The 63,190-nt window shown below is 38.8% G+C and overlaps 1 protein-coding gene across 3 annotated transcripts; it reads left to right on the top strand.

The window, feature by feature from the left end:
- The first annotated feature begins 32,722 nt into the window (after positions 1 to 32,722).
- Positions 32,723 to 62,972, top strand: DDX6 (DEAD-box helicase 6). Of its 3 annotated transcripts, none has more exons than XM_037841667.1 (14): positions 32,723 to 32,782; positions 35,418 to 35,889; positions 39,700 to 39,763; positions 40,692 to 40,796; positions 49,665 to 49,794; positions 50,467 to 50,613; positions 51,714 to 51,808; positions 52,974 to 53,096; positions 53,584 to 53,712; positions 54,141 to 54,257; positions 56,359 to 56,422; positions 59,279 to 59,380; positions 61,215 to 61,422; positions 62,426 to 62,971. In XM_037841667.1, exons 2-13 carry the CDS (start codon positions 35,690 to 35,692, stop codon positions 61,388 to 61,390), a joined length of 1,452 nt encoding a protein of 483 aa, XP_037697595.1. In that variant the 5' UTR covers positions 32,723 to 32,782; positions 35,418 to 35,689; the 3' UTR covers positions 61,391 to 61,422; positions 62,426 to 62,971. The 3 variants fall into 3 exon arrangements, with proteins under 3 accessions (XP_037697595.1, XP_037697596.1, XP_037697594.1); XM_037841668.1 differs by lacking the exon at positions 32,723 to 32,782 and adding an exon at positions 32,899 to 33,006 and having other exon boundaries at positions 61,215 to 61,397; positions 62,426 to 62,972; XM_037841666.1 differs by lacking the exon at positions 32,723 to 32,782 and adding an exon at positions 32,899 to 33,006.
- The last annotated feature ends 218 nt before the right edge of the window (positions 62,973 to 63,190 follow it).

Below are 63,190 nucleotides of genomic sequence, written 5' to 3'. Positions count from 1 at the left end.
AAAAATTGGTCATTCCTTGATAATTCCTGGTTTACAATAGGTATGTCTTAAGAGAGAACGGGATGGGCTAAATAACCCAGATTTTGACCAGTCCATGGAAGGTGATGCAAGATGAAAAACTATGACATCACAGGGCCATGACCTCACCCCATCTTCCAGCTATTTCCGAATCAGACAAGCCCATTACCATGCAGGGACTCTGGGCATGAACGGGAATCCCATGAAAGCCAAACTACAAGGTTGGAGGTAAGGGGGGAATACCAGACCGGAACCTGACATTTCAGGTTGCTTCCCTGGCAGAACCTTTTCAAAGAAACAAGAACTGAAATGTAGCTTGAACTGGCATGCAAAGTAGGCCGCTATTTCAGTCTGAATCATGAGAGGGGACACAGTGGGCCATGCGAAACAGAGGGGCGAAAAAAAAAGAGAACACCGAGGCATGAGCTGCACATGGTAAAGAATTGAAACTGCCCAAGCGACTGGATAGTTTCAAGCATTAGTTATATCGGGAGAGACTGGCCAGGAAGCAGAATTTTACAGCATTTTCTTCCTGGCTAGAGCCATGCACCAATGATTAGCTCTCTTCTCTCTCTCTTTGAGGGCACAAGTTTAAAAAAAGAAAAGAAAAAGGCTCCTTTTCCCCAGGATTCCTGCAGTCCCCTTGTCTGCCGTAGGATTGCAGCACAAGCGGGTCTCTTAGCTCGGCTTTGCTCTCTACTGCAGTGTGTTGCCACGTCACCTGGCACTCTGCACCCTCTCCGCTCCCAGCCCAGGGTCACTACAGCCTGCAGTGTTGCCAGAGAACTGGCATCACCCGCACCGAGAGAGCAGGACCATGCCTGGGGTGGCCAGCCATGTCGTCTGTAATCCAGCTTTGCCGGGACGTGCCAACCATTCTCAAGTCTATTCTGCTTTCTTTGGCCTTCAAGGAGTGGGCACCTGTTAGTAAAACAAAGGACACTCGGATGGAAAGGAATTTTCAGGCTTCCCTCTTGAAGTGCCTCTGCTGTTTTTTTTGTCTGCTAAGTCACCTTCCCTGCCTCCTTCCAGTTACTCCTGCTCGGCAACCCTTCTGGAAAGCGTTCCTTAAACCTTCACTGAGATCCACTCGCTCAGACTCCAGTTCAGCTGTGCCACCACGGACCCCTGATCAGAAGAGAATTTTCCCTTCAAGGCCCAGCTTCCTCCTAACCGGGAAAGCGATTGGAGCGTTTAGAGAAAGTAAATTAAGTTCAGTATTAGCTTAAGTTACACAAATGTCTTCAGGCACCACATGTATTTAACGTAATCAAAATCAGTTGTAAAAGTACCACATGGACTTGAGAATCAAGGACAATTTAGCTTTTAAATGATTTCTGCCCACGAAAGTATGAACATCTCAGGCTTTTGATATAGACTGACCTAAGTTTAAATCTAGGCTTTACCACTTTCTAGCTGTGTGACTTCCTTCTCTGAACCACCTTATCTCTAAAATGAACCCTAAGGTTTTTGAGAGGATTAAATGTGATACCGTATGTGAACGAGCCACGTGTTCGTAACAGTTAAGTGACAGCTGAGTCAATCTGATGGTGTGTAATGTACGGAAGGGTCCAGGGACTCCTAGGCCCAACGTGGGCTTGCCCCGTCCCTCAGAAACCCAGGAAAATTTACGTCTTCTGACCATCAGTGTGACAAAAGAATACGTAATAAAAAGAAATGTTTTTAAAAAGGCAAAATAAATGAATACAATTTTAAAAATTATTAAAGCTCAACATCCCAGCAAGATTTTGTGTAGGTATAAACAAGCTTATTCTAAAATTTATATGGAAAGGCAAAGGGACTAGAATAACTAAAACAGTTTTGAAAGAAAATACAGTGAGAGGGCTCACTCTGATATTGACTTACCATGTAGCCACAGAGCCAGCCTAGAGCTACGGTAAGTAAGACAGTGTGGAGTGGTAGGGGGGGAGTCCATGGAACGGACCCCAGATACAGAAACAGAAGGATGCAAATACACCCAACTGATTTTTTTTTATTATTATTAAATTCAGTTTTATTGAAATACATTCACACACCATACAATCATCCATGGTATACAATCCACTGTCCACAGTATGATAACATAGTTATGCGTTCATCACCACAGTCTATCTCTGAACATTTTCCTTACATCAGAAAGAGCCAGAGCAAGAATAAAAAATAAAAGTGAAAAAAGAACACCCAAATCATCCCCCCATCCCACCCCATTTGTCCTTTAGCTTTTATCCCCATTTTTCTACTCTTCCATACACTAAAGGGGGTGTGATCCACAAGGTCTTCACAATCACACTGTCACCCCTTGTAATCTAAATTATTATATAATTGTCTTCAGAAGTCCAGACTGCTGGGTTGGAGTTTGGTAGTTTCAGGTATTTACTTCTAGCTATTCCAATACATTAAAACCTAAGAGGTGTTATCTATATGGTGCATAAGAATGTCCACCAGAGTGACCTCTCGACTCCATTTGAAATCTCTCAGCCACTGAAACTATTTCGTTTCATTTTGCATCCCCCTTTTGGTCAAGAAGATACTCTCAGTCCCACGATGCCGGGTCCACATTCATCCCCGGGAGTCATATTCTGCATTGCCAGGGAGATTTACAACCCTGAGAGTCGGGTCCCACGTAGGGGGGAGGGCAGCGAGTTCACCTGTCAAGATGGCTCAGTTAGAGAGAGAGAGGGCAACATCTGAGCAACAAAGAGGTACTCAGGGGGAGACTCTTAGGCACAATTATATGCAAGTTTAGCCTCTTCTTTGCAGTAACGAGCTTCATAAGGGCAAGTCCCATGATTGAGGGCTCAGCACATCAAACCGCCAGTCCCAATGTTTGTGACAACATCAACACCAGTCCAGGTGAGGATGCCCAACACATCCGCACTTTCCCCCAGATCCTCAGGGCTGGGGAGGGGGAGGCTGTAAATATATTTTTTATTATCTGCCCAAATTACTCTGGGATGTGTCACTATTTTACTCCAGCCTATACTAACCTACCATATCTCACTTCCTATTCAAACTTCCGTGCAATTGTGGTGTTTGCACAAATCAACTGTAGAGTTGTACTGTTTAGAAAATTTAGATCCTGTACCAAATAGATATCTCTTCCCTTGGTCTCATATGGAAGGCCCAACTGATTTTTGACAAAGGGGCAAAAACAGTTCCACAGAGGGAGGGTAGTCTTGTTAGCACATGGAGCTGGAGCAATCGGACATCTATAGGCAAAAATAAAAAAAGAACCTTGACCTAAACCTCATGCCTTATATAAAAATTAATTTGAATGGTTGTTGAATTTAAATGTAAAACGTGAAAAGTGTATCTCAAAAGGTTACATACTGTATGATTCCAAAATGACATTTTCGAAATGACAAAAGTGTAAAGATGAAGAGATTAGTGGTTGCCAGGGGACAGGGACAGTGTGTGTGTTGTGCACTCAAATATAAAGAGATAGCACAAGGGAATTCTGTGGTGGCGATAGAACAGTTCTTTATCTTGATTGTGGTGGTGGTTACACAAATCTATACATAGTCTAAAATTACATAGATCTACACAGACATATAAGGTGGAGAAAACCGTTGTCTATTAATAGTATTGTTCCAATGTCAATTTCCTCGTTTTCAAACTGTACTACAATTATATAAGATGTCACCATTAGGGGAAACTGCGTGAAGGGTAAACAGGACTCTGTGTACTACTGTTTCAACTTTCTGTGAGTCTATATTCATTTCAAAATAAAAAGTAAAAAAAAATGCATGTACAACCCTTCTCACAGCAGTGAATACACAGTAAGTGCTCAATAAACATTAACCATTATTCTTCTTCTAATTATTGTCATCATTATTATTATTAGAACAGGGGAATTATTCAGTCACACTCTGCCTGGCATAAAGTAGGCAACCAATAAATATTTATAGAATAATGAACGAATGATAAGTGTGGGGAAAAATGAAAGAGCGATAGATTTAAAAATTGAGTCACACACGAAGCAGTCTTTATGGAACTTCCATTCTAATGGGGGAAGCAGATGTATAAACAACTAAAAATAAGGCCTCATGGAGGTGATAGCTTTGATTTGAGCCTTAAAGGAAAAGTAGATGGAGAAGGAGGAGAAAAACTATAATGGGAGATGAGGACATAAAGATAGATCAATGAGGGTTCTGAATGCATTTAATGAGTTTGGCCAGTTCTTCTGTAAGTGATGGAATGCGATTAAAGAGTTTGTGTGATGTGACTCCACTGGCCATGGGAAGGATGGATAACCCAGAAAAGGGTGCAGTAGGTCAAGTGTAAATAAACACTCCCCTATTAGGAGATTTCAGTTTAATTTGAGTCAATAAGAGCGTGTTTATATAAACATGTCAGCAGTAACATGGCTAAGACCAACTTTCCTCTGGTCTGGATAGACTTTCCAGGGGAAATAAGATGAAGAGGGCTATTCCAGTGTCTCCTTTTTGAGCTATATCTATATTTCTAGAATTTCAACACTGGATGGAAATGAAGTCAACTGTTCCAGTTCTCTTCCTTCAGAGGGTTCTGGACTTCTCCAGACAAACAGGTGTTTTGCCAGAAAAAAAGATATAAAGTATTAAATCTGAAAACAAGTGATTTCTATAAAGATTTATTCAATGAGGCTCTTTGACCACATTTCCTGAGGCCCAATTAAAGATGTGCAATTTAGGGATGTGCACTTCTCTTTATTTGTCCACCTGGTCTATTTCCTGTTTCTAAGGTACGCTGGTTGCCATGAAAACATAAACAAATACAAGTAGTTTCCTCTCATTGGGCTGGTGATTTCCACCTTTAGTTCTATCCCTCTGGTTTCTCCTCACTGCCACCTCCCCAGTACACTTCAGTTGGCCTTCGTCTTGCTCCACTAACCTTCCCGCTCCCTAACTTTCTCTTCCATTCTCCCTCTCCTGGATGTGTGTGCACTCTTGAATGTGTGTGGCTATCTAGAAGTATTTGCCTCCCAACCTATGAATCCTGTGTGCAAACCAACCTCCCATTGGTGGAACTGACCCCTGCAAAGACCCAGGGTTTTTTTTTTAATGCTTCTATATTGACGGGTCATTGAAATTAGGAATACTTTGGGCATTGACTTTCTTTTCTTATAAGGTAGCTGTAAGGAAATAGTAAATGGTCTTTATGAGTAGGAATATAAACACCACAGGTCTCCAATGGGATGTATGCAAATTGGTACAAAATAGGTGACCCCCAAACAATGATAACCAAGGTAAAAATAGGAATTAGCGTACCTTGCAGCCCAGATACAAAGGAAATGGATTTGGGGGCAGGGGGGCAATTGATTCCTGGAAAGGTCATAAATGAACTATATGTTCATTATTCTCTTTCTCCTTCTCCTTCTTCATCTTATATTAGTAAATGGGGAGAAGGCGGCATGAAGTATGGGATGCAATGGGATCAGCTGGGGAGGAGATTTGACTCTCAGGTATGTCCTGAAGCAACAGGTGGATCCTACATCCAATAGCAGAGCTGTTCATGAGTTGGGAAAATGGGGGAGACACTCCAGCTTCTGTGATAAACATTGTCAGTGTGAATATCCATGTGGTAGGCATCTGTTTGTGTTTGGTGCTATGGGGGACAAGTTCCACCAACACACACCCAACTGATGAGGAAATTGCAAAAGAGAACTCAAAACATTAAACACCGTTCTACAGTGAGGAATATGTTTACATTTTCTATGTGGGCAGAGTAAGTATATTTTTAGGGTAGCAAGTTTTGGCCAAGCAAGCTGAACATGAAAATATGAGAACTGCCCTACTTAAACAGACCCACCCAATCCAATTTTCTGTCTTTGAGAGTGGAAACAAAAACATAATTATTATATAGAGCTTACTGTGTAAAAACTACTTTAGTTCTCATTATGCACATCTTGTAATAAACTGACACTGTCTTCCCTTTTAGGTGAACTCTCATCTAGGGCAGGGGCCCTGTTAAATCGCAATGCTCCCTGGGAACTTTGGGAAAAGCCATTCTGGATGAATAAATTAAACACATAAGCAAGGATGGAGTTCTCTAATCACTAATTCTTTCATGTGTGTAAAACTTTTCTAAATAGATAAGAAGGATAACAATGATGTATAATAAAGTTTATGGAACTATTTGGCTGTAAAACAAATATCCCAGAATGCTGCACTTTTGAAGTTTGTATGTAGAATTTTTAGAGTTCTCTGCTGTCATTTCTCCTTGCTCTTAGGGTAGTGCTTACTTATTACAGACCCTCTTCTGATATAGTTTCTAAACTGCTATGGGCAGATGATTGTTGATACTCAGATTTGCCACTCACTTCACCAACTGTGCCAATTTGAATGTATTATGTCCCCCAAATGCCAATATCTTTGATGTAATTTTGTGTGGGCAGAAGTATCAGTTTTGATTAGATTGTGATTCTTTGAGTGTTTCCATGGAGATGTGCCCCATCCAACTGTGGGTGATGACTCTGATTGGATAATTTCCATGGAAGTGTTGCCCCACCCATTCAGGGTGGGTCTGAATTAAATTACTGGAGCACTATATAAGCTCAGACAGAAGGAGCAAGCTGCTACAGCCAAGAGGGACACTTTGAAGAATGCACAGGAGCTGAGAGAGGAGCTGCAGCCTACAGAGACATTTTGGAGATGGCCTTTGAAAGCAGATTTTTGCTCTGGAGAAGCTAAGAGACGACAAATGCCCCAAGAGCAACTAAGGATGACATTTTTGAGGAGCTGAAACCTAGAGAGAATGTCCTGGGAGAAAGCCATTTTGAAACCAGAACTTGGAGCAGACGCCAGCCACGTGCCTTCCCAGCTAACAGAGGTCTTCCGGATACCATTTGCCATCCTCCAGTGAAGGTACCCGATTGCTGATGTGTTACCTTGGACACTTTATGGCCTTAAGACTGTAACTGTGTAGCCAAATATACCCCCTTTTATAAAAGCCAATCCATCTCTGGTGTTTTGCATTCTGGCAGCATTAGCAAACCAGAACACCAACTATAAAGTGCTTGACTCATCTCTGCAGTTGACATCGTTGTCTGCCTGCCACAGCCTTAGGGCTGGGAATGTGGCCCTGGCCTGGCCCCTGTGCTTTGCCACCACGATTGGTTCAGGGATGGGCATAGGAGCCAAGCTGGGTCTGTCATAACCCTCCCTGGGATTTCTGTCCGAATGATCCTGAAAGCAGTTCTTTCCTCTGAAGTGATTGTAATGCTGTGAACAAACAAGTGAACCTGGTGATGCTGGGGTCCATCTTACCACATCTGTGCTGGTTTGTATATATTATGTCCCCCAGAAAAAGCCATATTCTTTCATGCAATCTTGTGGGGGTGGACGTATTAGTGTTGATTAGGTTGGAATCTTCTGATTGAGTGTTTCTGTGGAGATGTGACCCACCCAACTATGAGGGACATCTTTGATTAGGGTGTGACCTCTTGATTGAATGTTTCCACGGAAATGTCGCCCCACCCATTCAGGGTGGGTCTTGATTAGTTCACTGGAGTCCTATAAAAAGAGCTCACAAACAGAAGGGACTTCAGAGCAACTGAGAGTGACATTTTGAAGAGGAGCTGCAGCTAAGAGAGGACAAAATGCCTCAAGAGCAACATTTTGGAGAATGCCATTTTGAAACACAAGCCTTCCCAGCTAACAGAGGTTTTCGGACGCCATCGGCCATCCTTCAGTGAAGGTACCCCTATTGCCAATGTCTTACCTTGGACACTTAATGGTTACTTTGTAACCAAATAAACCCCCTTTATAAAAGCCAATCCATTTCTGGTATTTTGCTTAACAGCAGTATTAGCAAACGGGAATAGCGTCTTAGTGCCATGTGAAAAGATTCTGCCTGGGAATGAAGCTAACAGGAAAACAGCAGAGAGATCTGTTACCTGAAGACCTGAATCCTGGCCTTTGCAGCTTGCATGAGCTCCCCCACCCATCCCACCACACAAGGCAACCTTTGGTTTTGTTTCTGCCAGTCTGAGTTGGATTTCTATTTATAACCAAAAGAATTCTTAGCATCAACACTTTGAGATAATAGGGATATTGTTGTTGTTTTCATAGATTGGGAAACTAATGACTGATTGCATAAATTACTACAGTTAATTGTAAATAGAGAAAGGACCTCAACAGAGGTTCACAGTTCTTAATCTAGAGTTTCGTTTTAGCACATTGCTTTTCAAATAACCAAATGTATTTTTAAAATTTCATATAAACCAGAGAAAGTACATTTTGAGAAAGGGCCCACAGGTAAGAATCATAGGGTATATTCAATGTTTCATGAGCTTTTGGGGAACAGATTTGCCGAGGCCAGACTCCCTCTTCTGCATCCTATAGCAAGCCAGAATATTTCAACAGTCAATGAAAGATTCTAACCAGTAGGGTTTCAGGAATGCCTAGGGGACAGATTTCTAAAATGAGGACCCCTCAAACCAAGTTTTCAACAGAGTTTCAATTTGAACATTTTTTTTTCCCAATGGGTAAAGATTTTTCTTCTTTTCTTTTAATTTTGTTTTTCTTTCTATGTTTAAAGCATCAATAAGGCATTTAAAAAACAAAACAGTAGTCCCTTGCTCTCCCTACCCCACTTCCCTGCCTGCTTCCCCAGATCAACACTTTCTACTCCTTTGTATTTTCTCGAAAATCTTAAATAACATAGTTATACTGTTACTTAAAGATTTTTCTGTTTCAGAGATTATCTATTCACTTCTCAACTATGGAAGATGATTTACCTCTTTTAACACTCACCCCACCACCACCACCACCATGTTTTTATGTCCCTTCCCCCATTTCCCCAATATAATTTTATCCTGATGTTGGTTACAGTAATACTCAGTATTTACATCAAGACTATGTAAATGTATTTCATGAGTGAGTCACATCATGTGATTATTTTCCTTTCCTTACAAAACTTTGTTTTCTTAAAGTTAACAACTTTCTTTTTTTTTTGCTTGTTTGAATGCTTAGTTTTCTATGTACTTATTAATTCAGCCCAAACTCTCCCTCAGCCATGAACACTTCACTCAATACGTTAAGTGCTTTAGGTGTTATTTTAGTTTCCGAGGCTGCTCCAAGCAAATACCATGAAATGGGTTGGCTTAACAATGGAAATTTATTAGCTTATAGTTTTGAGGCTGAGAAAAATGTCCAAATCAAGGCATCATCGAGGCAATGACTTCTTCCCAAAGACTGGCTGCCAGCAACCCTGGACTCCTCTGCCACATGGCAAGGTGCGTGGTACCAGTGCCTGTTGGTCTCTCCCTTCTCTTCCAGGTTTCATTGATTTCAGCTTCTTGCCTCTGTGGCTTTCTTTCTCTCTCTCTGTATTCATTCATTTATAAGGTGTGATTGTTAGTTTCATGTGTCAACTGGACCAGGTGATGGTGCCCAGTTGTCTGGTAAAGCAAGCACTGGCCTAACCATTACTGCAAGGACATTTGTGGCTGGTTAATAAACCAGAAGGCTGGTTTATTAAATCATCAGTCAACTGAGTGCATTTGTGGCTGATTACATCTATGATCAACTAAGGGAGTGCCTTCCACAATGAGAGAATCCAATCAGCTGGACATAATCCAATCAGTTGAAGACTTTTAAGGGAGAAGAGAGAACTTCTACATCTTCTTCAGCCAGCCAGCCTCTCCTGAGGAGTTCATCAAGGACCTTCATCAGGGTTGCCAGCTTGCGGCCTGCCTTATGGAATTTGGACTCGTGCGTCCCCACAGTTGTGTGAGACACTTTTATAAAATCTCGTATTTACAGATATCTCCTATTGGTTCTGTTTCCCTGGAGAACCCTGACTAATACTACATAAGAACTCCAGTAAAAGGACTAAGACTCAACCTCATCAATCAAGGTCCTACTTACAATGGGTTTATAGAAATGGATTCACTGTAAGAACATGATTTTCTGGGGTGCATACAGCTTCAAACCATGACAGGTATTCTATCACTTTCCTCTGGAAACCTCTCCAGGAGCCTTCTGACCCACTCCAATCCAGATCATTTCCAATCCCTGGTGCACAGCTGCCTTCCCAGGATCTCCTTTCACCATCAGCCTGGATTTCCCTTTACCTTTCTTTTGCGCTGAATCTTCTGATCCTGTGTTTTTCTCCTTCTTGATTTTGGAGAAGTATATCTCTAAGTAGCTTCTTGAATACAGTGTACACATGAGATAAATTTTTGGAGATCTTGCATACTTGAAAATGTCTTTTACTTTCATACTTCCTTGATCATTTGGTTATATTTGAGATTCTAGGTGGGAAATAATTTTCCCTCAGAATTTTAAAGGCATCCCTTCATTGTCTTCTAGTTTCCCATGGATGTTAACAGGTCAGAAATCATGTTGACTCCTAAGCTTTTATTTGGGGCCTGTAGTTTCTCCTTTCTAGAAACTTTTCTTTCTTTATCCCTGATTTCCTGATACTTCTTGATGATGTGCCTTGTTGTGGGGTGATTTTCATTCATTGTGCCAGCACTACATGGGATCTTTCAATCTGGAAATGCATGTCCTTCGATTCTGGGAAATTGGCTTGAATTATTCATTTGGTGATTTCCTCCTCTCACTACTGTTTTTTTTCTCCTCAACACCTATTATTAAGGTGCTGGATCTCCTGGTATAATCTAATTATCTTGGGCTTCGCTTAGTTTTGCCACCTACCCTCTTTGGGCTCAACCCCAGTGTGGATCCCTCCTCACCCTGCTTAGGCTCCAACACCCCACTACTGGCTGCCACTGCTGTGCTGGTTTGGATGTATTATGTCCCCCCAAACGCCATTATCTTTGATGCAGTCTTGTGTGGGCAGGAAACGTATTGGTGTTGATTGGGTTGAGACTTTTGATTGGATGTTTCCATGGAGATGTGATCACTCAACTGTGGGTAAGATCTTTCATTGGATAATTACCATGGAGGTGTGGCCTCGCATGGGCCTTGTTTAATTTACTGAAGCACTATATAAGCTCAGACCGAAGGAGCGAGCTTTCTACAGCCAAGGGGGCCACTTTGAAGAATGCACAGGAGCTGAGAGAGGAGCTGCAGGTGAGAGACATGGACTCTTGCTCCGGAGAAGCTAAGAGAGGACAAATGCCCCAAGAGCAACTGAGAGTGACATTTTAGAGAGAAGCTGAAGCCTAGAGAGGAGAAAGCCATTTTGAAACCGGAACTCCGGAGCAGACGCCAGCCACGTGCCTTCCGAGCTAACAGAGGTTTTCCGGACGCCATTGACCATCCTCCAGTGAAGGTACCCGACTGTTGATGCATTACTTTGGACACTTTATGGCCTTAAGACTGTAATTGTGTAACCAAATAAACCCCCTTTTATAAAAGCCAATCTATTTCTGGTGTTTTGCATCCTGGCAGCATTAGCAAACCAGAACAACTGCCATCCCTCCTCCCTCACCCATAGAAGTCCTCCCCACCCCTCTGGCTCTGATATCTCCTACCAACGCCTGTTAGAATACCTGCCTTATTCATCCTCACCTAGCGGCTTTTGGACTGCATTTTTCAAGAGGAGGGGAAGAAAAAAGAAAGAAGGAAGAAAGGAAGGAGTATTTTACCAAGTTTGTTTTAAGCACACACACACACACCCTTTTTTTTCCTGTTTGTTTTGGTTTCGCCTTCATTTAAGAGGCGTTGCTCAGATATCTAGGGGTTCTTGGCTGTCTGTGGGTGTGGTGGTGGTTGGAGGTGGGGGAGTTGCTTATCAGCTAGACTCTTGACTGATCTGGTTGTGTTGTTTCTTGAGGAACTTTCAAAGGCAGTATCTTTAGGTCTTGTCTGTTTTACTTATTCCAGAAACCAGACGTCCAGTTGACTGCTAGGATGGAGTAGGAGCGGTTACCAGCTGCTTAGAGAGGGAGTGAAGGGATTTGGGCATCTAACCGCATATTGAGCAACTTTCAATCCATCTCCCAGTTTGTAGCCTCATCTCACTCCAACTTCCAGAGGCACCTGTGCCATTAGTTCCTGGGCCTATTGGAAGTTCTGTGGTGAAATCAGGATGTTTCTTCGCTTACCCTATCTGCTGGCTTGGGAAGCAGGTTTCCTGGTTCTGCTAACTCAGTTACCATTCACCTCTCTCCTGTTCTTGTCCTTAAGTGTTCTGAAAACTCAGAACTCCAATTTGAACTTTCAGGTTTTAATTGCCTTCATGCCCACTCCTTAGCACCCAGGAAAAATGACCAAATGCCATTCTTTTTTTACGTATTTTGTTGTGAAAAATAACAAATACACAGAAAAGTCTTAACTTTCAAAGTATGTTCTAACAAGTAGCTATAGAGCAAATTTCGAAGCATGTTATATGTTACAGTTCCACCGTGTCAGTTATTTCCTTCTAACTATTCTAGTACCCTAGAAACTAAATATATATATATATATATATATATATATATATATATATATATATATAATTTATATAAAAAATCAGTATTTGTAATCCTTTGTAAATCCTATCTTGTCAGCTGTTACCCCTCTCTTTCTCTCATTTAATCACTGTGAAGATCACTCAATCTTCAGGGATATCTGGGTAGTGATCACCCTAACTTGTTCACATTGAAAAGGGGTGTCAACATTATGAGGAAGGGGGATGAATCTGGTTGATCTTCTTGGAGAGGCTGTCGCCTTTGGGTTTTGGGACTTATCTGGCATAGGAACACTCTGGTGGATTTAAGTCTCTGAAAAATAAACTACTAAGGGAAACTTTTATAGAGTCTCAGGTAGGGACCTAGGTATTTTTTAGTATTTTCAGGACTACTGTTGGTTAGGGCTTGCCATTCTTTTTGAAACACAAAATCTTTCAATCCCCCCTCCTTTCACTTCCTTGTATTTCTTTCCTTTTGGCCTCTCTTACCCTTGCCTCTTTGCCATCTCATTTTACTGTGTCCTATAGAAGCCAACAACATTGTAATGGGGGAACTCTTGACTTCTCCTCCCTTAGCCTCACATGAAATTTACCACCAAAGCCTATTGATTCTTCCTCTTAATTCTAGAATCTGCCACCTCTCTCCCTCCACACTTGATTCTAGCTCAAACCTTCATTTCTTACCTTGATTACCTTCTGGACTTTCTACTTCTGTTCTAGCCCCATTCCTATGCATTCTCATCCCTTTTCCTAAAATGCAAATGTGATCATGTCACACCATTGTTTAAATCCCTTTCCCAGGGTTATGGTTTTAAAATTTGAAAGTGAATGCTTTGACATTGGAGCCTGTTTCTTCCGAGTCTTTGGAGGCCCCACCAGTCCTAGTGGTATTACATTCATTTATGTCACCTGCCTTGTCCCTGGAGGCATTTGAGCTTGTTTCCCTGCTTTAATGGCCCTTCTACTGCCAGAAGGGTAATGTACAAACTCTTTATTGGGACAGACAAGGCCCTTCCTTTTCCCTATAACTATTCTCCAGTCAACAACCTAAGCTATTTTTATTTCCTCAAATTTGCCAAACTCCCTTTCTTGTCTATATATGTATGTATGTATGTGTGTATATATATGTGTGTGTGTATATATATATACATATGTGTGTGTGTGTGCATATATATATATATATATCTCATTCTCTTCCACTCATTCATCTGACTAATTCTGACTCATTCTTCAGGTCTCAATTGTCTCAGTTTAGAAATTTTCTTTGGGAAGCCATGTCAGTTACATGCCCTCCTGCGGGTTCTCATTGGGCACTCTACTTCCTCTATAATAGCTCTTATCATTCAGTAGTATAATTACTTGCTTATTGTTTTATTGGTATATCCCCCAGAACTTAACTCAATGTTCGACACAAAGGAAACCTCAATAAGTATTTTTTAATTAATGAAGGCATTTGCTAAGTAGCTTATGATGGGCCAGGTCCTGGGATAAGCATTTTTAAATAATTATCTCCTCTTATCCTCACAACAACTCTGGACTTAGGTACTGTTATTGTACCCATTTTCCATGTGAGGAAATCATGTCTCAGAAATATAAAGCAACTTGCACCAAATCATACAGCCATTAAACAACAGATACAGGATTCAAATACAGGAAGCTGACTTGGAAATCTGTGCCACTGACCATTTAGCACCACTGCCTGTCTCACCACTTTAATCTCTGTCCAGTAGCAACCATCTGCTTCTACCTATACCGAGACCAAGCTTGCCCCAGGAACATGCTTTCATATAGCTCCCCTGCCAGAAGACCCCTCATTCTTTTACTCCTCCTTGTGCACAAAGCCCAGAGGCTGAGCAGCATCTCGAGGCATCCCACAACTTCTCCCAGATCGGGTTGTCAGATACAGCAAGGAAAAATACAGGAAGCCCAGGCCAATTTTAATTTTAGATAACTATGAAAAATTTTAAAACTTTTAAATATTTTCAAACTTACAGGACAGTTACAAAAATAATACAATGCCCAGAAAGAAAACTCCAATATATCCCTATGCCCCTAGATACTCAGAGCCACCAATTTTAACATTGTGCCACATTTGCCACATCATTCTGTCTATCTATCTGTCTATCTATCTATCTGTCTACCATCTATCCATCTGTCTACTTATCAACCCATTTTCTGAACACTTGCGTGTAGGTTATCTACATCACACTCCTTGAACACTTAATACTGCCAGGTACATTTCCTAAGAACAAGGATATTCACTTGTGTAACTACCTCAAGTGCAGTTACCAAGTTCAAGAAATTTAATGCTAAAATAAAGCTGACAGACTATAATACATTTTTCTCATGTGTCCCTTTGAGCTTTTTTTCCTCCCTTGCTCGATTCCCATCCAGGATCATGTATTATATTTAATTGTCATTGTCTCTTTAGCTGTTCTTTTTTTTTTTAATTGTGGGAATATATATACAAACAGACTTTCCCATCTCAACAACTCACAGTGGGATTAATCACATTCATTAATATTGTGGTACCCTCACTGCCTTCCATTACTAAAACATTCCCATTTCCCCAGACAGAAACCTACACCCATTAGACATTAACTCCCCATTCCTCCTGCCCTCTGTCCCTGGCAACCTATATTCTAATTTTCATCTCTATGAGCTTGCATATTCCTCAATATTTTCTTTGTAGTTACCATGGGTCTTAAATCTGTAACAATCTTGTTCACTTTGATACCAACTTAATTTCAATAGTATATACAAACTATGTTCCTATACCCCTCTGTCACCTGACCCTCCACCTTTAAGTAGTTCTTGTCACAAATTACATGTTTCTATATTATGAGTTAAATCCACTAATTTCTCTTCACATTTTATGCATTTACCTTTTAGATCCTGTAGGAAGTAAAAAGTGGAGCTATAAACCAAAAATGTAATAGAACTGGCATTTATATTTTCCCATATCATTACTCTTACCAGAGATTTTTATTTTTTCATGCAGCTTCCATCTATTTGTCTACTGTTTTTTCCTTTCAACCTTCAGAACTCTCTCTAGCATTTCTTGTAGGGGCAGTCCAGTGGTGATGAACTCCCTTAGCTTTTGTTTGTCTGGGAATGTCTTAATCTTTCTCCCTCATTTTTGAAAAACAGTTTTTGCAGATAGAGTGTTTTTGGTCTGCTTTTTGTAGGTATGTGTACATGTGTGCTTTCAGTACTTTAAATATGTCTTCCCACTGCCTCGTTGCCTTCACAGTTTCTGATGAGAACTTGGCACTTAAATCTTATTGAGGCTTCCTTGTATGTGACACATTGCTTCTCTCTTGTAGCTTTTATAACTCTCTCTTTATCTTTGCCATTCAACAGTTTGATTTTAATATGCCATGGTGTGGGTCTAATTGAGTTTATCCTGTTTGGAGTTTGTTGAGTGTATTGGATATTGGATGTGTGTAAATATATGAGTGCGCGTGTGTGTATCTTTTATTGAATTTGGGAAGTTTTCAGCCATTATTTATTTGAATATTCTCTCTGCCCCTTTCTCTCTTTCTTCTCCTTCTGGGACTCCCACACAATGTGCACATTGGTGTGCTTGATGGTGACCCATAGGTTCTTCGGGTTCAGTTCACTTTTCTTCTTTCTTCTTTCTGATCCTCAGGCTGAATGATTTCAATTGTCTTATATTCAAGTTCTCTGATTCTTTATTCTGCCAGCTCCAATCTGCTCCTGAAACCTTGTTCTAGTTTGCTAATGCTGCCGGAATGCAAAACACCAGAGATGGATTGGCTTTTATTAAAGGGGGTTTATTTGGTTACACAGTTACAGTCTTAAGGCCATAAAGTGTCCAAGGTAACACATCAACAATCGGGTACCTTCACTGGAGGATGGCCAATGGCGTCCGGAAAACCTCTGTTAGCAGGGAAGGCATGTGGCTGGCGTCTGCTCCAAAGTTCTGGTTTCAAAATGGCTTTCTCCCAGGACGTTCCTCTCTAGGCTGCAGTTCCTCAAAAATGTCACTGTTAGTTGCACTTGGGGTATTTGTCCTCTCTTAGCTTCTCCAGAGCAAGAGTCTGCTTTCAACGGCCATCTTCAAACTTTCTCTCATCTGCAGTTCCTGTGCTTTCTTCAAAGTGTCCCTCTTGGCTGTAGCTCCTCTTCAAGATGTCACTCTCAGCTGCAGCTGCACTGAGTTCCTTTTGTTTGCCAGCTCATTTATATGGCTCCAGTGATTGAATTTAGACCCACCCTGAATGGGTGGGGTTACATCTCCATGGAAATTATCCAATCAGAGTCATCACCCACAGTTGGGTGGGGCGCATCTCCATGGAAACACTCAAAGAATTCCAATCTATATAACACTGATAAGTCTGCCCACACAAGATTACATCAAAGATAATAGCATTTGGAGGGACATAATACATTCAAACCAGCACAAACCTCTAGGGAATTTAAAATTTCTGTTACTGTGGTCTTCAGCTCTGTTTGGTTTCTTTTCATAATTTCCATCTCTCTATTGATTTTCTCTTTGTGTCCCTCTATCATTTCCCTAATTTCCTTATTTTTTTGTCCATGTTTTCCTTTAGCTCTTTGAGCATATTAGGACCATTTTTTAAAGTCTTTGTCCAGACTGCCTCAGGTCTGATCCTCCTCATTATGGTTTCTAATGCTTTAATTTTCTCCTTTGCCTGGGCCATAGCTTCTGTTTCTTTGTATGTTTTGTAATCTCTTGTTGAAACTGGGACATTTTGATATTTTAACATCTTATCGCTGGAATTTAGACTTTGCAGTGGCTGTTTCTTAAGACTGTATCCAGCTAGTATTATGACAAAGCTGTCCTTGAATGCCAGGAGCCAACAACAGCAACAAAAAAAGTAGAAAGAAAACTCCTTTCCCAATCATTGCCCATTGACTTATGCAAGTCTTCTCCTTCAGGGCATATCCACACAAGTAGTTTAGAGAATAGCCCCAGGCCACAGTGTAGGGGCCTCCCCTCCCCCTCCCTCCTTTCTGTGCATGCATCTTGTTTTGGTCATTCTTGACTGGCCCTAGGAATTCTCCCATTTCTACAGTTACAAATGTCCCCCTCCACCCTAGGAAAAAGTTTCCTTACAGTCCAGGGCACTGCGCTGTGTGTCTGACAGCCGGCAATCGCTTGCCCCAGGCAGCACAACTTTGATGGCTCATCCACAATGTTCTGTAGGAAAGGGCTTGGAGAACTGCCTTTTACACACACAGGCAGAGCACATTCTGGGTCAGCAAGTCTCTCAGGCCCCCACCAGACAGATTGGGTCACACATATCTGCTCCTAGTATATGCATGGGTGTTACTCCCCAGTATATGCATGGGTGTTACTCTGCTCCTTCTGGAACTGGGACCAGGGATCCACACTAGGAGTGTGGACCAGCTCCACGCAGAGCCAGTGTGTGTGTGTGGGGGGGGGGGGGGCGGGGGCAGCCAGTGCACCACCAAGATCCTACTGCTTTTTAGCCTTTTTCCTGATTTACTACATGCTTTGTTACTGTAGTCCTTTAACTGTTTTCTGGAGGTTTGAGAAAGATGTTTCTGCCGGTTCCTGCTGGTTGTTCAAAGCTTCTGTGGTAGGATGAAGCCCTGAAGTATCTCACACCATCAACCACAAATTTTTTTTAGCATAAGAATGTCCTATGCAATAGTTGAGACATACTTATACTAAAAAATATACATTTTTTTAAATCTGAAATTCATTTTAACTGGATGTCCTGTATTTATTCTGGCAACCCTATACCACTGCTATTAAACCTTCTAGAAAAGCTCTTCCACTTTTAAGCCATCCTTCTCACTGTCATCTGTACATTCATTCATTCAACACATAGTTACTGAAAAGCCATGTGATGTGATATAATGCAATAGCATATCTCCTGTGGAGGATACAGAGAAATTTCCTTTAAGTATTTAGAGACAACAGCAGATCTCCTGCAGAGGATACAGAGAAATCTCTTAGAAGTATTTGGTCCTTTTATTTTTTTCATAGCATACCCACCCTGAGCACATAAACATGATCTAGCTTTTCACACCTTAAAATAATTGTCAACCCTATTCTCCCTTCTCACAACCACCCTATTTTTGTCCTCTACTCAGCCAAAGAGTATGTGTCCACTTCCTCACCTTCCATTCACTGGAAAGATAGGATAACGAATAGTGGGTAAGAGTATGGACTTTATTGTCAAACACACATGGGTTTTCATCCCAACCAACTCTCAATTTCCTTACCTGCAAAAAGAGATGATAACTGTGCTTGGCTCACTTTGGAGGCTGTTTTAAGGATTAGATGAGATGATTCATATAAATTGCTTAGCACATGTCTGGTACGTGATAAGTATTCGATAAACATTAGATATCATTATCAGTATTCATTATCCCACTAAAATCTGCCTTCTACTAAAAGTGCTCTTGCTAAGTTTATCTCATTGCCAAATCCAAGGACCCTTTCCAGCCTTCATCTTACTGCAGTCCTGTGACATCTGACTCCTGACCACTCTTTCCTTCTTGTAATTCTCTCTTCCTTTGGCTACTGGAACATCACTCTCTCCTTGTTGTCCTCCTTCCTACCTCTTCCTTCTTGACCACCTTCACCACATCCTCTGCCTCTGCCTCATTCTGCCTGATGTTGTTCTTCCCCAAGCTCATCCCTTCCCCTCCTGCCTTCACCCATCCCCCCAACCTTTCCCAGGAGATCATATCCACTCCTGTTGTTTTAACTGCTGTCTCTATGCAGAGGACATCTTCCCTATGTCGACTTCCCACCTCTCCCTGAAGCCCCAGGCACATATCTCCAAGTGGATTCCCCGAGAGGCCCTTCAAACCCAGAACTCACCTTTCCATCTCTGAACTACTATTTACCATCCCCTCCACAAACCTGCTTTTCCTCCTAGATTCTGATAGTTTCTGTTTTCTCCAATTTTACCAAGTTCACAGGCCTAGAAATCTAGACATTATTCAGTCCTTCGTTCCCACATCTAATATATAACCATGTCCTGTCCTTGAACTTACTATGTATCTCCCAAATCTGCTCTCTCTTCGTCCTTCTTGCTGGGTAGAGGATGGATTAGAGCGACTGAGGAGTTCAGGTAGGAGGCACTTTCAATAGTCAAAGTGAGAAGTGATGAGGGCTGTTGAAAGCACCTCTTAACTGATTTCAGTGGATCCATCTTCTACTGACAGAGTCACATGCCCAAAGTCCCATTAAATCAACCTCATTCTTCAAAATCTTCAGCAGTTACCCTTCACTTATAGGATAATGTACAAACTTTATAGTCTGTTGCACAGGCTGTTTACAGAATGACTCCTGACTGGCTCTTCAGCCCCAGCTATTGTCTCTCCCCTAACACACACACACACCTAAGCTACTTGTGGCCCCCCCCTCCCCATCCTTGTCAACCTGCTATTGATTCTGCCAGTAATGTTCTTTCATCCTCACCTGATCAATTCCTATTCAACCTTCAAAGTCCCGCTCAGAATTTCATCTGTGAAGCCTTCCCTGAAACACTGCAGCCCTGCCTCCTTGCAGAATTAATTACTCCTTCCTCAGTCCTCCTCCTAGACTTAGTGCTGTTGAATGAGCAATAACAAACTAAGCTGCAAGGCAAAAAAGGCATTTATTTTGGCTCTTAGACTTGCAATTCAGGAAGCATGATCCAGGTAGCAACCTAAATGAGTCCTATCTTGGCGCTTCCAGGCAAGGGTAAGGAAAAGAAGATTACATAAGTTGTTTGTTATTGGTGGATATTTCAGAATCTCCAAACGTTCTTCAGGTTAGTTTACTGATTTGCATGTGTGTGTTTATGTGTGTTTGTTTATGGTGTCCAGATGTCCTTAGGGTTTTGAGGGACATTGTCGCTTGTGGCTCTGCATACTTTGACAGTTTGTGCTATCTGTCGGAGGGATGCATAAGAGTAACCTCCTGAATGGCCTTCCAACTCCTTTTTAAATCTTAATCATAGTAACTCTACTTTGTTTTATTTCTTTTTACAGTACATTACAGAATGCATCATTTTATTATATTTGTTCATAGGTCTATCTTCTCTACTACTAGAGGGTAAACTTCTTGGGGTCAGTTATCTGTTTTCATTCATATTTGTTTCCCCAGAGCCAAGTATAGTGCCTGGCACATAGTGGATGTCCTGTTAAAGGTAAACCGAGCTGCAGTTCTGTACAGGTGAGGCATGAAGGAGAGGGGGAGAGAGGATGCTGAGAGGCAGTAGGGTTGGAAGGGATGGGAGAAGGCAACTTGTGTGCCAGTCTATGAAGCTTGAATTTCATCCTATGGAAAACCAGAACTAGCAGGGTCTTCAAGTTGGGGAGTGTCATGGATAAATTTGTTTTGGGAAGCCACTTAGGGTAGATTGGAATGGGGAATGGTATATGAGAGAACATTCTGAAGGCTGTTGCAATCATGCACATGATAGATAATAAATGTGTAAATTAAGATAATGACAGTGGGTATAGAGAAGAGAGGTTAGTTGGAAACAATATTCCTGAATTAAAGTTGATTGATTTCATTCAGAATAGTAAGATGAGAGGAATCAAGCAAGGATAAGCCCCATGGTTTCTGGCTTGGATAGATGGTGATGCCATTAACCCAGATACACAACACAAGAAGAGCACGTCACTTGGGGGATGAGGGGGAAGGGGGAAGGAGTTGGATGTGGTCAGGAAGAAGTGCCATTGAGGCAGCCAGAGTAGATGAACACATAGTCACGAGCTGGGAACACAAGCTTGAGGCTACAGGACTTGGTGTTGTCAACATGCTAATAGCTGGTGAAGCCACAATCAGGGCCTGATCTAACCTTCAAAGGAAGAAAGAGAACCTGGAAAGGTGGAGTCCTGGGAGCCAAGGGAGGAAAATATGGAGAAATTGTGTCAAATGCTGGAGAGCCACATGTTCTAATGTGTATTTTATAGAATCCCTCAGGATGTTTGGTGTTATTCCACTGGGGTGTGGGAGAGCAAAAGGAGCTATGGGAAATAGAGTCTGGGAAATTCTGCACTCTGTGAATTTGAACAAATATCTCTCCTGTAGGATTTCACATTTAATATATTAATTCACATTGTGAATTTCTCAGAGGGATTCATTCATTCATTCATTCATTCATTCAGTACAACAAATATTAAACATCTTTTAGGAATTCTGGAGCTAGGGCAGTAATAAAACAGAGAATGGCTCCTGCCCTCGAGAGTTTATCTCTCTCAGGAAAGTCAGCTATTAGCTAATTATACAAATTAATTACCTGCAATCGTGTTAAATGCTGCAGAGTTGAAGCACAGGGCACTAAGGGCACTATAAAAGGGTATAATAACCCAGAACCCATGAATCTCGAAGACAGTTGTATAAAAATGTAGCTTATGAGGGGTGACAATGGGATTGGGAAAGCCATAAGGACCACACTCCACTTTGTCTAGTTTATGGATGGATGAGTAGAAAAATAGGGGAAGGAAACAAACAGACAAAGGTACCCAGTGTTCTTTTTTACTTCAATTGCTCTTTTTCACTCTAATTATTATTCTTGTTATTTTTGTGTGTGTGCTAATGAAGGTGTCAGGGATTGATTTGGGTGATGAATGTACCACTATGTAATGGTACTGTAAACAATCGAAAGTACGATTTGTTTTGTATAACTGCGTGGTATGTGAATATATCTCAATAAAATGAAGATTAAAAAAATATATATGAAAACTACTGCTGTAGAGCATTCTAAGCAATTCCCCATCTTCTTTGAAAGTCATAAAGTTAAAAAATGACCTTAAATTGTGGCATGTGGGATTAAATTACTTATGATCAAATTAAAAAAAAAAAAAAAAAAGGTATAATAGGAGGAACCTAGAGCACACTTTTTCACCAAAGTAGCTCAAGGGACTAGTGTCCTGCAGGACAAAATTTAGGAAATGTGCTTTCAGAAGGGTCAAGGAGGCTGAGAACTGGAGCATCTGTCATTGGATTTCACAACAAAGAGGTCCTTGGTGATACCAGTGAGAGCCTTTCCACTGAAGTCTACACAATCTACTCCTCTTTGGCAGTGTAAGGAAAGGGAGATTAGGGCAGTAGCTTGAGAGAGGAGACAAGGTCTGGGGAAGGAGAGCTTTGGTCTGGGGAGTCACATCTATGTGCCAACTAAAAGGAAGGAACCTGAAGAACTAGAAGATTTGCTATTGAGGATAGAGAGGGTCCTCATAGACTCACTTGCAAATGTTTATTTAGCATTTTCTTTGCTCTAGGAGCTGTCCTAGGCCCTTGGGATACAATGGGGAACACAGATGAGTTCCTGCTCTTCTGCAGTTTATATTCTAACAGAGAAAACAGACAATAAACAATTCAGCAAATGAAGAAATAAATATTAGAACTCGTGATAAGTGCTATGAAGAAAATAAATCAATCTTATGTTAAAGAATGGGGTCGGGATGGCAATGGAGTCTCTGAGGGAATGAGACCTAAAGGATAAAAAGGATATGGCTGTGTGAGGAGAGGGGAGAAGAGAGATTCAGACTAGGAAAACAGTAAGTAGAAAGGCCCTGAGCGGGGAAAGAGCTCAGCTGATCCAAGAATTTCCACAAAGTCACCGTGGCTGAAGCAGCCCTAGCAAATAAGGGAATGGCCCAAGCAGAAGCAGGAGGGACACGCATGGTCAACTCATGCAGGTCTGCATAGACCAAGGAATTTGGAGCATTGTCTTATCTTGTTGGGAAGCTATTGAAAACAGGGTAGTGATGCTTTCATTTACACTAAAAAAAAAAAAAAAAAAAAAAAAAATCACTCAGGACTGTGTGGAGTAAGACAAGAGGGCAAGTAGAGTATCCAAGTTAAACCACTGGATTTTCACCACCTGCCTCCAACATGATGTCCTGGTCCCGGTCACAAGGGCATTTTATGCCCATCCAGAGATATCATTGAGGGCATAGCCCCCAAAAGTCTTACTTTTCCCCAAGTTACTTATTTTTATTCTATCATCCATTCAACAGCATTTAATAAGCATTTATTGTGTTCCTAGCACAGAATAAATGAATGAATAATGAATGAATGAACAAAAGAAAGGACAGTTGAATAAAGAATTATAGCTGGTAGTTGGCACTAGAAACAATTTAACTAAAAATTTGAGAACTTAATTATATTTTCTGCTAGCCCCATCTTTAGCATCAAAACAGGCTTTGAAGCTACCCAGATTGTCCACTATAAAAATAGCTATTGTTTACTGAGGCTTGCAATGAGTCAGGCCCTATGCTAAGCATTTTACATAAATTTCTCATTTACTCCTCCCACAGACACCACATAAGGCAAATGACTCATCTTCATTACACAGATGAGCAAACAGGCTTAGGGAGGTTAAATAACTATGAATCCAAACCCAGGTCTTATTACTCCAAAGTCAAACTTCAACCTATGCATATTTTTCATTCTTCCCCAACTTCCAAAAGACACTATGCTCTTGCATGAAGATTATTTGATCGTTTGAACCTGTATCCTTTTAGTTGCTCAAAATTTTAGGAGTGGAGACATCTGAAGTTCCAACTTTTGATGGCTGGAAGGACACAGAAACATGAATCTCTAAGTGGGGAAGGTGATCTTTGATCCTTGTGCCTCCCACTATGGATACCTAAGCTGATATTCCCTTCTACTGTCATTGTTTCACTCTTTCCTGCGCATCAACCAGCTAATAAGATTTGGGCACCTCGATATCAACCAACTGATAAAAAAGAACTAGCTCTGTTATGTGGAATAGAGAATAATAAAACACAATACCTGCCTTCAAGGAGCTTCCAATCTAGTAGAAGAAACAAGACCACAAAAAACTCAATAAAAGCAAACAAGCCAATATGATCCTGGTTACTAAATTGTGTAGCACAATCTATAAACAAATAGCTTGGGAGCCATGTCATCTGGAATCATCTGGAAGAAGGAAAGTAACATTTTTTGAACTTTCATTTTAATCTAACACATTTACTATGTGTTAGATATTGTATAGACTCTTCACATACATTATCTTTGATCCACTCCAATTCAATAAACACTTCTTGAGTTTCTACCATATTTACACAAAATACCTTACTAGGTGTTACTGGCTAAAGAGAGATGAACATGACTTTGATCCTGTCCTCAATGACCTTAGAAATAAGATATGAGTACAGATTGGCTATGATACAAGGCTATAAATTCAGTAACTTTATAATTTATCATCCAAATTGGGGAACTTTTGAGAATGAAAAGGAGCACTATTATTAACTTTCCTTGAAAAACCTAGGTGGTTCTGGACAAAACCTAGGTTCTGGGCAAACTAGATGGTATCACCATAGCAGTGAAAAGCTCAAAGTGGTAGGGAGCACAAAGGAGCAGTTGGGATGAATCAGCAAAGCTCAGTAGTGGAAGTGGATTTGAGGTGGGCTTGCTGCTTGGGAGGGCACAAGCAATAAACATGCAAACAAGATAATTTTGGATACAGGTAAAGAGTGACTGAAGAGAGCAACTACTTTAAATAGCATGGTCAGGGAAAGCATTTCTGAAAAGATAACATTTAAGCTGAAACTTGAAGGATGAAAAGAATCAAAAAATCCAAAGACAAAAAAATAAGAATAAACTTATGTTAGCAATGACCTGAAGGGTCAATAGGCCCAACCTAACTCTCATGGGGTTTGGAGTGAGGATGTTCCAGGGACCTCCTACTTATTCTGAAGAGAGATGGGGGCATTTAAATTTTATTCTGTAGGTAATGGAGAATTGTTAAAGACTCTGGAGCACCATTATTAAAGATGGTGATATGACTGGAAAAATCACTCTGTATCATGTGGGTTAGAGAGGGGAAGAGTTGAAGTAGAAAGTCAAGGGGGCTATGGAAATAATCCAAGCAAGAAAATAAACTTTCACATTGGGAAGTGGTGTTAATAACGGAGGAATAAGAAGAGACACCCCAGAATAAGCCACAAGATGGATGAATATCCCTGGCACCTTGTGGAGTGTCCAGCCCTAGGAGGCACTCAGTAGAGGCTAGCTCCTCCCTTCATTTCTCACCCAACAGGTAACCAGAGTGAGGGCAATTGTGTTTGTTGTTATTTGGGATGGAGAAAACTTGGGCATGATTCCAGGTCGAGGAGAAGAACCAGCAGAAGGAGACATTAAAAATATAATGGAAAGGGGTGTGCCGGTTTAGATATATCACGTACGCCAACATGCCATGTTCTTTAATGCAGTCTCGTGGGGGCAGACGTATTAGTGTTGATTAAGTTGGAATCCTTTGATTGTTTAACTGTGAATGAACTGTTTGATTGGATTGTTTCCATGGAGGTGTTACCCTCCCATTCAGGGTTTGTCTTGATTTAATTAATGAAGCCCTATAAAAGAGCTCACAAACAGAAGGACCTCAGAGCAGCTCAGAGTGACATTTTGAAGAGAGCCATTGGAAGCAGACTTTTGCTGAAACTTTGGAGATGCTAGCCCAGAGCTTCCGAAGAAGCTAAGAGAGGACAAACAGTGCAAGAGCAACATTTTGAAGAATACACAGTACCTGAGAGGAGCTGGAACACAATCAGGGATCAGCAGATGCCAGCCACATGCTTTCCAGCTAAAAGAGGTTTCTGGACACCATTGACCTTCCTTCGGTGAAGTTATACTCATGTGATGCCTTAACTTGGACATTTTCATGGCCTTCGGACTGTAACTTTGTAACCAAATAAACCACCTTTATAAAAGCCAACCCATTTCTGGTATTTTGCATAACAGCAGCATTAGCAAACCAGAATGGGGGTAACCAGTAGAATGTTTTATTTAAAAGGAGATAGATTTAAGGGCTAGGAGGTGTGGTACTTCATCCTCCAAGACAGTAATAGAAGAATTCTTTTAGGAGGGTGGTGAAAAGTTTATCAAGCTTCTATGGAATGGCTTTGATTAGGAGATTGAAGTTGGGCTTATATAGAAGAAAAGATTTGGAATGCTGCTGTGGGAAATCATTGTCATTTAAGAGCAGTGGTTCTCATCCTTGGCTGCATATTAGGATCATCTGGGGAGCTTCAAAATAAAAAAAAGATGCTGGACTTCCAGCCCCAAAGATTCTGATTTAATTCCTCTGGAATGAGGCATAAGCATCAGCATTTTAAAAAGTGCCTCTGTTGACTCTAATAAGCAGCCAGAATTGCAAACCACCACTAAGAGGCTTGTGGAGCAGCAGAAAGGGCTCAGCAGAGGTCTGGGAGCAGGAATTTGTTGTTGAGTCATCAGCATTTGCAGCATCTTTATTCCTGGAGCAGAAGCTGTAAAATTAGAGCATGGCACTGGTTTATTAAGGTTGGTAAGGCACAAAGATGAAGAAGTGAAAGAATATTATCTGGGGAAATATAATTGAACTGGCCAATCACAGACTCTAGTCAGGTATTATAAGAAGGGTTCCAAGCAAAATTCCTAATAAAATGATAATAATAGCAATACCAACTAATTTTTTGAGTGTTACCTGCTAGCTCCTAAGAGAAGTGATTTATACAAATTCTCATATATTCTCACAACAACCCCAGGTCCTATTATCCCCATTTTACATGAGAAAATTGAGGCTCAGAAATTAATTAAACTCAAAGTTTTTCCAATAAGTGGCAGAGATAGATAGGATTTGAACCGAGATCTGTCGGACTCCAGAGCCCCAGCTCCGTTGAGTAGGAGCAAAACAATGGGACGGTGAGATGACAGGGGACTATATAATATCTCTGGTGGGACTGAATGAGAATTAAGCCCAGAGGAAAGGAGAGGAAAATAATGGAAGGCCAGGGAATGGGGCTCAGTCAGGAGACTAGAGCAGCAGCAAATGCACAGGGAGGAGGAAGAGTGGAAAATCAGATTGGATGGGAGCATAGGCAATCCTGATTGGTTGATGGAACATAGACTTAAGGTAGTAATAAGAAACTGGGAGCCACTGAGGGGTTATTTCGGGGGGGGGTGACATCATCAAGCAGATATAGAGCTAGAGGGGGCAAACCCAGGAGATCTCTGAACTGAAATACTTTTCTCTCCCTGTGTTCCTCGTCTGGTCCTGGTAGCCAAAGACGTTAACTTAATCCAACTATGGCACCCAGGACTGTAGAGATTGCCTACTCCTTAGCTGTAAACTACCTTCCCAGGTTTCATAACTAAGAACACAGTTCCATTTTCAAGGACCAATAAAAGCTTCACTAGTGGCAGGAAACCAGGGCTGGACAGTTTTTTGCAATTAAGGCTCCTGATGCTACCCATGCAGAGATGATTTAGAAATATAATCGTGTTACAGGGCTTGATCCATGTTCCAACACCATGGCAATTCAATGAGATGGCGAGTGTAGACCCTAACATTAGCAGTCAGCAACTGCCCCTGAACCAACTTGGAATGTACCCAAGGGCAGCTCAGATGGGGAATGCTTCAGTTCTTTCTTGGTCTGAGTAGACCAAAGTAAATTTATACCTAAAGAGCTAGTTTCTAGATTTTAGTGTCTTCCCAGCCACATGGTAATTTCAAATTAACAAATAAGTTAAAATTGCTGGTGCTCAGTAATTTTAAGAAAACTGAAGAGGCAGAATGAATAGCTAGAATTCTCTGGGTGATGGCCAGACATATAAAATGCAGATACCTGATGGGGGCCAAAAAATACCTACCTGGTGAGAGGGTGAACTAGTTGTGGTACACTGGGGATGGGGGAGATATTATTGTCAAAGGGAATATAAATTCTGCAAACCTGGCAGTTTGGGGAAAGTGTGTTTAACCCACTGATTTCTATCCTTGCTTGTAATACTGCTTTCCTGCTTTTCTACTGAAGTTCACTCTGGAGATGGAACATACATTCCAACAAAATGTACCTTGTGGGGTCCCCCAGTGATTAAAGACATCTGTTTATTATGCATAAACTTCAGTGCAATGGGTGCCCCTTTCTTTTTTTTTTTTAATTAAATTCAGTTTTATTGAAATACATTCACACACTATACAATCATCCATGGTATACAATCCACTGTCCACAGTATGATAACATAGTTATGCGTTCATCACCACAATCTATCTCTGAACATTCTCCTTACATCAGAAAGAACCAGAACAAGAATAAAAAATAAAAGTGAAAAAAGAACACCCAAATCATCCCCCCATCCCACCCCATTTGTCCATTAGTTTTTATCCCCATTTTTCTACTCTTCCATACACTAGATAAAGGGGGTGTGATCCACAAGGTCTTCACAATCACACTGTTACCCCTTGTAATCTACATTATTATATAATTGTCTTCAGGAGTCCAGACTGCTGGGTTGGAGTTTGGTAGTTTCAGGTATTTACTTCTAGCTATTCCAATACATTAAAACCTAAGAGGTGTTATCTATATAGTGCATAAGAATGTCCACCAGAGTGACCTCTCGACTCCATTTGAAATCTCTCAGCCACTGAAAATAATTCGTCTCATTTTGCATCCCCCTTTTGGTCAAGAAGATACTCTCAGTCCCACGATGCCGGGTCCACATTCATCCCCAGGAGTCATATTCTGCATTGCCAGGGAGATTTACACCCCTGGGAGTCGGGTCCCACGTAGGGGGGAGGGCAGCGAGTTCACCTGTCGAGATGGCTCAGTTAGAGAGAGAGAGGGCCACATCTGAGCAACAAAGAGGTACTCAGGGGGAGACTCTTAGGGGTGCCCCTTTCTTAAGGGGATTTTTACCAGGATCTCAGTATTCTGATGCTGCTTTATTTTCTTCAGGAGCATAAATTGCAAAGGCCAAGTCTTACCTGCTATGAAGTTCAAAGAAAATAGGACTAGACTCCTTGGGCTTATTATTCCTTTTCATTGGTTAGTGACTATAAGATGTTGCTCTAGCATATTTGGAAAAGAACTTTATATCTTGAAACTTCCACTGGAAAATCAGAATATTATACTACAAATCAAGAGGGAACATGCTGCTGTGTAAAGCTTAGCCAGGTGTGATATAATCATTTTATTGAGGATATGGTATGAGTAAAATTTTTTTCTTCTAGGTAATAAACACATTTGTAGTTTGAAGAAAAAAAATCACAAATCACACACACAACTATTATACTTCCTTTTTAAAAAAAACTCACAGGAAGTTTTTTTTAAATTGTGAAATCCATTTTAGCATGTTGAAAAAAAGTTGGATTTTTAAGATATTATCACAGATGTACCTATTCTAGATTCAAGTTACTTGGAATTCTAGATTCTAAATATTTTCAATTGAGGCTAAAATGAAAGCAAGTGTTAATTCATCTGTCATTTTTTTTTCTTCTTATTTTTAGGAAAATAAATGAGGACAGGATGTGAGACTGGCAAACACTATTTGCTGAGAGGACTATTATTGTGATTGAATTCCAGGCAGCATTTTGAGTCATGTCTCTCTTACAAAAAAGGATCTTGGTGTGTTTTAAACAGAGATATTGAAAACCTCAATTTTATTTGAGAATCTTTTTCTTTTTTTAAAAAATGTCCCTCCTACAGACAGATTGTCTAGTAGCCAGCCAACAATCAAGGCGTAGCATGACTTGAGCCAACAATTTCAAAGTTCGAAGTGTAAAAACTGGAATGGGAGTGGGTGGGAGGTGGAGTGAGAGTGACTCAAAACAAAATGAAAATGTCCACTATGCCTTGGGAAATTTTTTTACTTTAATTTTTTAATTAAGAAACCATACTTACCACAAATCACCTACAATGATTAAACCCAATATTAATAAAAAGTCAAAGGATTGGTTTTAAATAATATTTTTCTTTTTAAAGATACATACTTTTATAAATATGAGGATGCTGTGTGCATTAGCAAATAATTCACCTGTCTTCCTAAAGCATAATGTGTTTTTTTTTAAATTCAGTTTTACTGAGATATATTCATATATCATACAATCATCCATGGTGTACAATCAACTGCTCACAGCACCATCATATAGTTGTGTATTCATCACCCCAATCTATTTTTGAACATTTTCTTTACACCAGAAAGAATAAAAATAATAAAAAATAAAAGTAAAATAAGAACACCCAAATCATCCCTCCAAGCCACCCAATTTTTCAGTTTTTGTCCCCATTTTTCTACTCATCTGTCCATACACTGGATAAAGGGAGTGTGATACACAAGGCTTTCACAATCACAGTGTTATCCCTTGTAAGCTCCATAGTTATACAATCGTCTTCACAAGGCAAGGCTACTAAGTCAGAGTTTTATAGTTTCAGGTGTTTACTTCTAGCTATTCCAACGCACATAATATGTTTTTTGATTCTTGTTAATCTGTTTGGACTAGGGAGAAAAAAGGTATTGAGATAGCTGAATTGGGCCCATCAGTAAAATTGAACCCAGAAGAAGACAAGATCCAGGGGTTCGTAGCTTAGTTCTATACAGTCCATGTTCTCTCACCAAAAGACTGAAAAGGGCTGACATAAATATTGAGGTGTAAGGGTATTTGATTATCTTACAAGAACATTATGCCAGTTCTTAAAACATTAAAGGTTTTAGTAGCCCTGGAAGGATTTCTAGGTGAAAAGGAGCAGCTATTTTCTATTCCATTTTTAGTGGTCTCCTCTCAACTAAGCCTCTCTCAACCATAAGGGTCTGTTTGTGGATGCAGACCCCTTTGCTTTGCCTGGTCCCATTTCTTGAGGGGTCTAGGGAAAGAAACCTCACCAGAGAGTGGCCACATTCCTGCTTCTAGGAAAGATACTGAGGCAAACAGGTCTTTACATGTTATTATTTTATTAAGAAACCACCTAGCCAACCTCTCTCTAGGATGGGAACAAAGTGCAGGGTTATTCCCTTCCCTGAGTGGGTGTTTTAAAATCTGGATGGGAGATGACATGCTACAAATCTGGAATTTAAAAAATTGTAAGTGGAACTTTCTAACTTTAAGAAGAGCCTTTTCACACTTACCCACTACCTTTCCATTGGCCGTGTAGAAATAAGCAAGGGCCACCAAATGAGAACAAACAGGCTATTTATTCAGAGCAAGAGAGTCAGCCACCACCCCTCGGTTTGACAGCGACTCAAAGAGCAGGCAGTGGAGAAAGGGAAAGGCTGCAGGTATGCTCTGATGGGAAGCGGTCGGCAGTGAGAAAATGGAGGAGGGCTAACAAGAAGCGGGACATCCTACTTGATTGGTTTGGGGAGCAGATTTGGCTGTCTCTGATTGGTCCCGAGTTGGAAGGGGTGGGGGACAAAAATAGGGAAGCTGACAGTCCGTGATTAAGTCCTGACGGTCTCGGCCGGTTGCTGCCGAGTCCGTGGTTTGGCTTCCGGGCTGCTGGCTTCAGAGGTCTTGGACCGGAATTCTGTCATGTATGATCTGACCATCGCTTATGTCCGACCTAGGTTTATATTTTCCCCTAACCTAGTTAGCTTTCTAGCTCCAAATTTTTATTTGTTTTACCTGGAACAAAATAGCATCCCTGCTATTTCTGTTAAGGATAAAGAGGGACATTAGGATCAGATATATGAAAAGTAATTATGGGAACAAATACATACTTGTCATTCTGGTGAAGATTAGATAGGAGAAAGAGGCATCCACCGCCTTCTGGTTTTCCATTTTCGCACAGAATTCCTATTTCCGTGATAAGTGACTCCTCCGAAGCTTTCGCCTTTTCCTCCGCCCCTCCGCCGATTGGGGCAGAGAGGATGGTCGCCAGCCCAGCCCCCGGCCCCCAGGCCGCCCCCACTCTCCAGCTCCCTCCAGGGCCGCGTCCCTCCCGCAGAGCAGCCCCCGAGTGCTCTCCGGGGTCCGTCGCGACCTCCACTCCCTGATGCGCCTCCGCGGCCCGGCCCGCCCCCCTTCCGCCCCCACCCCCAGGCGCGCTCAGGCGCCTCCGGGACACTCGCTCCGCGCGGCCCTGGATGCAGGCGCGCCCTGCAGGGGCTGGGACGCGGCTCCCGTGGTCCAGCACCAGGTTCCCCGGCCCGTGGGAGAGGTCAGGTCAGCTCTTCCGCCCCCGAGCCGCTGCCCGAAGAGGCAGTTCTTGGAATGTGTCGGGAAAAAGCAGATCCTCCTGTGGTCATGATCCCTCGATTTTCACTTTTGTGGGGTGAAGAGAGGGTGAACTCTCCCCAACCCTCGTTCCCCAAACAATTTGTGGAGAAAGAGCCCCTCCTTTCTCCTGACAAGGGAAACCATATTTCCTCTTCAAGTCGCTCTCCATTTGGGTCCCCGCTGGTCTCCCTGTCAGTGACAGAGAACACTCCTCCATTTTCTCCTCAGGGAGAGCTAAGGCCTGGGTTCATCCTGCCGCGAAGCAGAAGAGGCTGTGACGCCGCAGCGGGCGCAGCGACGGCTGCCTTCTCGCCATCTTGAGTGGAGGAGGAGCCGCGGCCGCCGCCATGCGGAGAGGCAGGGAAAGAGGGAGGGAGCGAGGGAGGGGGCAGAGGAGCCGAGTTAGCTCAGCCCGGGCGGCGACTTCGGCGGCTCCGTGAGAGCAGGCAGTGGCGGAGGTAGGGCGGGCCAGGCCCGGGGAGCTGGCGGCGCGGGCTACTCGGCCCAGCGGCCCCCAGAGCAAGGCGAGGGCGGGGGCGGGGGCGGGGGCGGGAGGAGACCGCAGCGAGGGGCCCGGGTGGGGGCGGGCTGAGGTTTCCGAGGAGGAAGGAGCCGCCGCCATTTTGGGAGCTTCGAGTCAACAATAAAGGACCGAGGGTACCGAGCGGGAGTGGCCTCGGCGGTAGGACTCGGGCCCGAGCCCGGGGAGTGGGGTGAGGTGGTGGGGCCGAGGTCAGAGGTGCGGTCGCTGCCGCGGGCAGCCTCGGACCTGGCGTGGGGGGCGCTCTGAGGCCTGGCCCGGGCCTTGGAGGAGGAAGGCGGGCGGCGGGCAGCGGTGTGGGGGAGCCTGAGAGGAGTATAATATAGGAATGCCGTGCGCGGCGGGTCCGGGGTAGGAGCGGGCCTAGTACTCGGGGGAGCTTTATTGAAGATGAGGGAACTGGGGACCATGGGGGGCGGCAAGGATTAGTGGTGTGGTGGAGGTTAAAGGGTACGAGGCGGCCCTATAGGGGGCGGCAGGGGTATGAGGGCCCTGCTAAGAAGAGACCCGGGCCTTACAGGTCGGTAACAAGGGGGTGTTTGTGGAGCCCCCGAGTCGTGGGGGAAAGGAGGGGCTTTCTGAGTTCGGGGTGTCTTTTGGAGGCCTTATGGGGGGAATCCCTATTGTTTCGTACCGGCGGAGCTGGTTGCGGGCTCATGTTGCGCAGATACGATTGCAGGGCCCCAACCCTTATGTGTTTATAGCCAGGGGAAGCGGACTTGAAGTGTGTGTGTTGGGAGGGGGTAGGGAGAAGACAAGAAATTACTGCTTCACAATTACGGGGCTCAAGTCATTGGCTTGTCTCACTTATCTTTCACTTCTTTTTCTCTTCTACCATTCCCTTTAACCCTCCGAATTATACCCAGTCATCCAACTTGCCCGGAGAAACTGCGCTGCGTTTGCAAACAAAAGCTCTTGTTAGGGATGACGCTAATGTTTTGGGTGTGAAACTGTCAATTGCTGACTACAGTCTGGGAAGTGCTGTAATTAACTCCACCGGGGGCTCTTCCCAGCTCGTCTATGTTTCCTTCATACTTTTGAAAATGTAGAAATACAACTTGCAAATCTAAGCTGAGAAGTGGTAGGAGGGATGTTTCCTTCTCTTAGACATAAAGCTGCAGTGCAGGATTCAGTTTCATTGAGAGGGGAGTAGTTACTGCATGGCCACATTTTGGAGCCAGGGAGAAAGAAGGTCTTATTATACATGATAGACAGTATCAGAGATTTTGAGATATTTCCCTCTTCATTCTCTTAGTGCTTTGCACACAAATAAGTCTCCCTGTGTGAATGACTACATGATACTGTTGATCATAATAATGTAAATCTGTCAATACAGGAAACCGTTTACTGCCTTGGGATTGAATTTAAGGTGGCAGTTAACCATGTTCTGCTTAAGTGGTCAGTCAGATTCAGGGAAACTATATAGAGGTATACAGCTTTGTGTATGTGATAATCTGATTTTCAATTAAAAAAAAAGATAAGCAGCATTTTTCAGTAAATTTTATTGAATTTGAGAAACCTTGGTGTATGCAAAAATAGTAATAAACTAGTGTATTTTTGGTAAGAAATGTACAGGAGTTAAAAAAAACTTAGTAGAATATATGCCTTTTTTCCTGGCTTTTGTAAATTAAATTTTTATTTCCAAAGTTTTAAATAAGAATTAGATTTTAGGAAAGATTTAAAAATAGATGAGACTGGTCCTTTTTTAAAAAACAAATATTAATTAGATTTAGTATTCTGGGTTTCTTGGAAAGTTTTACTAATGTCACTAGTGTGCTTAGCCTTCTCAGATATTTCCTTTTATGCAGGAAGTTTTGTGTTTTCATTTTCTAAAACAATAATGCTATTTTAAATTAGGATATGCCTTTTGAAAAATGTTATGTTAAAATGTAGCTAATTTTAAATATTCAGACTTTATTAAGGTAATTATTTTCTTGGCTGTTTTTCAAGCAAAATATTTTGGCATGTAGACGTGTGTATGCCTTGGCTGCTTCACTTACTGTTTTAAAGGGAAAAACTTAAGGGGAGAAAGAAGATACCTTTTTCTCGAATAACTTCTGTAGTAGAAATTCGTAAGGGCACAAAAATGTTTTTTTCTGATAGTGTCAAGTTCAAGTCAGAAGCTTGTGTATCTCTTCGACTCAGTTGCTGTCAGACAATAGAAAAGAATTGTCTTATTCATATGTAGATCTATATTAAGTAAATTGTGTGATATTTTACTGAGTTGTAATACAATTAAGTATAATGAATCATTGACTTTCAGAGGCGGGTGAGACTTGTAGAAATTCAGGGAGGAAACTGAAGTGAATTTAGTCAAAGAATCTTCCTAACTGATCCTCCCTTTGAGCTGAGGGTATTTGTTTAGGATTGGTCTGAATGTAGGTTTGGTTGTAGTTCATTTTCTCTGTCTCTCCTAGCCTGGCCAGAAGTGTAAATGTATTCTTAATTATTTAATTTAAAGGATTCTTTTAAAGGAGTTCTTTAAAAGGAAAGCAGAAAAGTTCTTTCTAACTTTCCTGTGTTTGCTAATTTAATTTTTTTCTGTGTTTCAGATTGAAGTGAGTGAATTCAGATATAATTCATCCTTGTTAGAGGGCTTTTTAAAAAATACAAGTTGATTCGGTGCATGAGAGCAAGTTACTGCTGCTTACCGTTCAGAGACTTACAGGTGCTTGCCTGCATTGCAATAAAGGACTCAATATATTGAGCAAGACTTATATTTATCTCTTCGTTTTGGAGAGCCTAATAAACTGTTATTACAGTTTCTCTACTGACTTTCAAAAGTTTTAAAGTTTGAAAGAGACATCTTTACAATTAACACAGCATGAGCACGGCCAGAACAGAGAACCCTGTTATAATGGGTCTTTCCAGTCAAAATGGTCAGCTGAGGGGCCCTGTGAAGCCCAGCAGTGGCCCTGGAGGAGGGGGAACACAGACACAGCAACAGATGAACCAGCTGAAAAACACCAACACAATCAATAATGGCACTCAACAGCAAGCACAGAGTATGACCACCACTATTAAGTAAGTGTTGGAATAAAAAACAAACTTGGGGGTCCCAGGTCATTTCTTTTTGTTACTTTGTTGTTGACTGCTTTGTGTATACCTTAACTGTTTTGATTGTAGAGGACAGGTGACTGTTTTATGCCCACAAGGTATTTGCAGTAAAACAGTGTTCCACTGCCATAATTTATTGAGGTTTATTCAGTGGTGAACCATAGGCACAGATGGTATATATCAATCTCATACAGATTATTTTTTTAAACATTTCTGACTTTCATAAATAGCTCAGTATAGCAGTTATTAGCTGAGTTTGTTATACATGTATGAAGTTACCAGGTTTATCTTGTTTTGGTCATCATAGGTTTTTCCTAGTGTTATAACTGCTTCTTACCCTAGTTGAAGCGTCAGTAAAAAGCCAATTTCAAGTTTTAATGTAAGCACTCAGACTTGGCTTAGTTTTCTGAACTACTAGCATATTCACTCATAGAATATTTTTCCATAAGTTTGTTTATTTTTGTCTATGAAACTTCGCTTTTCTGCTTTTTTTTTAGGTTTCTTAGCAAAAATAACCAATTATAAATAGGGAACTCGGGATTTTGAACTCTTGGAAATCAACACTTTTGAATGGTCTCAGACCACTTGATTGACTCTGAAATCTTTCTATAGAGTATTTTTTCATTTAAAGCTGAAAGTTTGTAGGCTGTGTCATCTTTAAGTGCGTATTTTAGATGATTTTAGTGGTAACTGCCACTAAAAATACAGTTATAGGAAGTTAACGTCTAAGACTCTTGACCTTTTTAAGACTCTTGACCTTTTTTGAGGTTTGGCTTTTGTTGTTAGAAATCTAGCCATATAAATTGATTTTAACCTCTAGAAAATTTTCTTTAAGGTGATGGAATTTTGGTTCACTGAACTGGGTAGTAGTATGTTTTATTGAAACCTAGATTTTTTTCTGTGTTTAAGCAGCATTGCCTAAAGAAATACAATCCTCATAAACTACCTGGATGCTGTAGAGATGGTTTCTGCTATGTGATGATTAATTTCTCTGGTGATCTGTCAGAATTAATTCCCAACAGAATTGGTTTGGACTCCGGGAAAATCACCGTTAATGCATGTTCTGTTACTTTTAAGGTGGATTCTTTAATTAGTGTAGAAATAAAAATACTAAATTGTAGTTTGTCTTTTGACAAAACAAAATTTAGGCTATATTTTTATCCTTAAGGATGAAAACATAAATCTGTTAGTTCATAATGACACAGTATTTCCTATATTCTAATTTGAGACAACAGTGGGTGATCCTCCTTTTTTGCTTTTCCAAGGATTAATGGTTTGTTTTCAGTGCTCTTGGTTCTTCAAATGACAGTTCAAGTGTCATCTCTTCCATGAAGCCTTCTAGATCCCGTCAGCTGTCTCAGAACTCTTCTAATACTTATCTCTGTTGCTCATTTTCTCATTTTAAATAATTCTTTGTTTTGTTTTTTTTTCACTTCATAAGATTCAAGTTCCTTGTAGGCAGATTTTGCATTGTGTCTTCTGCATTTTTATTTGTTGTTTGTTGAATTAGATGACATAGCAAGCTGGTCTCCTAGGATGTTGAAATGGCATGTTTGCTCAAAATTTTTGATGGTATAGATGAAGTAAAATTATTTACTTAGGATGCTTTGAACCAGTAGTAAATAGTTATCTGTTAGAGAAGCTTGGATTATGTGTGGCCTAGATTTTTAAGTAAAATTTTATAAATAAAGACTCAGATGTTTTGGTGCCCGGATTACATAAAATAGCTACAGTGAAATCAGCAAAAACTTTATTTGAAAGTTATTGTCTGCAAATAGTTCCTCACAATCTTTATTTTTTATTAATTTTATTAGAGAAGTTGTAGGTTTACAGAAAACTGTGTAGGAAATAGAGTTCTCCCAATCACCCCCTCCCCCCTACACAGTTTTCACTGTTATTAAGACTTTCCATTAGTGTGGTACCTTTGTTAAAATTGGTGAAACAGTATTATTATAATTATACTATTAATTATGTCCATAGTTTAGGTTCACTGCATTGTACAGTCTTAACAGTTTTTTTTTTTCTAGTATATATATAACCTAAAATTTCCCCTTCTGACTGCTTTCAAATATATAATTCATTGGTGTTAATTACTTCACAATGTTGTGCTGCCATCACCATCATCCATTTCCAGACTTTTCTATCTCTCTGTACCAATTAAGCATTAACTTCCCATTCCTTACCCCTTACCTGGCCTCTGGTAATCTGTATTCTAGTTTCTGACTCTTTTGAATTTGCTTATTTTAATTCCATATCATCGAGATCACCCAATGTTTGTCCTTTGGGAACTGGCTTATTTCATTTAACATGGTATCTTAAAGATTCATTCATGTTGTTGCATATATATCAGAACTTCATTCCTTTTTATGGCTGAATAAATAATTTCATTGTATGTATATACCACAATTTGTTTATCCATTCATCAGTGTAGGAAATAGACACTTGGGTTGCTTCTAATATTGGCAGTTGGGTCACTTCTAATATTGGCAGTTGTAAATAATGCCATTGTGAACATTGGCGTGCAATTATCTGTTTGAGTCCCTGCTTTCTATTTTTTTTGGGTACATACCTAGAAGTGAGATTGCCGGGTCATATGATAATTTTGTACTTAATAACTGTTTGAGGAACTGCCAAAGTGTTTTCCACAACAGCTGCACCATTTTACATTTCCACCAACAATGAACGAGTGTTCCTGTTTCTCCACATCCTCTCCAATACGTTATTTTCCATTTTTTTTTAAAGGTAGCCATTCTGGTGGGTTTGAAATAGTGATTCAGAGTTTTGATTTGCATTTTCTGAAAGGTTATTGATGTTGAGCATCTTTTCATGTGCTTATTAACCATTTGTGTATCTTCTTTGGAGAAATCTGACAATCTTTTTTATTAGATGCTTTGGATATTAATTTTATTATTTAAAGTTTGAATCTGACCAAAAAGAACAATTTATTTCTATTTTCCTTTTTTTTTCTCTTTTATTGTTTTAAGCATCTCTAGTAAAAAGGTTGAGAGATAATTAACAGCTCATATTGCATTCTTATTTTGTGAGGCAGTGTGCTGAGTACTTTATATAAACTATTTTGTATAATTCTTAATAGCTCAATTTATGTATAAGAAAATAGATTCAGAAAAGTAACTTATGCAAGGTTATATAGAACTAGAAAGTAGAGTCAGGACTTGTACTCAGGTCTGAAATTTCAGAGCTCTTGGGTTTAACTAGTCACTAGTAGTAATAAACTCAGATGCCTACAGGAGATTGTGTCAAATTATGGGGTACTTGTCCAATTTAAAAGGAGTAGCTCCTTGATTTTAAACTCCAGTTACTCAGCTCTGTCAGAATATTACCATGTAGAAATTTGGAATTAGTGTTCCTAAAGCTTCCAGTTTTTTTTCAAGAAAAGCTGGAATCTGGACTTTAATGTGACATCTCCTAAATTTCAAATGTTGGTAACTAATTTAAGTTAGAACACACATCTACACACTATCTAGTTCAAACAAAACACACACAGATTGCCAGTTGTGACAGCTGTACTAACTACACTGTTTACAGAGTAGATGCCTTACTCCCTTCTCTTTTTAATTTTTGATCCTCTATAGATGAGTCTTAAGAACACTTCTAAAGTTGTTTAACCCTGTTGTTAACTGTATTAAGTTTATGGCAATATATTAAATTTGTTGTGCTGGTTTAGAGCTTATTTATAATTAATATTAAACATCTTTATATTATTAGAATTGTGATGGTGTGAATTTTGGTACTTCAGTTTTACTGTATTTTCTCTAGACCTGGTGACGACTGGAAAAAGACTTTAAAACTCCCTCCAAAGGATCTAAGAATCAAAACTTCGGTAAGTCGGTTGCAAAATTTAAGTGGAAAAAATGGTGTGGAGACTATAGAAGCAAAGTAGTTGACAATAGATACTGTGTGTTTACTGATAAGTAGGTTGAAATGGTTGAAATTGTATAGACCATATACGTTGAGTTGCCAAATATTTCCACCATTCTTTGAAATATTTAATTATTTACTTATTTGTATGTGTGTATACACATTATATAATATATGTTTATACATATGTACATCTTATCTAACTGTGGAGTGCTTTTATGATTTTTAAGGCATTTTGTCAGATTTCTTTTTTGCTCCCAACAATACTATAAGATATTCAGGCTAGGTTTTATCCCCATTTTGTGGATGAGAAACCTGCAGTTCACAGAGGTTAGTTCTGTGTAGCCCAGTGTTCTCAATTAAAGGTAGGGGCAGTTTTGCCTCACAGGGGACATTTAGCAATCTAAGTCTAGAGACATTTTTGGTTATCAAAATTGTGGTGATGCTATAGGACAGCCTCTTAACAACAAAAAATTTTCTGGCCAAAAACATTAGTGTTGCTGAGCTTGAGAAACCCTGACTTAGTCCAAGATTTGTGGCATATGAGTCATTGAGCCAGGATTTGACTTTATATCTTGAGACTTCCAATTCACAGCATGATCCTTGTATAGAAATAACAGTATTCCACAAGTTCTTAGACAAATATGACCAGAGGGTAGCCTTTCCCCAAAGCATAATTTTTAAATGATTTGTGTGTATTGAAGGGAGAGTGGTTATTTTCCAGGAATAGTTGAAATACAGATCAAGACAGAAGTAATCTGCATTTATTTATATTTAAGATGGGGTTGGTAAAGAATTAAAGTCTCTCAGACAGATTTTTAAGAATGCCAACTACCAGAGGAATGCAGTTCTCATATTTTGTTTTCTTGTTGTTTTGTTTGTTTGACTAGGATGTGACCTCCACAAAAGGAAATGAGTTTGAAGATTACTGTTTGAAACGGGAGTTGCTGATGGGAATTTTTGAAATGGGCTGGGAAAAGCCATCTCCTATTCAGGTGTGTTTCCCCTTTTAATCACATATATAATGTTATGAATCAAGCATTACTTATTTTTCTTTTTATCTGTGGGAATGGTACAATGAACCAGTATTTCTCTGTGTGTGTATATGAATCTATACATATAAATACACATGCACATATACAGTCACTTTATTTTTCAGACCCTTCTTTCTCCAGTTTAGTTTTATTGAGATATATTCACATACCCTACAGTCATCCACAGTGTACAGTCATTTGTTCACAGTACCATCATAATAGTTGTGTATTTATCACCAAAATCAATTTTTGAACATTCTCATTACTCCAAAACAAAAAAATAAAAATAAGAATAAAAATACAAGAACATCCAAAACATCCCATCCCCCTATTTATTTAATTTTTGTTTCCATTTTTCCACTCATCTGTCCATACTCTGGATAGAGGGAATGTGAGCCGCAAGGTTTTCACAGTCACACAGTCACACCGTGTAAGCTACATAGTTATATAATTGTCTTCAAGGATTGAGGCTGCTTGGTTGCAATTCAACAGTTTCAGCTATTTCCTTCTACCTATTCTAGTACACTAAAAACTAAAAAGGGATAGCTATATAATGCATAAAAATAACCCCAGAATAACCTCACAACTCCATCTGAAATCTCTCAGCCACTGAAACTTTATTTTGTTTCATTTCTCTTCCCCCTTTTGTTCAAGAAGACTTTCTCAGTCCCATGATGTCAGGTCCAGGCTTATCCCCGGGAGTCATGTCCCATGTCTCCAGGAAGATTTACATCCCTGAGAGTCACTATGTAGTGGGGAGGGCTGTGAGTTTACCTGCCAAGTGGTCTTAGAGAGAGAGGGGTCACATCTGAGCAACAAAAAAGGTTCTCTGGGAGAGACTCTTAGGCACAATTATAAGTAGGCATAGCCTCTCCTTGGCAGTAACAGGCTTCATAAGGCCAAGCCCAAAGATCAAGGCTCAGCCTCCTAAATTGGTAGTTCCCAATGCTTGTGAGAATATTGTAATTCCCTAGAAGGCGAAGTTTAATATTTTTGCATTTATCCCCAGTCCCTCATGGGGGCTTTGCAAATGCATTTTTATTCTCTGCCCAAATTACTTTGGGATGAATTGGGGTTTCACACTAATCTTTCAGACCCTTTTAAGGATAAGTGACAAAATCATGTCCCTTTACCCTGAAATATTTCAGTGTAACATCCTAAGGTAGGATATGCTCTTTTATAACCACAGTATAGTTGTCTTCTTCAGTCAATTTAACATCCTCTGTCATTTATATTCCAATTTTCAGTTGTCTCCCATATGTCCTTGATAGTATTTTTTTCTCTGCTGTACTGGAGTCATCAGGTATTATGTCCCTTTTAATAGAACATTCCTCATTTTAGGTATATCTGGTGTTTCCCTGTAGTTAGATTCAAGTTAAACATTCTCAGCTGGAATATTGCAGAAGTCATGTTGTGGCCTTCCCAATGTATCACATTTGGAGGCTTACACAATGTCCATCTATTACTTATTGGTTATATTCATTTTAATTATCCAGTCAAGGTGTTGTTTGATATTCCTATTGTATCGTTACTGTCTTTTCCCTCTCCCTTGAAATAAAGTAGTCTGTGGGGAGCACTTTAAGACTGAGTATCCTAATCTTTCATCAGAATATTCCCTTCGTTTTTAAAGCACCCACTGATGATTCTTACTTGATCTGATTTTTACTATGATGGTACAAAGTGATGAGTTTCCAATTTTGTTACTCCTTCCACAATGGGCTCTATAAGAAAGAACCTTCCTTTATCCCCTCCTTGTTTATCTCTGTTATCATTATGGACTCGTGAATCCCTCTGTTTTTTTCTTTGGTATTTTTGTGCCCAAATTGTCCCTGATTTGGCCAGTGGGAACTCCTTCTAGCTGGGTCCTGTGTTCTTGTGATGTGCCCCCTTAATTTTTCTTGTGCACTTCCTTTCTTTATGTTAAAACATGATGCCAGGCTTATCTTGTACCTCCACTGCTCCAGCTTTGGTATCACGCATTCTCCAAGGAGCCCTGATTAGAGACCAAGATCTGGACACTAGGTGTCCTCTTACTACTTGGCCCTTTTAATGGAAAGAGCAAGGAAATATATGGATGTATATCTATACACACAAGCATACAAACATGTATATGTACACATAAACATGTGTTGATAAATAGGTGCTTGTTGCTTTCAGTTAAGTTGAATTCATGCTAATAAATATAAACCCTGTGGCATCACTTGAGTATTTTTCATTGAGCAAACATGTTTGTGTGACCTAGAAGGTGTTAGGCACTGGTGATGCTTTGAAGAACAAGACATAGGGTTCTTGATCTCACAATCGGTGGAAAGCTAATTGTACAGACAGTTGATGTCTGTATAGTATGATGGGCACTTTTCCAGTTAAAATTGCAAAGATATGTAGCCATTAGGGGAAAATGAGAAAACTGAGAGAAGTAATCCATGTTGCAAGCACAGAGCACAGGGATAGTGATTGCCCAGAGGTGAAAGTGCCTTTGTGGATGAACCAAAAGAAGTTTTATTATGGCTGGACAAAGTATCATGATAAGACTACGTATCATCAGATATATAGGCAATTGGGGTGATATATTAAAATTTAGAGGTCTTCTTTACTATGATGTAATTCATGTTAATCTATTTGTCTTAGTTTTCTGGTTGCTAAGACAAATACACAGTGAATTGGCTTAAACAGGAGGAATTTATTGGCCCATGGTTTTGAGGTTAGAAGTCCAAAATCAAGGCATCAGCAAGGTGATCCTTCCTTCCTTGAGTCCTTGGTTTTTCTGTTAGATGGCCATGTACATGGCGATGTCCTCTCTTTTCTCTCCTGGGTTCCATTGACTTCCAGCTTCTTGTTTCTCCATGTGACTTTCTCTTCATAAAGCCTCCAGTAGTAGGATTAAGGCCCAACCTCATTCCTTTGGTCCACACCGTAACTAAAGATAGCATCTTCAAAAGGTTCACACCCACAGGAATGGATTAAGAAGAAGAACATGTTTTTCTGGGATACATGATTCAATTGAATTTAGAATGTCTTGATGAAATTAAGATAATCTATGTCCACAGGTGAGCTTGGTCTAGAGAGTATTTAAGAGCATTAGCTGTACAGTCAGATGGGCCTGATTGAATCCGACTTTACTCCTTTCAAAGTTGGTTATTTGAATACTTATCTAAACCTCAATTTCCTCACCTATAAAATTTGAGTAATAGTATATACCTTGGGGTTTGTATGAAGATTGAGGTAATAAAGCTTAGTACCTGTGATGCTCAGTAAATGTTTAATGGGTTATTATTTCATCTGGTAGTTCTGTCAAAAAAGGGAATTTGGTTAATTTAGCAGACCTGTTTCTTGATGGATCTTTGCTGCCTCATTTTTCCTACCTAATATTAACATTTTAAATTGGCTTTGTTACTTGTACTCTCAACGTTAGTGTAACATATAAAGCAGTTAGCTCTCTGGTCACTTAGCCAGTCGGACATGCAGCTTTTTCTGTAAAGTAGGAATAAGTAGCCTCCCTCACAGAATTTTTAATTTTGAAGATCAGATGTAATGTGTAAGCAAAGTGTTTTGATAAAGCAGAGCACCGTAAAGATATATAAAGTATTATTTTAGATATCTAAGACCACGGTTCGTATTGTCTTTCTTCCCTGTTGTTTTGTCCTGAGATTCATGGAAAGCACAAGATTATGTGTTTCTTAGAATCATTGGGTGTAACAAACCATAAATACTAGGATTGAAGAACTGAAAAGGAATTTAGAGACCTTCTAGTAAAATCCAGCCTCCTGGCTGGCTGCCTTCTATTCTTTTCATTCTTATCTACCTTCTCTCCTTACTTAGTTTTCCTATTTTGTTTTTTATTTTCCTAAACTGTGTCTATTTTCTTCTACAGTACTTGGTTATACTGTTCTATGCAGGCGTATCCCACCCCCACCCCCCCAAATAGTAGTTTAAACTTTGATCAGATAGGTGAGGTGAGTCTTCTGCATGTGAGTCTATTTTAAGAGCTGAAACTTAGTTGCAGTTTGGCTATAAGAGTATTGGAAAATGAGGCATTTAGAATTGTATAGTTAAAAAAGAAGATTTTGCACTGGCAGGCTGGAACCAGTTATGCTGCAGATTGCTCCCACACATCTTCATCTGTGACTATAGTTCTAGGTCTGAGTGCTATGTCCAGTAGTATGCCATTCTAAAGGCATAGGTTTATAGGAACACAGACTTCTTTGGAGGGTCTAAGAAAACATACTGTTTTATTCTGCTTAATGTTGTAAAACTTTATATTAACTTTGAGACTATGATGGAGAGGTGGCAGCTCTTGCTGCTTCCAGAACTTAGTCATACCTTTTGAAGACTTTTTAGATAAGAAGGGGAAGAAATGGCAGATAATCTATTATTGAGGGAAGTAATGAAGTTCCTTAAAGTTAGTAACAAAATTTCATACCAGGACGAGAATCTCATTGTTTTGTCAACTGGGTGTCTGACAGTTTATTTATAGTTAGGAATTTACTGGCATTCTTAATTCTTTTATAAGTCATTTATCCTGCTAACATGGATTTCATATACTAGAAGAATTGTTTTCCATTGAGGAAATGCTGCATTCAAAGACTTGGGAAATAATTCTTCTAGCCATAATAAATTCATGTTAGCAGGAGAAATGACTTAACAAAAGGATTCAGGAACCATCAGACTTTTTCCACAGTGGCTGCACTGTACCATTTTACATTCCCACCAGCAGTTCCACATCCTTGCCCATACTTGTTACTATCTGCAGACCTAAGCTTGAATGCTGGTTCTAGAATTTTTTGCTTTGTGTCCTTGGGCAAAAACAGTCTCTCAGAATCCATTTTGTTGGTTGTAAAACAAATGTAAAATACCTAACTTGAAAGGGTGTAGCTAACAAAGTATGTGAGTACCTAACATAATGCCCAGCATATAGTAAGCATTAAACAATTTCTAGTTTCCTTCCTCTTTTCCTCCTCCATGATATTTCCCCATGATTTCCTTTGGGTTTCAAAGCTGTCTAAGCCTGACTTGAATTCTCTTGCTTTACATTATCTGATCTTCTTGGGAAACAGTGGTAGGAAACACCATGGGTGTGTTGAATTCTCTGACTGCTAATCATAATGCCACCATATGGGGTAGAATAGTAATGCATCTTAACTGCCAAATAGGTGAACAGACTAGCCTACTTACTTTGTTAAAGCATTATCCTTAAACAGTTTCTATAGGGCATAATCCCTGTCAAAGAGGGTAAAGGAATAGAAGAGTAGATGGCTTTAATCCAAGTCAGTCAAAAAGTGATCTAAAAGTAGGAATTAGCATACCCACAGTCTAAAGTAAAAGTTTTAAACTTTTAAAGGACCTGACCCAGCAAGTCATTGGAGGACCCTTGGAGAGCACCCCTTACTACCTTTTTTTTTTTTTTTTTAAATAAAAGGGGCTTATTTGGTTACAGACTTACAGTCCTAAGGCCATGAAAGTGTCCAAACTAAGGCATCAACCAGATGATAACCTTCATTGAACGGCTGATGGCATCTAGAACACCTCTGTCAGCTGAGAAGGCATGTGGCTGGCTCTACTCCTTTTTGAAGTAGTATTTGCAGTTGGGCCATAAAAACCACAGAAGAGAATGAACCCCTGGGGTTTATGGGAACCTTCAGAACAACTGATGACAGAGTTGACCCTAAGATGGTGTGAAGAGATTAAGACCAAAAATGTCAAAGCCAAGGTTTTCTTTGACCTGCTTTACCCTATTAAGCAGCCTATTTTATGCTGGCTATAGGAACAAGATAAGAGTATTGTCATTGGAACACTTTCCCAGTTCGAACAGCTGTGTTATTCTGATCATATGGAACCCCTCTGACCTGTGATTGGGGCCCTGGGTAGAATGGGTGTCATGGTGGGAGATGGTAGGCATGATGTTTATGACTTAGGTGTTTCTGTAAGTTTAGTGTGCTAGAGCTATTTCTTTTGGTCATTAGCCCATCCAGCCGTAGGAGGGACGTATTATGTCGGTGATTAACAGTGAACCACTAGGTGAACTTTTCCAACCATCCATTGTACAGTTTTTTTTTTGTTGTTGTTGTTTGTTTTTTGTTTTTTTCCTGGATAGTTGTGTATTCACTTCTGGATCAGACAAGTGAATGAACTGTGAATTTCCTTTATTTTGTTGCTGTCAACAAGACACACTTATGATTGAGTGAATAATTTTTCAGCCTTTAGGAAGGCTTCTTAAAGATTAAAAATGTGTCCTGTTTTGAAGACTAAGGATTTTGTTTCCTTTTTTGATCTTTCCTTAGCAAGTGCTAGTTTGAAAATTCTGTTTTTACAGTGACACATGGTATATTTTGCTAAATTGTTGAGCATGTGTCATTTTTAAGAACAAAACCAAACCATTCTGTAAGTCCTGTTTTACAAACATGACAATAATGATAGGGCGTATGCTTTAAATTTTTGTATGTTAGTAACGATTAGCAAAACTTTATGTTTTGAAGCTGAAGGAAGAAAAAGGAGTCTTTCCTCTCTGATTATATATCGTGTGGAGGATTTTGAAGAAAAATTAAGGTTTTAAAAGAATTTCTAAGGTTTTGAATGTAACCTTTACAAATGGACAGTCACCTTCAAATTTAGGAATGTAACAATATGTTAGATATAATTACTGAAAATTGTATTAGCCTTTTATCAAAGGAATACATGTTGAATTTCCGTTCATTTTCAAGGGTCTAGAGCCAAGAATTAGGTTCCAAATTCTGACTTCTTTATTCCTTTCTTTTCGGAGTCTTAAGTGGTAAAATATGCTGTTGCTAGATATTTGATTAACTAGTGTCATGTCCACACTGCACTCCCAATCCTTTCAGCCTTCATTTGGAATTTACCTACCATAAGCAAGATCAGAGCAAAGAACGCCCTGGATTCAGCTTTCATCTGTCGTAAGGAATGGTAATAGCCCTCTAGAAACAAAAATGTGCTTTGTCCTTTTATTTAATAGTTATAGTTAACTTTGTTCTCATCATATAGAAATCACAGACTGACCACATAAACTTTTATGATGTAGAAACCTTATTTTGTTACTTTTAGAAATTTATTTGGGTAAAGGCCCTGAAACAATGTATGAACATGTGTTTAAAACATTTTCATCTAAATATATAATCCTTTGTTTTTATTAATTTACTTATTTGAACATTTTTATTTTGAAATAATTTCAAACTTACTGGATAGTTGCAAAAATAATACAAAATCCATAAAGAGAACTCCAGTTTACCCCACATACTGATCAGGTACCCAAATCCACCAATTAACGTTTTGTCACATAAAAGTTGTCTTAAATGTTTTTCATGTTTTTAGCTAAGGATGGCTTTATAAGAAAAAAGAAAAAAAAAAAACCAGTTTCTTTAAGCAAAATCTGTGGAGAGTTTCTGGCCTATATGTTTGATGTAATGTTAGAAGCAGCCTCTGTTGCCACTTAGGCTATTAGTTTGTATTAAGCTATTGACATTGTCTTTTCTTCCCTTATGACCAAGGCATGAGTTTCAAAATGACTATTAGGGTCCAGTGTTTTACCATATCACCAGTAGATCTACCACATCCTTTAGCAAAGTTTAAATTTTGGCCTTGTTACTACTATTTACTAATTGGAGCCATATTAAGAAACCTGAATCACCTGCAGTTAGTTGGTAATACTGTTTGTCTCAGAAATGTCACTGCTTCATTGAATCATTATATTAGGTTTTAGAATTAGAAGTGAGGAGGCAAATTTCATCTAGCTAGCTAAATTTGGAGTGACAATATAATTTTTTGAATTGATACTTGACCACAGGATTAGGTGGCAATCTGATTATTACAGAGAATTGTAAAGACTTCTTTTTGTTTGTTTGTTTTTTAGCCATTGGGACCTTAATTCTTTTTAGATGAATATCCTTCTTAGGGTCTGAGCTTAGAACTGTCTTAGAGAGAGAGTGAGAGCCTATGATTGAATAACTGCAGTGTCTTTTGGACAAGATGGCACTGTTATTTGTCTTTAGAGGGTTTTTTTTGTTTGTTTTTTAACTCTCAGCTTTTTCCGTTTGTACCTCTTCTCTTTTTTAATTTCAATAACTGTTGGGAATCCTTTGCTGTTGTTTGGGAAATTTGTTCTATGTTAATAGGAAAAGTTACCTATTGCAAAATATGCGTGACAAAGCAAACTAAAATATGAAAATGAGAAGTCACCCTTAGTGATGTGACCAAGGATTGAGAGGAGCACATTTCAGGACACATTTCAGGCCAGAAGAAGTTGGTTGTGAGACCCAGACCTTGGAGTTTTATGTGATATAATAAATGCCAATTAGGACCTTAGGTAAAACTTCAGTCTTATCCTGTTTTGTGCAAGGAGAACTTGTCCAACCTACGGTTTTTCACTGGAGTCAAATTGGTGTACTAGTCTTAAAATATCATATTTAGTCTTTCCTTTGTGTTGTTTGAGCCTGTTTTTCCCCCATTTTTAGTTGTGAAATGTCGTTTGTTCCCTTCACCCCCCATATATTCAGATCCTCTTTATGGGTCAGCCCAAGTTTCTCCTCTTTCTTTAAGCCGTCCCGTTTGTTGTTGATGCTCAAGCTCCTTACACAAACACTCACACACATACACACTCACACTTTTTATGACATTTGAATACATTTTAAATTGTTTTTTATGAGCAATTACAGTAAATATTTGTTGCTCATTTACTTTTTCTGCACTTAGTCATGTAAAATGCAAAATTAGAGCACATCAGAGCAGTACCAGAGAGGTGTCCATGTGTATTTTAGAGAAGAACGTGCTTATATTCTATATTTATTCAAAAGTCATTTTGCATTGTTTTGTCTCTTTTAGGAGGAGAGCATTCCCATTGCTTTATCTGGTAGGGATATCTTAGCTAGAGCAAAAAATGGAACAGGCAAGAGTGGTGCCTACCTCATTCCCTTACTTGAACGGCTAGACCTGAAGAAGGACAATATACAAGGTTAGTTGATTACACTAAAAAAAGCAGTTTAAGCCTTGAAGTTAATGTACAAGATATTATCTTTTTTCTTTCTTTTTTTAAATTAAAATTTATGTAATCTGGAATTAATATTCACAGCTTATGGTGTGATTGTGTTACGAACATGATTCCCTACTTTTTATGAAGAAATTTCTAGTTTTTCAAAGTACTAGTATTCTGGTGAAGTAGGCAATATATTATTTTTAATATTAATATATTATTTGCCCTATAGGTAGGAAAGTTAAGATCATTAGAGAGTAATTAATCTGGTATTACTGCTTACAAACCATGAAACTGAATTGTTTCTTATGGCAGCTATGTGCATGCAGAGTTCCTTGTAGAAACACCATTTATTTCTGTTTAAAGGCTTGTGGTTTTGGGATTTTAAAAAGTTCAGGCAGTAGAGAAGAAACATTTCCTTATTGTACTCAGAGTAAGCTAGTAGAATTAAGTTTGTTTTCAGCTTTCTTGATCTTTAATTATTGTTACTCCCAACTTCTCTTTACCTACACTTCTATTTTGCAAATAGAGCCTGGGAAGGAGTTTCCTACTTGGGTGTTTTAGGCTAGTGAATTTCTTACTGTCAAGATAACGTAGTTAGGGCATCTTAGAAATATTAATTAGGTTAATATCCCTGTCCTTGATATTTTCCAGCAATGGTGATTGTTCCCACTAGAGAACTTGCTCTACAGGTCAGTCAAATTTGCATCCAGGTCAGCAAACACATGGGCGGGGCCAAAGTTATGGCCACCACAGGAGGAACCAATTTACGGGATGACATAATGAGGCTTGATGATACAGGTAAGAAATGATTTATAATGTGTGATTTAGCTCTCTGATTGTAATTGCAGCCACAGATGCTTCCTTTTTGTAACTTACTAAAATTATTAAAAATTGCTAAAATTAATGAGCAGAGAAATACTGCAGTAAAAAGTGAATGAAGGAAATGAACACTTCAAGAAAAATAGAAAAATTGATAGTAGTAATTGGAAGGCTGTTCAGCCTCTTACTAATACTTAAAGAAATGTAAACAAAAACAGTAAATTGATACTGGTGCCTATCTGATTGGCAAAACTAAAAATAATATTAGTGATGTGATTTTTTTGAGAAATAGGCTCTTGCAACATAGGAGTATAAATTGACAACAGTTTCTGTAGCTGGCATTGGGCAGTATATTTCAAAATTACAAATGTATATTATCAGTATATCTTGGAAAAATAATTGGGCAAATACAAGGCTGAATGTGTAAGGTTGTTTACTGTGGTATGGTTTATAGTACTGAAAACTTTAGTCAACCCAAATACCAGTCAGAAATTGGCCAAATATATTGTGGTATGGTCCAAATGTAATTCCACATAGCCATTAAAGGATAAAGCTGATCTGTATTCATTTTCATGGGGAGGTTTCTGTGATGTTATTGCATGAAAAAAATGTATTGAAACAGCAGAAGTAAGATCCACTTATATAAAGTTATACATTTGTATGATAGTTACCATTTGATTATTTGAATTACTTGTTATATTCTTGATACTGCCCAGTGCTTAAAAATGATTATCTGACTTGCTGCTCATAACTATTTTGTGAAGACGGTTGCTCTAGATCCGAGGCTTATCTGCTGTGTCAGAGGCCTGATAGGCCTTCTGTTGATTCATTAGGGACTGTCATAAGGAAGTAGGCCCCTATTTGGAGCAGGTGATTTATCTACTGTAGAGATGAAAGAAATAAGGATTCTCTAGCCAACCTGAGTTGAAATGGAAATCCATATCCTAAAATGGACCTTTGCACCTCTGTATTTTTTACCTCTGGAAAAAGTTTCTAATATATATATGATAAACCTTTACTATATACTTTTTCCTCAAGCTAAAGCTAACAAGGACATGTGTTTTCTAAATCTTGTGTAGTGCACGTGGTGATAGCTACCCCTGGGAGAATCCTGGATCTTATCAAGAAAGGAGTAGCAAAGGTTGATCATGTCCAGATGATAGTATTGGATGAGGTAATGTCTCTTCATTTGAAAAGATGCTCTCTGTCCTATTTTGTGCTTCCCTATAACTGCCAGTGAATGAAGCAACAGCTGTTTGTGTTTATGATCTTCTAATAAGTGTCCAGTTCTTGACAGTTCAAACTAATTTGCTTATGAAACATGTTTTACCCTTCGAAGACAATAGATTATAGAGATATGTAGGAGTTCAGCCTTGTCTCTCTCTCTTAGGGATGCTAGATAGTTTAGATTTTGTTTTCATTTTTCAAGAAGAGGAGTTAACTGAATAACCTTACAGCCAAGTTCATTCTAAATCTCTTACTAGTCAGTAATACATCTTAAAAAACATAGATTGTCTCTGTCTCTCATTTTGCATATATAGCTTTGCATTATTTGGGTTTTGATCTCTATTGTATGTACTGTCTCACCAGATTAAAAGTGCCTTTTAGTATCTTATTCAACTCTGTATTCCCAGAGTTTAGCAATATTGTATACATAAAGCACATTAGTGTTGTTAATGCTTTGAAATAAAGTTACTTTCCCATTTGGTTTGTGTTTTGAGATAACTAGCTCAGTGTTGCTCATGATCTGATTCAGATCAAGCTCTTATCTTTGATAATAAGAACTAACATTTATTAACTGCTGTGTGCCAGCACTAAGTGCTTTGCATGTTTTTTTCATTTAACTTCAGAGCAACTGTGTGAGGTTGGTACCACTACTGCATTAAACTTTCCAATTTACAGTTGTGGAACCTGAAGTACATAGAGGTTAAGTAATTTCCCAACACAGCTAATAAGTGAAGGAGACAAGATTTCAACACTGGTAGTTTGACTTCAGAGCCTATACTTTTAACCATTCCCAGATAAGCATACTGCATCTTTAAAGGAAATTCCATTAATAAACTATTTAAATTCTGTTATGGAAGCAAGGGTTATATCTGTCCAGAATTTTTTTTCCCCTAGAAGATGGAGATTATACACTTTTCCCCTTTGTGAATCACTGGGGGTTTGTCTTGATGCCATTGGACACAATGCATTGTACTGGGGAGCTTACTGTTCGAAACCAGGTGCATTCCATGGATGTTCTTGTTGGGCAATGCCTTGTTTTTGACCATATGTTAACCAATGACCTTACACATTTACTTCATTGTTTTTAAAGGTGTGTTCTCTTTGTACTGCAGGCTGATAAGTTGCTGTCACAGGATTTTGTGCAGATAATGGAGGACATTATTCTCACGCTACCTAAAAACAGGCAGATTTTACTGTATTCTGCTACTTTTCCTCTTAGTGTACAGAAGTTCATGGTGAGTATAAATCTGTGCTTGGAAGCAGTGCCATCCTGTTGCCTATGAGTGTACTTTTTAACTATAATTACATCCTGTTAATCAGTATATACTTCATGTTGATTATTACATCTGATGACTTGCAGGATTTGTTGTACATAAGCTAACTGAATTTTTTTAAAAAGGTATAGCTATAATTTGATTAAAGTTTTCGTTTTTATTTAGCTTCTAGTATCATCAGCCATTGACGACATAGCCATTGATGCTAGATAAATTGATTACAGCATAAAGTCTATACACAAAGTATAAAATAGTAACTAAGCTACATATATGCATCTGGGATCTCCCATTTTATACTTATTTATTCCATGACAGAATCCTGTGTAGTTGTTTTGAAGAGAGATGCATCCCTTACTGCAGGAGTTAATGAGGCAAAAACATGGTATATATTTTGAGTTTAAGCAGTATACTCTGCTTTCATTCAAGTATATGATTCTTCTTTTTTCAGAATTCCCATTTGCAAAAACCCTATGAGATTAACTTGATGGAGGAACTAACTCTGAAGGGAGTAACCCAGTACTACGCATATGTAACTGAGCGCCAAAAAGTACACTGCCTCAACACACTTTTTTCCAGGGTAAGTAATAGGCTTAATCCCCACTTACTGCCCCAAAAATACTGTAACAGTTTCCCCACTTTCTTCACTATTAAAAAAAAAAAAAAAAAAGTCCTTAACTTTTCCTAATAGGCAGTTTCATTTGTTGATCTGAAATTGCTACTGTATGCTTGACAAGTCACAGGTACTTTTAATTTGATTTGACGTTGATTATTTTATTCTTGTTGGCAGTTATATGAAATATAATCTTCTAAGATAAAACATAAATTATCTGCAACTATTAAGCAAAAAAATGGTATTCTCAACTCCTACAGCACTGCATCTCTCTTGCATCATGAGATTCTAAGTCTCTTTAAATTTTCTTGTTTGCCATTGCATATTTTCAGGATTCAGCAAACTAAATGAAGGTTTTGGTTTTTCTTTCTCATGCCTTTTTTTCCTGTGTTCAGCTTCAGATAAACCAGTCAATCATTTTCTGTAACTCCTCTCAGCGAGTTGAATTGCTAGCCAAGAAGATTTCCCAACTGGGTTATTCTTGCTTCTATATCCATGCTAAAATGAGGCAGGTGAGTATGAAACTGGAACTTGCACAGATTCAAAAAATATTTTTTTCTAAATACTTGTTTTTGTTTTGTTTTAATGCTCCTCTAAATGCCCTGAATTTAAGAACAAACTATTCCACAATAGCTGAAGGACCCTTCATCTTAACCTCTGTGAGGTTCAATTTAATAATTTTAAAATAGTCCTAACTCACAAGGTTGTTAGGAGAATTGAGATAATGTATGAATGAGTACTTTATAAACTATCAAGCCTGATATAACCCTGATTCCCTTTCATCGTGTAATACAGTAACCACTAGCCACGTGGCAATTTAAATTTAAAATTAAATAGAATTAAAAATCATTTCTCAGTCACACTTCAAGCTCAATTAGCCACACATTTCATGGATTGGAAATTGTAGACACAGAAAGTTTCCATTATTTACAGAAGGTTCTATTGGACAGTACTGCTCTAGATTTTCTCTCTTAATATATAGCCCCTTAGCTGAGTCAATTTTTATTCTTTTTCGCTTGAAGAAAAGGATGCAATCTCTACATTTCAGAACTTGATTTAATAAAAAATAAATTCAAAACTATAACAGTACAACATTTTTTGTTGTGCTAACTACAACTTTGTGAAATTTCATGGAAAGTAGTTTCTATATAGTAATGGGTTAAGAACTGGGAAATCTATGCAGAGTTCTTTTTGAAAAAAGCTTAATGTCACAGCTCAGATACCAGCATGCAAGAATGAGCCTAGTGTGAGAAATATTCATGGGAAATTAATGTATGAAGCTGAAGAGAATATTTCAGAATGGAAACATGTTGAAAAGAAAGACCAGTTTGTGAGATGCTACAGTGTTGCTTTTGGCAAGAGTCTTGAGCCAGTGTGTATGTGCTTTTGGTTTTTGTTTTTTAATTGAAAAGCAGTTATTTTTTATTTTTTGCATACAGTAACTACATTGAGTTTGTCAAACTGCAAACTTAGAGGGAGCAGTTCCCACAAGACCACCTCACTCTGACTCTAATTGCAAGTTCAGGGAGTTTCCGAAACCACCCTCAGTTTTGATAATTCATTGAAAGCTATTACATTCATTGTTTATTACAGGGAAGGGATACATTTCCCTGTAAATTAGCTGAAGGAAGAGATGCATAGGGCAAAATCTGGGAGGGATCCAAATGCAGAGCTTCTGGTTCTTCCTCTCCCCATGGAGGCCTGGATAGCATTACCTGCTTCCTGCCACGGTATTTGTGACAGTACACACAGAGTATTGCCAGACAAGGAAGCTCTCCTGAGCCTTTGGTGTTCAGAGGTTTTATTAGGGCTTGATCACGTACTGCCCTTGAGTGGTTGACCTTTAGTCTCCACTTCCTCCAAAGGTCAGAACTGATAGGACATGGCCAAAGCCGGCAGGCAGGCAAAGACACTCCTTCACCTCCCAGTAGTTTAGGGCAAAGGCCAGATCTCTCTGGGTGTGGTAAGGTTAATTTTATAAAAAATTAAGTAATAAATATGGTTAAACGGGGAAATATTAGGTAGTATATGTTGTAATAAACTAAAAATTAAAAAAACTGTGCCACTGCACTACACAAATAGTGAACACTAGTAGTACAATTAGAAAAATGTGCTTTCATCATTTGTAACAAATGTACCACACTAATGCAGGGTGTTAATAACAGAGAGCTATATGGGATTCCTGTATTTTATGCATGATAGTTTTGTAAACCCACAACTTATCTAATTTAAAAAAAAAAAATCAATAATAAATGTCTTGGTCATGCCAAACTTCAGGCATCTTCTGTTTGAAGCATTTAAAAAGTAAATCTGTGTACATGCACATGGTGAAAATTGTCGCTTAAAATTCACTTTAGCAAAAAAGATAATCTTTTAAAGAATTGAGGTAAATACTATCTATAGATATGTATTAGTTGCTTATTAATTTCCATGGGAAACTAATTTTATGGTTAATTTTACTTTTTGGTTTTAATTATATGGATTGGCTTATCTTTCATTTGTGTGAAAATGAATTTTGAGTGTAAAGGACTGACTGCATAGGAGAAACGATGAAAACTTTCGGGCTGTGTTTGAGTTTTAGTCAAATTGAATGCATTGCTTTTTTTGTTCTAGGAACATCGAAATCGTGTATTTCATGATTTTCGAAATGGCTTATGCCGCAATCTTGTTTGCACTGGTAAGTATTTTTTATTTCCTTTACCTATTTTTTTCTCTCTAGTTCGGTTTGTTTTGAGTTCTCTGTCCCTATCACATAGTATATTGTCTGTGTTACAGTCCAGCCCATTCCACCACCACTTTCAGAATTTCTGAAGTTGAGAATGATCTCCAGTTTAAAATTAGGTTCCATACCTGAAATGCGGAAGACTTGTTCTGGCATTCATATCTCATCTCTACATTTTAAACCAGTTTTTGGATTTGTGTGTTTTCTGAATAGTTTTAGTATAAAAGAATGAACCAACAGAAAATGAATTATATTAAGAAACTATCCATGGTTTGGAAATTTTTGTTGTAGCTTTTTTTATTTTATTTTTTTCCCAGAAGCAAACTGTTCTATCTAAATTTTGGTTTATTTCACTACATGCAGAAAAACAGATTGGGGAGGTAGGGAGGCAGATGGACACACAGATCAGAGAAAGCACATGGATTCAATACTTTCCCATCTCTACACTGGAAATAGAATCTTAGTTATTGGTATGAGATTAATAATTGAAACTAGACTTCTGAGTAGAGTGAAGAACCCAGAATTTTTTTTTTTTAATGATTGAGGTAAAATACACATACAGATAAATATACTTAATCTTAAATATATTGTTCGATGAGTTTTTTATATGTGTACACACATACGAGCATCAGATTCAGAATTCTTCAAATCTGGATTTTTAAAGATCCTACTTCAAAAACTCCAAATTTTTTCTAGCAGCATATTAAACTTCGTAATTTACAAGAATCACTCAAGGAAAAGGGGCTATAAATTATCTTGTATGCTTGTAGTTTTTCTTGTTTCTCTGCCTTACGTCTGAAAGGACAGTTAATTTAGCTGTGAAGTCATAAATTTATGTTTACTTTATCAGTAGATCTGACCTTTAAATATATTGAAGTACTGAAAATATAAAATATCTCTGATTTACTGGAAAGGATACTAGATGGCTGAAGTTTTGAAACTATGGGGTCCAAGTCTTAATATTTTGACATCTAATTGTATGACCTTAGGCAAGTCATATTCTCTCTTTTAACCCGTTTGGTCATCTATAAAATGGAGATACCTTGTAAACTAAATTCTGAATATAGAATTCATTTATTAGTTAATTCATTTATTCAACAACTATTTATTGAGTACTTAATATTTGCCAGACACTTCGCTAGGTGCTGCGAAAATATATATACTCCCTGACTTAGGCGAGCCTGTGTTCTGCAAGGGGAGATAGTTCATCAGTGAAAGATTTAGAGTTACTATGCACATTTAGAATATATAGGCAAATAGAGAGTGACGTTTACCATCAAAGCAACCTTATTTGGGGAGGAAAAAAAATTTTTTTTCCAGGAAAACGATGCTCTTGGCATTTATAGTACTTATACATTGATCTGAATTTTTACCGTCGTTAATCGGCTTGATTTTTAGTAATTACTTACAAGATTGCCCTTAGATAAGTGCTTGAAATGCCAATGATTTCTCCTTTCAGATCTTTTCTAATAACTTGTAATGTCATTAAATGACAAGTAGTGAATAAAATATATGTATAAAATGTATAAATAAATATATTTTAAAATACATGCAAAGTATGTCCTTTTAAGGAGCAATAGATTAGACAAGGTGATAAAAGATAAATAGCAGTAGCAATCTAAGAACAGGGGTCTGCATACCTTTTCTGTAAAGGGCCAGATAATAATAAGTATTTTAGACTTTGTGTACCATACAGTTTGTTCCAAGTACTCTCTGTCATTGTAACTCTAAAGTTAGACAATACATAAACAGTAAAAGTTTTTTACAGGTGTTAGATTGGATCCAACAAGAGAGTTAAAGGTGTGCATAGTAAGTAACCTAAGTATTTGAGAGAGAAATAATGGGCTGAGGCAGTCTGGGAAAGATGGAATTTTAACTGGTTTTAAAGGCTGTGTTCCAGACATTTCGAAGAGGGAATTTTAAGTTAAAAGATTGGGATGAAAAATGGTCCAGAGAGGGCTGAGGATATGTTTAAGGAAGGATAAATGGATGAGTTTGGTGGAAATGGAAGAGTTGAGGAGGTGTGTTAGAGAGGTAAATTAGGACCAAATTATAGAATGGAGGACCCTGATGTCAAATTTAAATTCTATCTGGAGGCAGTTTTAAGTAATGAGTTAAAAAAAATTAAAGCAATATTTTAGAAATATTAGTCTCACTGGCCATGATGGATTATTTTGTATTGGGGAGCTAATAGAAGCAAGGAGACCAATTTATTAGCCTGTTGTAGGTGCTTTTACTTATAGTATTAAAAGCGCCTGAACTATCTTAGTAATTATTGGAAAAGAAAGGAATAGAAGGGATGGCCCTGCATATCAACTCACCTCAGATTCATTGTAAATCTTTTTATAGAATGGGATAAATGAATTCTAACAAAGCAAAAACAAATACTGCTAGTGAATTACCTTTTTGAAGTACTTTAGGTTTATACAACCAAATTTTTATTAAGTAATTGACAATTTTAATTTTGGATTAAATACTAGATAATAGACTGAAGAAAAACTGATTTATTCCTTGAGATTCATTTATGAATTTATAGTTTACCAGTCATCCTGGTCTCTTCCTGAATTTTTGCACATTTACTGTAGACTATTTTTTAAAACTTGCTTACAGGGCGAAGAGAACTTGTGAGCAGAAGGTTATTTATGATAATGTATGTGAAAGATAATGACAGTGATTCATAAATGGGTTTCAGTAACTGAATGAAATGAGTAAAATTAGGTTACACAAGACATATGTTAAAGTGTATTATGATACAAAGAGGCATGTTTACATTGAAAGATATAAAAATTAACCTTTTTTTTCCTTTTTTAGATCTGTTTACCCGAGGTATTGATATACAAGCTGTGAATGTGGTGATAAACTTTGACTTCCCAAAGCTGGCAGAGACCTATCTCCATCGTATTGGACGATCAGGTAAGGAAAAGGAAGGAGGTGTTCTTCATGGAAGTTGTTTTTTAAGAAGTGTAATCCCTTAATTTTATTTTTGAAATAGAGTGCAGCTGTTGTGAGAACAGTGAATTAAAACTAATTTAGTTGTTTGATATTTAAGACCTAATAAATTTCTAGTTCTTGAAGAACATTTATTAAGAAAAGTTAAAATAACTTTATACTTAATTTGAGATAAAATTAGCATGAGAACTTCCTTTGCTCATTAGATGGTGCACTCTGTAACTGTACTGTTTAGTGTATGATTTTGGTGACTTCTTTTTTTAATGCAATTTTTAATGCAATTTTATTGATGTATATTCATGTAATATACAATCCTCCAAAGTGTACAATCAGTCATTCACAATATCCTCTGTAGTTGTGCATTCATCCCCACAATCAATCTTTGAACATTTTTATTACTCCAAAAAAATAAAATTAAAATAAAAGACATCCAAAACATCCCATTTCCTTCCTCTCCCCAATTGTTCATTTACTTTTTTTTAATACAGTTTTATTGAGATATAGTCACACATCCTGTAGTCATCCACATTGTACAGTTATTCACAGCACCATCATACAGTTGTGTGTTCATCACCAGAATCAATTTTTGAACCTTTTCCTTACTCCAAAATAAAAATAAAAGCAAAAAAGAACACCCAGAACTCTTCACTCCCCCACCCTACCCTATTCTTCATCTAATTTTTGTCCCCATTTTTCCATTCATCTGTCCATACACTGGATAAAGGGAGTGCAAGCCACAAGGTTTTCTCAATCACACTGTCACACTGTGCAAGCTACATAGTTATACAGTCGTCTTCAAGAATCAAGGTCACTGGGTTGCATTTTGACAGCTTCAGGTATTTCCCTGTAGCCATTCCAACACACCAAAAACTAAAAAGTGATATCTGTATAGCACATAAGAGTACCCTCCAGAGGGACCTCTGGACTCCATTTGAAATCTCTCAGCCACTGGAACCTTATTTTGTTTCATTTCTCTTCCCCCTTTTGGTCAAGAAGATCCTCCCAGTCCCACAGTGCAGGGTCCAGGCTCATCCCCAAGAGTCATTTCCTGCATTGCCAGGGGGATTCACACCCCTGGGAGTCACATCCCACTGGGGGGGAGAATAGTGAGTTTACCTGCCGAGTGGGCTTAGAGAGAGAGGGAGCCACATGTGAGCAGCAAAGAGGCTCTCTGGAGGGAACTCGTAGGCACAATTATAAGTGGGCTTAGCCTCTTTCTTGCAGCAACTAGCCTCACAAGGGAAAGCCCCCAGATTGAGGGCTCGGCCCACTAAATTGGCAGTCCTCGATGTTTGCAGGAAAATCAGCAATAGCCCAGGTGGGAAAGTCGAACATTTCCACATTTCTCCCCAGTTCCTTGGGGTACCCCACAAATACACTTATACTCTCTGCCCATATCACTCTGGGATGTATCAGAATTTCACCCCAGCCTGTGCAAACCCACCAGGTCCCACTTCTCATTCAGCGCTCCCTGCACCTATGGTATTCAAACAAACTGATAGTACAAGTTAAATTATCTAGTGTGCTACAGAAAATACAGATCCTACAGATTTTTGGTGACTTGATGTGTATGAGCATCCACTTGCCATTTGAAAAAAGTAAAATAGAGTATGACTTGGGCTGTGATACCTGAAGTTGCAGGGTGATGTGTGTATATGAGGAGACCATAAGAAGTGGTTTCAAATACTTAGAATTGCACTGAACAGAAATATTAATCCTGTGTGGTTTTGCCACTTACAGAGTTGCACATCGATTTTCGTATTTAAGTCATTTTTTAATTGTTTTTCTTTTTGGTTAGGTCGCTTTGGTCACCTTGGCTTGGCCATCAATTTGATCACGTATGATGATCGCTTCAACCTGAAAAGTATTGAGGAACAGCTGGGAACAGAAATTAAACCCATCCCAAGCAACATTGACAAGAGCCTGTATGTGGCAGAATACCACAGCGAGCCTGTAGAAGATGAGAAACCTTAACAAGCATGTGTGTACCTGACAGAATATCCCAAGTGAGCAGAATATTTAATGAAAGGAAAGAAGCCAAGAGCCTCTTTTTTCCTGGGGGAAATTTATCCCACCATAAAAGAGCAATATAGGATACAACACTTGTTGGCATAAATGACAGTAATCAGCAGCATCTCTTGAATGAGGTGGTGGTCTAGTTAGAGAACCCATAAATGCTGTTTTTGAGTGCAGTGTCCCTGAGTAATGTGATACTTAAAATATTCAACTCCCAAAGTAATGAAAGCAAAAAAGAATCTTTTTAGCAATTTTGAGTTTCAAAGTATTCTCTGGATTTTTTTTTAATTATTGTTTTTTAATTATTACTCAAAGCCGTCCCTCTGTTTTTAGTATTTACTCTTAATTTATAATGGGCACATTAATAAATCAGTTGAAATTAGCTGTACCTTATTACCAAATGTATAGCTTGCTGTCTTTTTTAAATGCCTACTCTGATTTCCTGCACAGCCATTCATTTCATCTTGCAATAATTGATGACTGTTGGGCTCTGGTAGAAATGCTCAAAACAAGGCTTAATATAAAGTAATGTAGGCTATCTCAGAGCTTTTTCTGGAGAAAATCTGATTTGAGAGATGGTAGATTCCAAATTAGCAATGAACATTGTACCAGTTATTGCTTAATTTAATAAAAATTACTCTTTTATATAATTTTTAAAAAAATTTTTAAATGTTAAACATAAATCTGTTAAACAAACATGAAACTAGCCTATGTTTGCTAATACATTGGCGGGTTATTCAGTTCATGTATGGTAGATTTTTAAAAAAATTTCATTGTATGGATGAGTGTTACCAACAACTAGAACTCAGATTCTTCTTTTTATGTCTGTTTTGCCTAGTAGAAATTCCTTAATCCTAATCAGTGGATTCTACAGTAGGCAAAGCCTTGGTAGAAACTACCAAAGACAGCATTTGGAGTGAACTGAGATTGTGATTTTAGTTTGTATTGCTATCACAAATGTTAATTTTAGGCTTCTTCCTAATCTTTCTTCAGGCTTTGACAAACTACAGAAGGCCGTTTGGATCTGTGACACATCATTTTGGGGGGGAATGCTCTTCTCTTTGTGGGTTTTTCATCTTCTTTTATTTTGGAACTATATGAAGACTTAAAAGAGCGCAGACTTTTTTTTTTTTTTTTTTTTTTTAACTGTTGAAGAGAAGAAAGCTGAAAAGAAGGAATATACCTTTTTTGTTCCACTTGTTTGCACTGTGTGCTGACTGAACATTAGTTGCACTAACTGCTGGTTTTTAAAATATGTTTTCTGGGGAAGGGGGACAAGGAAGGAGGAGAAAGAAGAGAAGGGGAGAAACCCTGAAAAGAGAAGAATCTTGATGAACACACAAGCTTGTCTACAATTTCAGAATTCTCCAACAGCTGACTTCCGAGTGCATTTCAACTTCTCCCTGATTACTCATCCGTTTTTTAAGCCTAAAGAGCTTATTACTTATTTGTGCGAAGTGCCTTATGCTATGAGACCATTCAGAATATCATCTTTCAGACACAGCCCAAGGAATCAACAATAGTAATTCTTTTCTTTTTCCTTTTCTTTTTTTCTTTTTTTTTTTTTTAATTAATTTTTTTCCTTCCATTTTGGTTTCAAGTTGAAGTCTCTTCCCATTCTACCCAAGTACTCAAGCCCAGGGCTGGAAGATGAAACGTATTAGTAATGTTAAATACCTTTTTCTTTTTCTTTATGTGGAGGAGTTGATATGCATCTGCAGTTCATCCGCACTGTAAATACATGTATTTAAAAAATAA

The sequence above is a fragment of the Choloepus didactylus genome, chromosome 6 (genome assembly GCF_015220235.1).
Source record: "Choloepus didactylus isolate mChoDid1 chromosome 6, mChoDid1.pri, whole genome shotgun sequence".
NCBI classification, from domain to species: Eukaryota; Metazoa; Chordata; class Mammalia; order Pilosa; family Megalonychidae; genus Choloepus; species Choloepus didactylus.
The sequence above is the reverse complement of the archived record's forward strand: the minus strand, read 5'-3'. Positions and strand labels throughout refer to the sequence as shown.

Excerpts from the sequence above, each read along its gene's own strand:
- DDX6 (XM_037841668.1), top strand. The coding sequence starts at position 35,690 with ATGAGCACGGCCAGAACAGAGAACCCTGTTATAATGGGTCTTTCCAGT. Across the intron at positions 50,614-51,713 it reads AATGAGGCTTGATGATACAG|TGCACGTGGTGATAGCTACC; the intron begins GTAAGAAATGAT and ends AATCTTGTGTAG. Across the intron at positions 56,423-59,278 it reads CCGCAATCTTGTTTGCACTG|ATCTGTTTACCCGAGGTATT; the intron begins GTAAGTATTTTT and ends TTCCTTTTTTAG.